Raw genomic sequence first — 71,310 nt, forward strand, 5'->3', positions numbered from 1 at the left:
CAACAAAGAACGAGAGTAGCCCTATGATGTTGATTGGGACGTCCGTTGTTTCCAAGCGCGTATTAGGGTTCTTCATCTCGTGTTGAACACAAGTCTGGGCTTCACGCGCTGTTACGTTGTTGAACAGACTTGCCACGTCGAAAATGGCTATCTGTGTACCAGGTGTTGGGCACATGTCTTGTACTAAGGAGACGAATTGGGCTGACTTCGTCACGTAGGACATTAGCCATAGGGCAGTACACGTAAGTCTTGTCTTCTCACCTCGAGAGTTGATCATCTTAGCCAGGAGCTGGTTCAGCAGATGAGCTGAACCTTGGCATCTAACGATGGGTGTTACAAGTACTTTGGTCGTGTGTCTCGGGTAGTCCGTACATGTGCCACAGTTCATCTTGACTTTGATTTGCATGTTTGCATTGATCATCTGTCAGGTTTCCTCATTCTTTGCTCTTCTTCAGGAATTTGGTCAGGTTTTGCTCGATTGTTGATAAAGGTTCCTGGTTCAGCTTGCGAATGCTCTCCTCTTTGTTCTCGCAACTGTTGCGTTGCCTATGTCAGCTGGACACATGATGATGCCGTCGTCATTCTCGAGCTTATGGATGACTACTCGTTCTCCCTTAGCCACATCGAGCTTTATCGGTTTGAGCTTTGCAGTTTTTGTCTGACTTTCCAGCGTAGCTGCTCATCTCCCCGTTCTCTCTCGATTCACCATACAGACCCCTTCATGAGGGCCACAATATTCGGGTGGTTTAATCGCATTTTTTAGCCTGCAAACTTCAATTTTTTTAGCATACCTTCCTCGTGTAGTGGTAGCTGTTTATTTATCATTCAGGTTTTCCACCGCCTTAAAAGGTTACTGCATGGATTTGGGCATTGTGCTTTGTTTGTGAGGTTCTTCAGCTTATGGACGGGCATTTTCTTCACCCCTCGATCTTGGGCTGTGTAAGCGCTATTGACAGAATTCGATATGCAGTTCAGATCTCTTTCCCGTGTTACTTGTGACTGCATCTTTGCCTCAATGTCGACTTTACAAAATTCGTCTTGTTCCCACCATGAAAGACCACGTGCTCCCTTATCAGGGCGTAGCTCGATCTATCTGCGACAAGTCTGACCCGTCTGGTCTGAATCCGGACTGTCACTTTCAGTTGTGCTAAAATGACGCTGTTGCCCCTGCATCTGCACCATTATGTCTGATGACCCTGTACCCGCCAGCTTGACGTTCAGCCCTTCTCACTGTCGCCAGTTGGGTGCCGTGTCGTGTCTGCACTGACCGGCTACAATTTTACGAAAGATTGACACGATACATTAGTTTCACGGATTGCCTAACTGTTCAGGCTATCGTGCACGTCTGGTTTTAGTATACACACAACGTCTTGGCCAGGGAACTCTGACCGTCGTCAGGTGATATCAGAGTCTTGAGAAGGAAGAGGTGATGTTTGGCTTTCAGACATGCATGCGCCACACCCGATTTCTCTCCGTTTAGGTTAAGGTGAACATAGTGCTTAAAGAGGGCCCATTCTGACCATTAGATGAGTCATTCTTGCCTTAAGAGGACCTATCCTGACCTGTAGATAACCCATTATGACATGCAGACCAAGCATGACCTGGAGAAGATCCATTATTTACTGCCAAGAGTTTTACTCCGTTCTGACCAGTAATGGACCCATTACGACCTGCAGAGGCGCCCATCTGACTTACAGGGCCCATTTTGACATTTTGGAGTTCCCCACCCCAACTACTGAACATAGACCACGCGGCCCCGCACCCAAATCCCTCCTGGTTACATAGCCGTCGATTGCATGCGTAACGTGATCAGCGTGGAGCTAGGTAGTATACCATAGGGGTGGGCTGGGGCTGGGGCTGGGGCTGGGGATGTGGTTGGGGTTGGGGTTGGGGTTGGGGCTGGGGCTGGAGCTGGGGCTGCGGCTGCGGGTGCGGCTGCGGCTGCGGCTGCGACTGCGTCTGCGTCTGCGTCTGCGTCTGCGTCTGCGTCTGCGTCTGCGTCTGCGGCTGGGCCTGGGCCTGGGCCTGGGCCTTGGGACTGAGGCTGGGCAAGTGACTGGGGCTGAGCGGGACCTGGGACTGGCCGGGACTGGCCTGGTACTACGGCTGGGCCTGGGTCTAGGTCTGGGACCAGGCCTGAGGTTGGGCCTTGATCTGTGACGGAAGCTGGAGCTGGCACTAAGGCTGGGTCTAGGGCTGGGCTGGGAATGAGATTGAGACTGGGGCTGGGACTGGGACTGGGACTGGGACTGGGACTGGGACTGGGACTGGGACTGGGACTGGGACTGGGGCTGGGACTGGGGCTGAGCCTGGGACTGGCACTGGCACTACGGCTGGGTCTGGGCCTGGGTCTGGACCTGGGTAGCGCCTGGAGCTGGGCCTGGGTTTGCGACTGGGGCTGGTGGTAGTGCTGGTGCTGGGGCTGGTGCTGGTGCTGGGGCTAGGCGTAACATGGCCAGGAGCGACAAATTTTGGGAAGGTAGAGTGCAGCTACACGCTGCCAAATCCGGGCAACATTTAACATGCCGGCAGTACGCATCACGAAAGCGGCAAGTTACAACGGCCCTCCCCAGTCGGAGATGCACAGCGTAGAAGAGTGCACTATAGGAGACAGCAGGATGGAACAGGGCTGGAGATGATGGCACAAGGCAGGGAGCAGACCATAGCACGGGGCAGAAGACGATAGGAAGACAGGGATGAGAGGAAGGCCATGTGCTAGGAGGGCTAAGGGCTGAGTGTGTTAAGAGGGACTTTGTCGTATAAGATGGGCTCTGGAAACACGCGACAGGTTCTAGAGATGACAGAACAGGTGAAGGCGGAGACAACAAAGCGAAGCCTTTTTACCGCTTTTACAGAACCATCCTTTAGCCCCTTTTAGCTTGAAGTTTTTCTTAAAAAATCCGGAATGGTTCAAACAACTGAATTTATGTTGAGGAAGCGAACCAAAGAACATTAAAAACGAAAACATGGGGAAAATAGACGCATGGGATTTTACCTTCGGATGGCAGATGTTAAGGTGAACATAGTGCATACGCACCCAACCAACGCCGCGAACTGCCTGTATCGAGTAAAGTCACGAGTGCTTGAAATCGCACCTTTTCAGCTTTACATCATACATAGGCCATGCTTCATGGCAACACGAAACCTAAACAGGTGTCTTTCTTGCTCAACCACGAGCGCAATAGTACATGGTTTTACATCTTTGGACAACACGTTTGAGATGCATGGCTTCATCAATGTTGCAATGTCGTCCCGCCGCGCGCGTTCCACGGCATCGCCGGTTGCCGCCCCCCCCCCCCCCCCCCCCCCCTCCACCAGCCGGCTAGCCGGTAGATCGCCGTGCAGAGTTCCTCCAAGATCATCCCTGCTCCAAAACCACAAACGCCAGGGACGCGTTTTTGGCGCTAAACACGTGTATAAATGCCCAATAGACTAACGGATATTCGATCGCGATCGCACGCCATCCTGGAGAGATATCATCAAGAAACCTTGGCGGGTCATATCAACCTCCCCTCTTATCACGACTAAAAGTAACGGCAAACAAACGTTTGGGCATGCCCCTGTGTCACTCCAGACTTTCAGAGAGATCCTTATGCCAATGTTTACTTCACTACCATGATTCATGAGTCACGCTCAAATCTGCGTTAGTCCATGACTCAGCCTAGTCACAAATCAGGAGAAATGGAAACCAAACCAAAAACCCATACTTCATGGGCCTTATAGCCCAGTTTAGACTAGCCTAGCCTAGGCTAGGCTTGACCAGCCAGCTCACTGGGCTAACCTAACGTAGCCTAACCTAACCTAACCTAACCTAACCTGACCTGACCTGACCTGACCTGACCTGACCTGACCTGACCTAAGCTAAGCTAAGCTAAGCTAACCGCCCTGACCAGCGTTCCCACCCAACGCTCCTAGACCTCCACCCTGAAAAAACAACGTCTGTCAATCTATCACCAGATTGATATCCAATTGCCAATTGGATATTGCGGGACGTCTCGATTGCCTTGAAATTTGGTGCGCAGGGCCTTCTCAACACGCTGATTCCGAAAATTACTGCCTTCGGGATGGAATTTTGCGTAATTTTTGCGTTATACGCTGCGTAACATCCCAACGTGATATTGCGGGCGTCTCGATTGCCTCCAAATTTGGTGTGCAGGGCCTTCTGAACACGCTGATTCCGAAAATCACTGCCTCTGGGGCGGAATTTTGCGTAATTTTTGCGTTATACGCTGCCTAGCATCCCAATATGATATTGCGGGGCGTCTCGATTGCCTCCAAATTTGGTGTACAGGGCCTTCTCAACACGCTGATTCCGAAAATCACTGCCTCTGGGGTGGAATTTTGCGTTATTTTCGAGTTAGATGCTGCATGACATCCAAAGGTGATATTGCGGGGCGTCTCGATTGCCTCCAAATTTGGTGTGCAGGGCCTTCTCAACACGCTGATTCCGAAAATTACTGCCTCTGGGGTGGAATTTTGCGTAATTTTCGAGTTATACGCTGCGTAACATCCCAATGTGATATTGCGAGGCGTCTCGATTGCCTCCAAATATGGTGTGCAGGGCCTTCTCAACACGCTGATTCGGAAATTCACTGCCTTTGGGGTGGAATTTTGCGTAATTTTCGAGTTATAAGCTGCGTAACATTCCAAAGTGATATTGCGGGGCGTCTCGATTGCCTCCAAATTTGGTGTGCAGAGCCTTCTCAACACGCTGATTCCAAAAATCACCGCCTTAGGGGTGGAATTTTGCGTAATTTTCGAGTTATACGCTACGTAACATACCAATGTGATATTGTGGGGCGTCTCGATTGCCTCCAAATTTTGTGTGCGGGGCCTTCGCAACACGCTGATCCCGAAAATCACTGCCTTTGGGGTGGAATTTTGCGCAATTTTTGAGTTATACGCTACGTAACGTCCCAATGTGATATTGCAGGGCGTCTCGATTGCCTTGAAATTTTGTGTGCAGGGCCTTCTCAACACGCTGATTCCGAAAATCACTGCCTTTGTGGAAGAATTTTGTGTATTTCTCGAGTTATACGCTACGTAACATCCCAATGTGATATTGCGGGGCGTCTCGGTTGCCTCCAAATGTGGTGTGCAGGGCCTTCTCAACACTCTGATTCCGAAAATCACTGCCTTTGGGGTGGAATTTTGCGTAATTGTCGCGTTATCCGCTGCGTAACATCCCAATGTGATATTGCGGGGCGTCTCGATTGCCTCCAAATTTGGTGTGCAGGGCCTTCTCAACACGCTGATTCGGAAAATCACTGCCTTTGGGGTGGAATTTTGCGTAATTTTCGAGTTATACGCTGCGTAACATCCTAATGTGATATTGCGGGGCGTCTCGGTTGCCTCCAAATTTGGTGTGCAGGGCCTTCTCAACACGCTGACCACCGGGGTGTCGCCACCGCCGTCCGGCAGGCTCGTGAAGTGCAGCGTCTCCACCAAGGTCAGCAGCAGCGGGCTGATGTTGACGGCCAGCCAATAACATGGGCATGGCGTGCACAAGTAGCATGCCCTGTTCCACCAGCGTCACCAGCGTTCTTGGGAGATAAGACAGACGGTGACATCACCCAAATCTTCAGGCTCCAGCGGTGAAGCACGATTGGTTTAGTCACTAGCGACATCTTGTCAGTTTGTTTTTGGTCAGGACAAACAATGCTCGTGGCTACATCGGACTATTATTCAACCACTTAAAATGTCAGAAACGAGGCAAAGCTGAGAGGGATGCCACTGGGTGATACCACCAAGTCAACGATATCACCACACGGTTATCAATCGCATTTCGCGAACTGACCTTCTCCAGTGAACTGATAGGGACAGGCCCAAAGGCGAATTCCAGGACACATATTCCAAAGCGCATCTGAGCTGTCACGCGTCGTATAACTCGGAAGTTACGCAAAATTCCACCACAGACAGCGATTTTCGGAACCAGCGTGTTGAGAAGGCCCTGCACACAAAATTTCAAGGCAATCGAGACGCCCCGCAATATCACACTGAGATGTTACGCGGCGTATAACCCAAAAATTACGTAAAATTCTGCCCCAAAGGCTGTGATTTTCGGAATCAGCGTGTAGACGAGGCCCTGCACACAAAATTTCAAGGCAATCGAGACGCCCCGCAATATCCAACTGTTGTGTTACGCGGCGTACAACTCGGAAATTACGCAAAATTCCACCCCAAAAGCAGTGATTTTCGGAACCAGCGTGTTGAGAATGCCCCGCACACCAAATTTCAAGGCAATCGAGACGCCCCGCAATATCACTTTGGAATGTTACGCAGCGTATAACTCAAAAATTATGCAAAATTCCACCCAAAGGCAGTGATTTTCGAAATCAGCGTGTTGAGAAGGCCCTGCACACCAAATTTGGACGCAATCGAGACGCCCCGCAATATCACATTGGGATGTTACGCAGCGTGTAACTCGAAAATTACGCAAAATTCCACCCCACAGGCAGTGATTTTCGGAATCAGCGTGTTGAGAAGGCCCTGCACACCAAATTTAGAGGCAATCGAGACGCCCGCAATATCACATTGGGATGTTACGCAGCGTATAACTAAAAAATTACGCAAAATTCCACCCCAAAGGCAGTGACTTCCGGAATCAGCGTGTTGAGAAGGCCCTGCACGCCAAATATGGACGCAATCGAGACGCCCCGCAATATCACATTGGGATGTTACGCAGCGTATAACTCAAAAATTACGCAAAATTCCACTCCAAAGGCAGTAATTTTCGGAATCAACGTGTTGAGAAGGCCCTGCACACCAAATTTCAAGGCAATCGAGACGCCCGCAATATCCAACTGGCAATTGGATGTCAATCTGCTGCTAGATTGACAGCCGTAAAAACACAAGCGTTGGTTATTTCATCGCGATAGCCTTCATGCGTCAGTATCGTGCCATCAATCCGGCGGACCGGCGCCTGGTGGACGCCTGCGGTGGTTATCGTGATTACCGTTGACGTATCTGGGAGGTAAGATGGGTAGATGTCCCTGAAACATTCTTGTTTTGTGTTTATTTTTAGCGTTTATGTCTTGAAAAGATGAGGTGGTGTACGATTATTTTTGGTGTCGATATTTTTAAAGACATGAGGTGATGAACAATGCCATCTCGCAAGGTCTGGTACCATTGCCGACGATGACCGAAATCATTCATAATTTGGCACCACTGATCCAGACTGCAAAATATGCCTAATATGCTAAGCATGTCCAATGTCTGACAAAATTTGTGTGACAGTTCTGGTGCATGTGCATTGTAAATCTGAATGCGATGAGATGCTTACAGTCGAGCAACACCAATTCCAGGGCTTTTTTTTACTTGGGTACCTGTATTGCCGACGGTGGGGAGAGCTACGCTGGCTGCAGGGTTCCTGTACTGCCGTGATGGAGAAATGCTGTCAGGTATCAGCCGACGTAGTGACGTCACTGAAAATGGGTTTCCATCGATCGGGGTTCTTTTGGGCCAACTGAATGCTACAAGGCATTTGCTAGCGATATGATGTCACTGGTATTCGACTGGATGTGTGACGTCACTGGTTGTGAGGCTTTAGGGATCTTTTGGGTGTAATGAATGCCGTAAAGCATCACCTGACGATATGTCGTCGCTGGCATTCAATGAAACATCAGGCGCAACAGGCCTTATTCCATCTTTACCTTTCGTACCTGTCTGCTGCAAGCATTTGCGTGTCGAATAAAAGCTTGACCGAATCACCTGAATGCGTGACGTCACTAATCATCACTTGATACGAGTGCACTTAGGCCCCACGGCCGCGGTGTATCATGTTCCGTGAAATATCACCAGGTATCGTGACGTCACTGATATTCGACTAAATGTTGGTCGCAACAGGTCATGCTTCATTTTTACCTTCGTACCTGTCTACCGCAAGCACTGGCGTGATGAATAAAAGCTACCAAATCACGTGAGTGTGTGACGTCACTGGTCATGCATTTTTATGGATCTTTGGGGGCCAACTGAGAGCCGTAAAGCATGACCTAATGATGTGACGTCACTGGCATTCGACTGTGTGTGATGTCACTTGTGATCAGATTTTACGGCCTCTTTTGGGCCGACGAAAGGTCATACGACATTAACTGAAGATGTGACGTCACTGGTATCCGAATAAAATTCAGGCGGGACAGGCCATGCTTCATCTTTACCTTTGGTACCTGTCCATTGCAAGCATTTGAATGCTGAAGGAAGGCTCTGCCGAACTACCTGAGTGTGTAACGTCACTAACCATTAATTTATATAGACTGCTTTGAACCTACCGTAAGCCACACCACATCAGCTGACCATATGACGTCACCGGTTTTCGTCTAGATGTCATGCGCAACAGGCCATGCTCTATCTTTGCCTTTCGTACCTGTTCACTGCAAGCATTCGCGCGCTATATCGAGGTGGTGCCGAACCATCTGAGTGCGTGACGTCGCTGGTCATGAGTTCATACAGGCTCACTTGGGCACCCCAATGCAACAAAGCATCATATCCTGTGAAGCATCGCGGGATGATATGACGTCACTGGTATTCGACTCAACATCAAGCGCAACAGGCCATGTTCCATCTTTACCTTTCGTACCTGCCTACTGCAAGCATTCGCGTGTTATATGACGTCAATGGTCGAGAGCTCTTACGGGCTCTTTTCAACCCCCTATATGGTATAATGCTTCAGCTGACGATATGATGTCACTGGTGTTCGACTTAACATCAGGCACAACATGTCATGTTCCATCTTTGCCTTTCGCACCTGTTAAAGTATCGGCGAGCCTAATGATGGCTCTGTCGAATCACCTGAGTGCGTCGTCATGAGTTTTTACAGGCTATTGTTGGCCGAGTGAAAGCCATAAGGCATCATCTAATGATGTGTCGTCACTGGTAATCCACTAAGTGTGTGACGCCATTGGTCATGAGTTTTCCCGGGCCTTTTTCGGCCGACTTAAGGCCATTAGGCATCAGGCAACGATATGGCGTCATTGGTATTCAATTAAGCATCAGGTACAATATGTCAAGTTTCATCTTTACCTTCAGCACCTATCTACTGCAAGTATTCGCGCGCCACATAAAGGCTCTGCCCAATCACCTGAGCGTGTGGCGTGACTGGTTATGAGTTTACGCGGGTTTACTCGGGCTGACTGATGGACATCAAGCATCATCTGGCGATGTGACGTCACTGGTATTCAACTTAAGACCAGGCGCGACAGACCATGTTCGTCTTTATCTTTCGTACCTGTCTATTGTAAGCATTGACATGCGTAAGGAAAGCTCTGTGAAATCTCCTGAGTGTGTAATGTCACTGGTCATGAGTCCTTTATGGGCCGCTTTTTTGTACCTATAGGGTACAAGACATCAGTTGACGATATGACGTCACTGGTGTTTGACTTAATCTCAGGCGCAACAGGCCATGTTCCATCTTTGCCTTTCGCACCTCTATACTGCAAGTATTCGCGCGCTACATAAAGGCTCTGCCGAATCACCTGAGCATGTGGTGTAACTGGTCATGAGTTTACGCGGGCTTACTCGGACTGACGGAAGGACATCAAGCATCATCTGACCATATGACGTCACTGATATTCGGTCTGTGGCCCAGACTTATGACCGCTAGGCGGCGCCCTTTATTATTTAGCCATCAGGACATTCCGGACCGTAGCTGCTCAGGGGCGCATCCTGTGATGTCGGGCGGAATAGCTTTGCATATACGTCGGTTTGTGGGCTGGGATCACCTTTGTTTTGTGTTTACGTTTGTTCAAAATTTTAGTCGTTGAAACAGCCCGTTGCGTTTGAAGCTGCTACTTAATGGTGCGCACAATAAAATTAGTGTGCTTAACTATGGTGCATCTCCCGCCTCTGCTGCGGAATTTCGTAGCCATAGGTGGCCAAGTGACCTCCTACCAACTGATGATCAGTGACGTCACGTACTCGGTGATTCGGCGGAGCCTTCATATAGCACGCGAATATTTGCAGCAGCCAGGTACGAAAGGCAAATATGGAACATGACCTGTTGCGCCTGATGTTTAGTCGAGCACCAGTAACGTCATGCCGTCAGCCGATGCATTACAACCTATAATGGGTTCAAAAGAGCCCATAAAAACTCGTGACCAGTGACGTCACAAACTCAGGAGATTCGACGGAGTCTTTATTCAGCACGTCAATACCTTTAATAGACAGGTACGAAAGGTAAAGAAAGTACGTGGCATGTTGGACCTGATGTTAAGTCGAATAACAGTGACGACATATCATCCTGTGATGCTTCACGGGAGGTGTTGCTTTGTGGCCTTGGGCGGCCCAAGTGAATCCGTATAAACTCATGACCAGCGACGTCACCCACTCAGATGATTCGTCTGGAGTTTAGTCGATTACCAGTGACGTCATATCGTCAGCTGATGCTTGATGTCCTTCAGTCAGCCCGAGTAAACCTGCACAAACTCATGACCAGTTACACCACACGCTCAGGCGAATCGACAGAGCCTTTTTGTAGCGCACGAATACCTGCAGTAGGCAGATGCGAAAGGTAAAGATGAAACATGGCTTATTGCAATTGATGTTAATTCGAATACAAGTGACGCCATAACGTTATCTGATGCCTAATGGCCTGAACTCGGCCAAAAAAGGCCCGTAAAAGCTCATGACCAGTGACGTCACACACTCAGTGGACTACCAGTGAAGTCATTTCGTTAGCTGATGCCTTATGGCTTTCGCTCAGCCAAAAATAGTCGTAAAAATTCATGACCAGTGACGTCGCACACTCAAGTGACTCGGCAGAGCCATCATTTAACGCACCAATACTTTACAGGTACGAAAGGCAAAGATGGAACATGACCTGTTACGCCTCATGTTAAGTCAAACACCATTGGCATCACGTCGTCAACTGATGCATTTTTCCCTATAGAGGGTTCCAAGGAGCCAGAAAAAACTCATGACCAGTAACGTTACACACCCAGGAGACTCGACAGAGCCTTCATTCAGCACGTCAGTACTTGTAATAGACGGGTACGAAAGGTAAAGATAGAACATGGCCTGTCGCGCCTGATGTTAAGTCGGACATCAGTGACGTCATATCGTCAGCTGATACATTATACCGTTTGGGGGTACAAAAGGTCCCGTAAAAAGCTCTTGACCAGTGACGTTACTTACTCAGGAGACTCGACAGAGCCTTCATTCAGCACGCCAATACTTCCAAGAGACAGGTACGAAAGGTAGAGATGGAACATGGCCTGTCGCGCCTGGAGTATAGTCGAATACCAGTGACGTCATATCGTCAGCTGATGCTTGATGTCCTTCGGTCAGCCAGAGTAAACCCGCGTAAACTCATGACTAGTTACACCACACGCTCAGGTAATTCGGCAGAGCCCCTATGTGTCGCGCGAATACTTGCAGTAGATAGGTGCGAAAGGTACAGACGAAACATGGCTTAGATAGAGCATGGCCTGTTGCGCATGATGTCTAGTCGAGACCTAGTGTCATCATATCGTCAGCTGATGCTTTGTGGCCTATAGTAGGTTCAGAAGAGTATACAAATTAATGGTCAGTGACGTACACACTCAGGTAATTTGGCAGAGCCTTCCACGGCAATGCTTGCAATGGACAGGTACCAAAGATAAAGGTGGAACATGGCCTGTCGCGCCCGAAGTTCATTCGAATACCAGTGACGTCACATCGTCAGTCAGTGCCGTATGACCTTTCGTCGGCCCAAAAGAGGCCGTAAAATCTCATGACCAGCGACACGCACGGTCGGATGCCAGTGACGTCACATCGCTAGCTGATGCTTTATGGCCTTCAGTTGGCCGCAAAAATCCGCCAATACTTGCAGCAGACATGTACGAAAGGTATAAATGGAGCATGACCTGTTGGCTGATGTTCAGCCAAATACCAGTGACGTCATATCGCCAGCTGATGCCTTACGGCATTTCGTCGGTCCTAGAGGACACGTGGAAACCCACGACCATTGACGTCTTACAATCGGTCGTATAGCAGTGACGTCGTTAGCTGACACCTTGTGGTCTTCAGTTGGCCGAAAGGCACCGGTGAAACTCGTGACCAGTGACGTCACACACTCAGGTGGTTCGGCAGCTTTCATCCAGCACGCCAATGCTTGCAGTAGTCAGATACAAAGGTAAAAATAAAGCACGGCCTGTTGCGCTCAGTATTTATTCGAATACCAGTGGCGTCACGCTATCCGGTGATACTTCGTAGACCATGACACACCGTGGTCGTGGGGCCTAAGTGCACCCGTATGAAGTGATGATTAGGGACGTCACACATTGAGGTGATTCGGTCAAACCTTTATGCGGCACGCAAATGCTTGCAGCAGTCAGGTACGAAAAGTAAAGATGGAACGAGGCCGGTCGCCGAGGTCGGTCGAGGCCTGATGTTTAATCGAATAACAGTGACGACACATGGCCAGCTGATGCATTACGGCATTCGGTGGACCCAAAAGAGCCTTGCAAACTCACGACCCGTGACGTCACATACCCAGCCGAATACCAGTGACATGTCACATTCAAAAGCCTTATGGCCTTCAGTCGGCCCGAAAGGACCCCCATCCCGATCGATGCAAAACCATTTTCAGTGACGTCACAATGTCAGCCGATGCCTCACAGCTTTTCCCCCGGACGACAATACTCGAAACCCTGCAGCTAGCGTAGCTCTTCCCTCCGTCGGCCATACAGGTACCAAAGTAAAAAATTACCAATTCCAGGACATAAAGGCTCATTGTGTCAAGGAATTGTAATGGTGCCAGGGGAATTTGAGGTGAAAATAAAAACATCCTGTCCCCCAAAACAATGGCAAATGTTGGCAAAATTTGGTGTTGTTTGAGTTATGTGCATGGAAGCATGAGTTTCAGCGCATCAACCTTGTGTAAGTATCCTATACAGCAGATATATTTTTTGGCTGGCTGAGGACATCACATGGGATGAGGTTATGAAGTGACACCTCATTGCCATTGCAACTGCTCAGTCAGGGTTGCAGTTTTGTAAAATAAGTAAGGATGAACAGTAGAAAAATGATGCAAGCTTTCCAAAGAGCATCTCCCCAGATTTGAACTACCTTGACCAAAAGGTTGGGGAAAGGTGGGCTGCCTTCCTCCCAACTGAATAAGAAACTACATCTCTGTTCACAGGTGGACAGGGGATGAGATTGTGGTTGGGAATAGGGGCTCATCTGGAACAAAATCTGGGATTAATTAAGGGGAGTATTACACAGTTCCATGGGGTTTTGAACTGAAATAGCCATCTTGAAAATTTGTGTTGCAGTCACTATTATTAGGATCTAAACCCTGTAGTTCCAGAGCTACATGCCTGCAAAGATGTGCAGACTATCTTGTACAGACTTCGAAGGTCACACAGGCATCCACGGTACTACAGTAGCATCATATAAATCATGGCATTTCAGTGGCCATGCTGCAATCAAGACTGAGAAATATATAATTGTCTAGTTGTTCACATCTGGCATTCTCAAACATGACTTCCAAGCAAAGTGACCTAGAATAGAATCAACCAATGTTGTGTAAGGCATGCAAGATTTAAACACATTTTACTTTTGTATGCTTAATATGCTATATTGATATGCTATATTAATATGCTAATATGCTATATTAATATGTTATACTAATATGCTAATATGCTTAATATGCTATACCAGAAGGCTTACATTCATCCTAGTTGTTGCAAAAATAAGACTTCCAATCACGTAACTGAAGGAAATCTATAGCTGAATATGTGATTACAATTAGAAATCTGAAACTTGCAGATAGATATACAAGAGTGCTCCAAAAAGGGCCAAAAGGTGAGCACACAATACCATGACACAATTAAACAATAACACATCAAGGAGCAGGTTTATTGATGAGAATTTTGTCATCCAGAGCAGTTTTTCCACGTGAAGTATACCAGTCTTCATAACTGGGCTTATTCTGTCTCATGTGATGCTTGCTGCAATATATTGAAAGGTGGCATGTACCCTAAAATGTAAGTTTATAGTAGTGAGAAACAGTCCATTAAAAATGAATTTAGAGTCAGATAACTATTTGCAGGGGTGAGGGGCTCAGAGCAGTTAACTAATACATTGCAGAAAACTTGTGGCATTAAGAAAACTTATAGAATGGTCCATGCTGCCCTCTGACCTCACCTGAACTTAAGCATGGCCACCGCTGTAGGCGCTGGTCATTCCCGTCAAGCATACACAGCAAGCTCATTAGACAACTCAAACCCACCCTGCCAGGGCTGGGTGGGTTGGAAGGCAGGAGTTCCAACCAACTTAGCCATTGGACAGACACATTGCAGTGGAATACTGGTGCCAAGCCCATGCCATGACACTAAAACCCATGCTTGTTTGTGTAATAATTGTTTGGCACTTAAGTGACTGAAGTGACTGAAGTGTTTGACACTTTTGGCACTGAAATCAAAATAAGCCAAGCTCAGTGCACCTCATGCATGCCAGGTTCTTGTCTTGTTGGTGAGAGTTTGGTACCTTTGTGTGGGCATATAGTGATTGTACAATTAATTTTTGTTGGTGCATCTGGGTTAGTTCTTGTGAATGGTGAACTAGATAAGACAGTAGTGTTGGCCTTATTCCCTGAAAAAAACAGGAGAGTGCAGATATATTGTGTTTTTTCGGAGGAATAAGGCTAATGATACTGTCTTATCTATGTGAATAATGTTTGTCCCTAATGGACCAAACAACTTATGTTATGAGTGGTTAACTTACTAATGATAGTATGTAGATAGCTGCCAAGAATATTTGGTAGTGGTGCCTATATGTGATAACTACAAATAGCCAGGCAATATGCCAAATGCTTGGGGGTTAGACTTGGAAGAAAGAACAGTGCTGGGTGGTATGTTTTTTTCTGTAATGCACCAAAAAAAACGTAAGTTGTTTTCTTCACCTCCCCTGTCTATATCCTGCTATGCCACTGAGAGTATTTGCTTTGCAACTGTGATTTACTGAAAGATAATTTTAGGTGGTGAATAATTCTTTGTGATGCCATCATCAACTGATTCACCTGAATAGCAACCAGGGCAACTGTTCTACATTATATGGGGTTTTAAACTGAGATACCCATGTTCAGGGCCGTTCCATGCATTGTAGAGTAATGCCCTTTTTAAGGTTTCAAATCCCTCTTGCCATTGAGCTGGTCACTAGTGAACTTGCGCAGACTATTTCAATCTGCCTGTTTTGAAGGCACAGATTCATGACGTCATAGAGACGTCACACGAATTCCGCCTCCTCAACGACCATACTGTCTTCAAGGTCAAAAAGGAATGTGACCATTGTTTTATTCCTTTCTGCAGTTAGTCACCACAAATGTCTGCAGCAAAGGGAGCTGGCCACCTTTTTGTATGTCTCACTTGTCAGATCAAAAACATACAATTGCACCAGTAGTACCAGTTTTCTCTAAATCCTTCTCTATGGCGCACAATTTCAATTTGAAGTAGCCGCTCCAGCGGTAGAAATCTCATTGAACTCCCTGCACACCACTATGAAAGAAATGCATTTTATATGTCCTGTTTTTGCAGCGTGTGTGTTCTGTTATGTTTGCAGCACACTTATTGGTCTAAATGTAAATGTAATAAATCCTACGAAAGCCTGAAGTGCTCTGTGCAGACAAAATATATGCAAGCATGAAGTTCTTATCGCGCGAATTCCGCGGAACGTTATACGATGGCTTTCATTTTTTATCTTTGGTGTTTATTATGGCGGTTTTTCGCGAAGCGTGTTTTGGCTTTAGGAAATGTAGCATCACATGGTCTATAATGACGCACTGATTCAAACTCCAACCAACCGGCTTCTCGGTACCAATCACAAACGATCGTTTGTATTGACGTCATTCAGTGACAGTGACAGCGGTCTCCTGGCAGATTGTGCCGTTCTTCACGACGATGGCTATGGCGACTGCAAGGAAGAAGTGTAGTGCTGTTTCAAAGCGTTGGCAGCGTAAGTTTGAGTCGAAAATGATTAAAATTTATATAATTACGTCTGGATGGCACTGAAGTTGCGGTACCCAGTGTCATTAGACGTAACTAGGCCTGCGGTTTCGCTGGAGTATGTATTCGAATTGCGCCCCAAGGATGGGCACTGCTTTTAAACGGAGTGTTCCACATTTGTATGGGGTTTTAAGCCGAACTAGCCATCTTGAAGATTATTTGGTGCAGTTCACAGTCACGCCATTCTTAACACGCGTGCGGGTGGCCGGCTGGATACCGTTCGCTCGGGTGGGGGTCATTTTGCCCCCCTGAGATCTTGGGAACCAAGAGGGCTAGAAACACCGATTTCACGGGATGTGTTGGCCTGTACATAAACTCACTTAGGTCAAAGTTTGAGGCCCCTAGGTCATGACCTTTGGGTCAAGTGAGGTCAAATAAGGTCAAATTTCAGGTTGGCCCCTTATGTGCCCCAGAACCGTAATGACGTTTTCAAGAACGTCTTTACTTAACAGAGAAATTGCGTTGTCCTGGGCAGTCTTTTCCACTTAAAAGTATACCAGTAGCAGTAAGTGGGCTCACTTCATCATATCTGATGATTACTTCCATATCCTCAAATGTGGAACATTCCCTTTAACTAATGACAGTTGGCCTTCAAGCACCTGAACACGTTAAATACAAGAACTGGGAATCAGATGACTTGAAGAGGGTGCTCCACATTTCCATGGGGTTTTTAACTGAAATAGCCATCCTTTTGGTGCAGTTCACAGTTTTTTCCCATCCAAGACCTTTTGGTGCAGTTCACAGGCCTGCCCTTCTTAAGATCTAAACCCTTCTAGTTTCTGAGCTACTCGCCCGCCAAAATGGGAGAGTATCCCAGGGTCACCTCGACATTTATAACGCCGCAGTAACGCCATCCAGATCCTGCCAATTCATGAGCCATGCGGCGATCGAAGACAACAAATGCCCATTCGTTCAAAGGTGGTGTTCGTGGGCACGATTTCCAGATATAACGGCCGTCAGTTCGCTCTCAATCAATGTTTTGCAAGGTACGACGACGTAGGCAAACAGGGGCATATCGAGAAGCATATTTACGTAATCGAGAATCTGTGTTGCCTAGGGCAGTCTATTCTACTTGATAGCATACCAGTAGTTGTAAGTATGCTTGTTTCATCAAATATGATGCTTGCTTCAATATCTTTAAATGTGAAGCATTCTCTTTGAGAATAGCGCCGTAACCGAAAATGCAAATGCGAAAAATAGAATGACTGACACCTATGCAAGAACTCCACGAGAAGGGCTTAAACTCGTGCACTTAACGCTCGAATCATGAACATACTGACATAGGCCACCAACGTCACCTTACGGCGCGTGGAAGCACTATAAGTGAGTCAGCCCGTTCGCTATAGTGATAATCCTTACACCGCTAGTCTGGCAGTGACTCCTGCGTCATATAAACGTTCCATGACGTGGCCAAAGCATGACATATTGAGGAACGTGCCTACGCAACATTGAAATGCTGTTGTCTAGAGCAGTTTTGCACTTGACGCTGACCCAGCGTCTAAGATGTGATGGGGTAAGGGACTGCCATACTCCCTGAATAATGGAACAGTTACACATATTATTGAAATACTGTCCTTCTCTCAATGCCAAAATGTGAAAGACAGCTAATCCTGAGCAGGATTTGAGTTTTTCAGGATGTATGGGCTGTGTGGATATTGTTATAAAGTTTGCAATGTTTTTGTTCTGACAGGTCATCATATCCAATAAAACTATTCTTGCATGCCCTGACGTGTTTTATTCCGTGACATGTCTGGTACTCGAACTAGTTTAGACACTGGGATAAGTGAATTTTGAATTCTGCTAGGTGTAAATTTGAACCCATTACAGCCTTTCTTGCATGTATCGAGTGGGAGGATATTCTGTCTGGTCTCACTGCACATCAGATGTGGGAAGTGTTCAGGGGTAGTTTAGAGGAAGGACAGCAAAGGTTCGTCCCCTTTTTTATTTTATTTTCATAAATCTGGTCCGAATCCTCCGAATGGATGGATTTCTGGGATCAGCGCTCACGCTAAGCAGTACTTGCTGTGTGAACCCTGACCCCCACCATCCGATCGCGCAGTTCCAGGCAACGGCAGAATTTAGTGGCGAAAGCTTAACGTGCCGCATTGCTCGGCACGGTCCGTCCTGTCCTCTGACGTCAACTGACCTTTAGCGCGACCGCTGCCACCGGCCGCAGGCCATACCTGCCAAGGGCAAATAGCGAGTGCCCTAAAGCGACTCGAACCCATCCCGCCACGGATGAGTGTGTCGGAATGCAGGCGCTCTAACCAACTAAGCCACTGGGACGGACAAGAGAAATGAGAGAAAAGGTCTCTAGGAAGCCCCCATGGTTGACACAGACAGTGCGTAATTCGATGGCGGGAAAGAAGGGGGCATATGAGCAAAAGGTGCAGGAACAAGACAGTGCACAAAATTGCAAGAAAGAAGGTTAAGCAGGAAATCGGGCAACCAAAATATTATCAGAGATATGGCGGGCAGTCACGTGCTCAGGCGGCGTTAAGTTTTGTAGGTACTACAAATTCAAATAGAATGAACTCTCAGTTGGCCCTCTCGAGAAAGATGGAAAGTCTTTTGTAGAGGACAGGAGCATTGTCGATGCTCGTTTTCTTCAGTTTTTACAAAGGAGACCACGCGTGATCTCCCTGAAAATAGGCAAAATCTGACTGAAGGCAGTCTCGTAGATTTTACGTTAGCCGAGGAGGGTATGATAAGGGATAGCCTGGAGGAAATCAAGGTTAATAACGCGGCCGGGCCTGATCAGGTCTATGGTAGAGTGTTGAATGAATGCGACAGTGTTTTGGCTTATCGTCTTATGCTATTATTCACTCGATCATTGAGTTTTTTGTAATACCCGAAGACGGGCGCAGTGCCGATGTAGTACCAATCTTTAAGATGTGGACCATAGGAGTGTCAGAAACTACAGGTCTGAGAATATAACCTCACTAGTTTGTAAGATCTTAGAGAAACCCACTGAAGTTAGCATTCAGTCGCACTTAGAAAGACACCAGTTGATAAATAGTAGTCAGCATGGTGTTATTTCTGGTAGGTCCTGTAGAACAAGGCCCCCAGATTTCGTGGACCATGTTACCGGTCAAATAGATAAAGGCAATAGTTGAGTCGTCTATCAAGATTTAAGTAAGGCATTTGATGAAGTGCCGTACCAACGTCTGCTCTATCAGTCAAAATTGCATGACAATGAGGTAAAAATTATTGACTGCGTAAGAGCTTCGCTGCTAGATAGGGAACAAAGAACGATGCTCAATGGTACAAAATGTCAGTGGGGGCTAGCAGAAAGATTTGTTTTACCCTCTGACCATACTGGGTCTGTTGTGTTGTGGTCTACTGGTTCACCTTTGGCTACATAAGTAAGTTAAATCATTTACTCCGAAATCACTGCTTGGAAAGGGTAGTGATGTGCATGTAACAGTGGGAGACACCGTGAACCGCTCGGCCGGAGGAGATAACGCCACACGGTGACCATGGTGGACTGCATTCTGAGGGCAGAACGACGTTTGAGGCAGCGGCGAGTGGTCTCCGAAGCTCCTCGCACGTGGAGATCCCTGGAAAAAGGCATTTGACAGCTGTCGTGCGTAACGCCGCTGCGTCAGACATGGACCGCAGACTCGGCGATGTCGGACCTTCTCAGACAGCGATGCCTCTTCTGCGCAGGTGGGCGGCGCCCGCCACCATGTCGGGTGGGATCCGGTCGGCGGTGGCGGCGCGGCTGGCGGACGCGTTGGCCGGGCACGTGCCGTCGCCTCCCAGCGCCGCCCAATTGATGGGCCAACTGACGGTGGCGTCCGGGCCGCGGTCCAGCCTGGCGCTTCCCGCCACCACGCTGCCGACCGGCGCCGAGCGGCGGCTGCGCGAGCGCCTGCCGGCCGCCGGCAGCGACCTGGTGTGCGGCGTCAGCGCCGGCCGTCGCGGCCAGCTGCTGATCGACCTCGAGCCGGCGGTGTTCCGCGACGCCGCGGTGTACGGCGTGACGCGCCGGCCTGACGAGTTTTGGCGCGGCGAGCTGACCGCTGCCGTGGAGGCCGAGCACGCTGTGGTCGAGTTCAGCTCGCCTAACATCGCCAAGCCGTTTCACGTGGGCCACCTGCGCTCCACGATCGTCGGCAACTTCGTATGCAACATTCTGGCGGCGGTGGGGCCGGCGCCCGTACGGGTCAACTACCTTGGCGACTGGGGCGCCCAGTTCGGCCTGCTCTCGCACGGCTGCGAGACGGCCGGGCTGGACGCCGAGGCGCTGGGCGACGACGGCGTGGCCCGCCTGCTGCAGGTGTACGTCGAGACGAGCCGGCGCGCGGAGCACGAGCCGGTCGTGCGCGAGGCGGCGGGCCGCGCCTTTCACCGCCTGGAGACGGGTGATGCGGTTGAGCGGCGCCGCTGGGCTGCCTGCCGCCAGCTCAGCTTGGACAGCCTGCGCGCCGCCTACGAACGCCTGGCCGTTACGTTTGACCACGTGGACGGCGAGTCGCTGTACCCGGCTTCGGCATGCGCCTCGTTGCTGGCACGGCTGGCTGAGCGCGGCGCGTTGACGGAGCGCGACGGAGCCACCGTGGCTTGCCTAGACGGCGACGTTGAGGTGACGCTGGCACGCTCCGATGGCTCGGCCGTCTACCTAACGCGCGACGTGGCGGCCGCCGAGGACCGGTGGCGCCGCTTCGGCCGGCGCCGCCTCCTCTACGTGGTGGACGCCGGCCAGACGGCGCACTTTCGCAACCTGCGCGCTGTGCTATCACGACTGGGACACGACTGGCACGCCAGTGTGCAGCACGTCCCGTTCGGCCGGGTGCGCGGCATGAGCACGCGCCGCGGCGCCGCCGTCTTCATGCACGAACTGCTGGACGAGGCGCGCGAGCGCATGCTGGAGCGGCAGCGGCGAGCACCGACCACCGACGTGCTGGAGGACCCGGAGCGCACCGCCGACGTGGTGGGCACCTCGGCCGTCATCGTCAACGATCTGCGCCAGCGGCGGCAGCGCGACTACGAGTTCAACTGGGAGGCGGCGCTGCAGCCGAACGGCGACGGCGGCGTGCGGCTGCAGTACCTGCACTGCCGGCTCTGCAGTCTGGAGCGACGCTGCGGCCGCCCGCTCAACCCGGACGCGCCGCTGGCGCCGCTGCTCGAACCCGAGGCGGCCGCCCTCGTAGGCCGAGGTGGCGCGCTACGAAGAGGTGCTGGTGGCCAGCCACGCGCAGCTGGAGCCGTGCCGCGTGGTGATGTACCTTTTCGGGCTGGCGAACGCACTGGGTGGCGCGCTGAGACGCTTGCCGGTGAAGGGGGCACCGGCGGCCGAGGCCGAGGCCCGGCTGCTCATGTTCCACGCCGGCCGCCTGACGCTAGCGCACGGCATGCGCGTGCTGGGCCTGCGGCCGCTGGAGAAGATGTGAACCGATCGGCCGGCGGAGGCGCGGCCAGCTGGGGAGCACCCCCTGCCAGCTGGCTGCACCGGCGGAGGCGCGGCCGGCGGGGGAGCACCCCCTTGCCGGCTGGCTGCGGCAACTGGCGCTGTGAGACGAGGGCTCGGCAATTATGCGTGCATATGACGTAGTTACTAGAACGTACAGTGTTAGAGGCTCAGTCCGCTGTGGGCGACGTTTGAATGCGGATCACAAGTGCTTGAAATACATTTGCGAGCGCGGAGAGCGATGTTGTGGTGGCCCAGCATGGTGCTGCAAGCGCTGTATCCTCATTCTGATGAGTAAAATGGAGCACGGCAGAGATTGAGAGCAGAGCGCCGAACGCTCACGGCCGTGTGCCACTTGTGAGGGTCTCGCGCAGAATTCGGACCGAAACATTTACAAAAACGGCATCAGATGTTACACGATGGATGCGATTCGACACTCCGACACTCCACGCTGATGGAGCAAACGGCTGCTCCGTGTCCACCCTAACATGTCTAGCGCGCTTCGTTGAATGCCATTATTGTTTTGTGGGTTACATTGTATCAAGGGACTTGATGCACGCATTTGTATGCATTGAGACAATCTGAATGGACGAAAAACGTATTTGAAGTTGATGTTTCATATATAGTCCATGTCACATGTGCCAACCCAGCTCTGAATTTGTGTTTTACACTAGCAAGACGATATGGACATTTGCTGGCGTATGGTATCTTCTATAAGAAGATAAGTGCTGCAGTTGTTGCTGCACGGCCCCAATGCCATCACGCACTGGTCTGGGCGCGGCGTGCCTGGCGGTGCCGCGCGGGCCCACCGACAAGCGCCGCTCCTGTTGCAGCTGTCGCTGATGGGTCTCCTGAGCGTGCTGGCCGAGCACCCGGCGCTGTCGGCTGCCGCCGGCTTCTTCATCTGCTTTGAGGGGCATTATCTGTGGAGACTGCTGGCCCGTACCGTCGCCGACCGCTTCCTGTTGCGCCGCATTTCGCCTCTCGAAACCATCCGCAACTACAGCGTGTGCACCACCACCGACCTGGACGCCTTCCTGCACATGAACAACGCCCGGTACGCTCGCGAGATGGACTTCGGCCGTTGGGGCTACTACGTCCGCACCGGGCTCTACCGGCACTGGCGTGGCACAGACGTGCGCATCCTGCAGGCGTCAATGATCATCCGCTTCCGCAAAGAGGTGTCGCTGCTAATGCCGTTCGTGGTGGAGACGCGCCTGGTCTACTGGGACGAGGCGAGCTTCTACTTCGAGCAGAAACTGGTCACTTTGCATGACGGCCGCGCCCGGTGCGTCAGCCTGTCCCAGCAGCGCGTGCTCGGCTCCCTGACGCCCGTCCGCCTGATGGCGCTGGGGTTCGACCGCGAGGTGGCACCGTCGCCGCCCTCCGACAGCCTGCGCGCCTTCATCGACGCCAACGCCGCCTCGCAGCGCGACTTGGCCGTGATGGAGAAGCGCGTGTGACGCACATCATCCGCCGCAGGCGGCAGGCCGCTGCAACGAGCCAGCTGTGCTGGAGCCACCGCGTCTGCCGGCTGGCTGTGCTGTGGTGCTGTCTCATTGCTGTTGCTAGTTACATCCCAGTAAACAGCAGGTTACGTTCCAGGACGCTCGCGCACGGGCTATTGGAATGATGATTTAGATATTTTGAACGTATATGCTTGGGCAGAAGCTAGGCAGATATAGGTATTTTACCCCTTGGTCATATGTTCTGTTGTCACTGGACGTGCATGCTAAACTGCTTTCCGCACATAATGTGGGGTCCACTCATGATGTTGGCCACTCCGGCCGTGTGCGGTACGCGGATGTTGAGTCCACTAGCTGATGGGTCTGTCGGTGCTGACGGGTCTGCGCGGGGTCGAAAGTCTAGTCAGCCGCACGGCGCGCGGCCACGTCTTCCGTCCGGCCAGTGGCGGCGCCCGTTAACCCGGTGATGTCGGGGCGGGTTCCACGTGGAGTGTGTTGAGTATAGTTCACGTGACACTGCTCGGCCGCGGGCTGTGGGAATGTGGGCGTCTGGTGTGCGGGTGTGTGCGTGCCAGCCAGGCCCCGGGTTACGGTGAAGGGGAACCGATCGCTGTAGGCCACGTTAAACGTGCTGAATGCCTGGCTCGTAGTCAAAGCTTGCACCGAACGGATTTTGCGCGTGCTATTGTCTGCTCACCATCAGTTGGCGCTCGGTAGCTGGTGACGGTTTAGGTTTTTTAGCTGTGTAATACATGACGCAAATACAATCTCTGTTGATGATGGGTAGTGACGTAGCTCCACTATAACCTTCGTGGGTGTGGTGTGCGAAGAATGCTTATGGAGGAAGCTGCTTATGGTGCCAACTGAAACATATCCAGTTAAGAATTCGCGATATTTTATTGGCACTTAACGCAGTCGTAATATTCCAGTCCTGACGCCCCGCACCAGTGGTGACCAGCGAGGTCGATGGCTGAATAATTCCTGGCTATGTTGCAGGAAATTCTAGCTTGAGTGGCCGTCCCTGGCCCTCCCTATTTGCAAAGTATCATCTTGCAACCGCCGTTCGTATCCGTACGCAGTTTCTGTGAACAAGCAGCGCAATTTATGTAATGCTATGCCATGTGGTTTTCAAGCCGTTGGTATTCAGATTATTCAAGCGGGTGTCCTGCAACCTTGTACAGTTACCAAAGCTCAACATCCCACCCGAGGAACGCAAACTTGCTCACAGTTTCCTAAGACATGCGCAACGTTGGTCCAAAGTACCGGTCCCAGATCATGGTGGCTGGGTCGCTACCCGGGATCAGCGCGATAAAAGAGGATGAGAAGAAAAAGGCATGCGAATCAGTGCCGGATCTGAGCAACCGTAGCAACAACAAAAAAGAAGACAAACCAGCTGCGTATAGTGACGAACGTACTGTATACCTATCGCACAAATCGATGCCAGGACGGCCCTTTGAGGGGCGCCAGTAGTGTAGTGGTTGAAGCGTCTGCGTTAACCACTGCACGTCTGGGAAACCAGAGGTACGGGGTTCGATTCCCCGCGGTGCCTGCCCTTCCTGCCAGGGTGAGAGGCAGGCGACGCTATATAGCCTCAGCAGCCGAGTGCGTCGTAAAGCCCCAATGACATGACATGACATGACGACCATTTGAATTGGACAATATCGGGGAGGCCTTGGCGAGGCCGGCATTAACTGTTCCGATGGGCAGGATTTGCGACCAAACCCAAACGCAGTATTGTTCATTTTGTTCGTCTGCTTGTTTGTTGGGATTTTCTTTGACTACGCCCTTACACTAGATAACTGAAGCACTCGGCGAACAGGCAACTGCCACTTACAACATAACATTGATGCCTCTGCGGCATGGGAGTCATGGATATTGGGCAGCGCGAGGTACGATCAATTGCATTGTGAGGGTAAGTACGAGCCGCCGGGGTCAGACGCACGCAACCTGGCCATGCAAATGGAAAAGACGTGAAACATACCGAATTAGCCATAACCTTGCAAACTTTTCCGTTTTGTGTAAGAACTTGGTTCATGTTCAATGCAAATGTGTGGCAATGTGAAGCCATCGGTTTTATTGGATGTTGTGTCATGCCCGCCTCCAATTTCAGGCACTAGGTTACTTGTCAGTTAGCACCTTAACGCTACATGAGCGACCTCTTTACTTTTTAAACCCTCCCAAAAGACGGGCATCACGTCAGGCGCCAAGCGTAAGACCCATCTGCATACAATCCAAATGCGTCCGCAGGGGCACGGGAACCGCGGAAAAAGAAGGGCCACCCAAGTTTCTGAAAATTTAGCATTGGCCCTTTCGGTGTTGACTGAAGAGAAATAACTCAACTTGCTATCTTTCAACTTGGGAGAACCTCCGTTGGCTCTTAAGTGTCGGTGTCAATGCTTATCTCTCAAATCTTGTCGCTTCCGCCCTTTCATTGCGCGCCGTCGTACATAGCTCTCAAAAATAAAAACTGGCGACTTGATTTTTCACACCAATATCGACTCAAACCATGGAGAGAACATATTCGTCTGATTACATGCGTTGTGGTACTTATACGGCTGTGTACGCTATGCATATGCCACATCCAGTCTGGCACCTAGCCTCTACTCTAGCCAGTTCATTTTGCGTTGCCTTTCACACCACCTTCAGAACTTCTGGTTACATACGAATTCCTACGGCCCACATCCTTTCAAGACAATGGGGGACATCCATCCGAAGGCAAACGTGTAGTCTGCTATTGAAATTTCCACAAGGGTACGTAACCGCGAGTCGTAGACTCGCCGGTGTCACCTGCTCGCTGCTCTCTGTGCAGGTCGCTGGCGAGTTCAAACCAGATAACTGCAATGCTGACGGAAGAAGCAAAAGATACTGTCGAAACGTTTTTCAGGCTACATGAAGAAAGGGTTCGAGTCTACAAAACCCTTGAAAGGTGGGCTGTGGATGGAAGAGCGTTGCGTTAAACAGGAGTTTTACTTCGTCTACACCATGCAATTGCGACCAAATCTTTCCGTTTCCATGTTGGCATGTTGATGCGCATTCTTTTACTTCACCGTCATGATCCATCTGTCGGAAATGTTTTGTTTTAGCTGGGCGTCGTGCCGCCTGTTCGTTCGCCTCATCGTGCCGTTGTTAGCGTGCTAATGAATCGTCACCGATTCCTGTCGAAGAGGTTCTGTCGCTCTAGCTGCAACTTTTGTCGTTGGAGGTGGTAGAGTTGAATTTACACGCATCTCCGAAAAGACTGACCAGTTATATGATCTACCTTCAGCTTGATCTGCGCACGTCGTTATCCACTTTCATCACTGGCAATGACCCAATGTGCAGTGTCCAATTCCCGGCTCCGACAGCTTCTTGCACCGCCATGTTCCACCGAAACGAAGACAGAGTTACCTCGGCACTTGATAATTTGATACAGCTTAGATCTGATTTTATTCAATGTTGATTTCATTCAATTTTGATGTTTAGAGTTTCGTTTCCTCGACACCCTTGGCTCTCGGGCCGTCCGGGCCGCCTGCTCTTCTTGCCCCTTTGCGGGCCGGTCTGACCGCCCTTCCATCCCCCCCCCCGCCCGTTCTCAGCGGCCACCGGCGTCTGCTGCTGACATCATCTGACGCCGCTGAGTCTGCAGCCGCCCTCCCGGCCTACCAGGCCGCGGTGGCCATAGCCACCGAAGACTTCTCCTCCATCAGCAACCGCGTCCTGGCGCTGCTCACGCGCATGCGCGGCGAGCCATCGGTGTCCGAGTGTGTGTCGGCCGTGCAGCGCATACAGGATCTGGAGCGGGAGAAGCTGCACCTGGTGCGTAACCAGTGCCTTTAGTGTCAAATAAGGGGGGGGGGACTGCTTGTCAACTGCGTTCGAAGCCAGCACATTACATTGTAAGCTGGAGACATGATCTGTTCGGTCATGTCAACTTCGATACAAATACCAGGCGCATTATACATGTCTAAACATAATGTTGTACCATGCGTATCACATAGATGTCGTGTGCAGCTGCAGTGAACTGCGACTCGGATTTAGAAGAGTCCAGGTGTCCTCATTTACTTTGTAGATGTCTTGTTAGGGGCGGCATTTACTTCACATGCACGGCATTACAGAACCGCTTTAACATTCTCATTTTGCTTCAGCACAGTGGAGTGACAAAGTGGCACATCAACCCGCAGAGCTGGCCCCCTTTGTGACACAGCCGTTGTACTTGTTCGTGTTCAGACGTGCGAGATGCAGCTGCTGGCGTTCCAAGTGCACCAGAACCCCCAGGACGCCGTCAGAGAGCACGCTCTCCGCCAGCGGCGGAAGCACCACGCTGACATCATCGGCGCCATCAACGAGTGCATACAGGAGCTCCGCTGTGAACTGTACGGCTAGCCGGCGGCTCGAGGCTCGCTCTAGCCAATGGCCCCGGACGTCTTCGTGGTCTCCCCAACGCCGGCCGAGGTTCTCTGACGTCTCTGCGGTCTCCTCAGCCGTACAGTTTGGAAGATGCTGCGGGACGCGTGGGCGCGCCGCTAGCCAGCTGGGTGGGGCAGGGCCATGCCGGTGCGCGCGGAGTGACGGTGGAGTCTCTGTGGCGTTGACTGGTGATCTGCCTTCATGCGTGGCTGCAGGGGTGAAAAGTGTCTTTTCTGTCACCGAAATAATTTGGAACCGTCTAAATTGTCACCTGGAGCCAAATCTTTCAGAAACCATTGCAATACACCCCTAATTGTGATAAAACATAAAACAAAGACAAATTAAATGAAACTTGGCGTAGCCGCCTTGCACTAAAGTATCATTTGTTAGCCATCAAACACTGAATGGTGGTTGAGACTGAAGTAATAAAATCGCGAGATGAAGGCATGACCATCCTAGTGGCTTTTAGATTTTTAGTTGAGGGGAGGGGTACTGTACCTTCTAACCAGTGACGAAGTTTCGTATGTTTAGTTGGCATTTCCATCCATTATGTTTCTTTACTCATAATTCTTGTGTTGAGCCTCCCAAAACTAATTCTGAGAAACTGCACCACTGCTGGCGACTGTGAAAAGAAAGTGCGTCAAATCAGTGGAGAAAACTAATTTAAGTGGATTTCGGATTTTTTTCAGTCATTTTTTATTCTGCACCCTGCTCCCCTTCCCTCTCTCATCCTTGCGTGTTTGGAAAAACTGCATCCCTGCTGCCCTTCATTGACCAATCACGTGGTTCTGCAAAAACCCGGAGATAATGAATTTTGGTTTTGTGACGTCATCGTACAATCAACTGGAAGCGTTGGCGAACTCCACTATCTTTGCTTTATCGTTGCCAGTGCAGAACGCGCTCTCCCCGACATTATCACGACTTTTTGCAGCAAAACCCGTGGGATATTGTTATCAATAGTGAAAAAAAATGTCTTTGAAGACCTCTAACACCTTTATTCAGCTTTATCTGCAAAATGATGATAATTACAAGTGCTTTATCCCATGCGTGTCCACCGATCAGTACGCTAACTCTGCCATACAACGGCCAACATGAGAGGCCTACACCAGCGATGCCAGGGCTCTCACCCAAAGACGCTATTCTCAGCAGTAGGAAACCACGAATGGATCCTTGGCATGAATCGCTCCAACGTCCTCCGTTTAACTCTGCAGCTTCAGCTCAGGTATTCACAAACTACAAACCTTCTTGACCAGCGGACCTACAATCTTTTGACGCCGTAACTTAAAAAAGTGACGATTAGCCATGTTCTTGGGTAAAATGTTACTTTCGTACCTGTCTCGCCGATGGAGGGAAGAGGACGCTGGTTGCAGGGTGTGAGTACTGTAGCGCCGCATTAAGGATGTGAAACACCAGCCGATAATGTGACGTCACTGGGCTCTTGGGCCGACTGAAGGCTGTAAGGCATTACCAGACGGTGTTACATCACTGGCATTCGACTGAGCGTGTGACGTCCCTGGTTGTGAGTTTTCAGGTCTCTTTTGGGCCGAATGAATGCTGTAAAGCATTAACTGACAATACAACGCCACTGGTGTTTGACAAAACATCAGACGCGACAGGCCATGATCCATCTTTACCTTTGCACCTGTCTTACTGCAAGCATTTGCGTGCTGAGCAACGATTCTGCCGAATCACCTGATAATGTGACGTCACTGATAACGGCTTTGTACGAGTTCCCTTGGGCCCCAAGGCCATCATGCATCATACCCGTGAACCATCACCGGACGATATGGCGTCACTGGCATTCAACTAGACATCAAGCACAGCAGGCCATGTTCCATCTTTACCTTTCGTACCCGTGTGTTGTGAGTGTTGGCGTGCTGAATGAAGGCTCTGCCGAATCAGCTGGGTGTGTGACGTCACTGATCATGATTCCTACGAATTTACTTAGGTTCGCCAAGGCCAGAAAGTATCACTGGATATGACGTCACTGGTATTCAACTAAACATCAGGCGCAACAGCCCATGTTCCACCTTAACCTTTCATACCCGCACACCAAGCACTGGTGTGCTGAAAGAAAGCTCTGCCGAATCACCTGAGCGTGAGCCGTCGTTCGATTACAGTAGACCAGTGTGAAAGGTGAAGATGGAACATGACAAATTGTCCCTGAGGTTGAGTCTAATACCAGTGACGTCATATCGTCAGGCTGATGCCTTAGAGCCTTAAATAGGCCCAAAAGAGCCTTTAAACTCATGGCCAGTGACGTCACATGCTTAGGTGATTCGGCAAAGCCTCCAATCAGCACACCAATACTTGCAGTAGACAGGTACGAAAGGTAAAGATGGAGCATTGCCTGTTGAGCCTGATGTTTCGTCGAATACCAGTGGCGTCGTATCATCCGGTAATGTTTCACGGGATATGATGCTTCGCGGCCTTGGGTGGTCAAAGTGAACCCGTATTAACTCATGATCGATGACGTAACACACTCAGTTGATTCGGCAGACCCTTCATTCAGCACGCGAATGCTGGCAGAAGACAGGCACGAAAAGTAAAGATACATGGCCTGTTGCGCTTGAGGTTGAATCGAATGCCAGCTTGCTGCATGACCTACAGCAGTCGATGCGCCCCGAAACCCTCTCGAATACCAGTGGCGTCATGTCGTCAGCTGATGCTCTATGGCCTGTGGACGGCCCGAGAGAGGCCTAAAAATACATGGCCACTGACGTCACGCATTCAGTTGATTTGGCACAGCCATTATTCAGCACGCGAATACTTGCAGTAGACAGGTACGACCGGTGAAGATCGAACATGGCGTATTGCGCTTGAGGTAAGTCGAATATCAGTGACGTCATATCGTTAGCTAATGTCTTATGACCTAAGTCGGTCTAAACAAACCCATACATAGCTTTGACCAATGACGTCACCCACTAAGTCGAAAACCAGTGACGTCATATTGCTGACTGATGCCTCATGGCCATCAGTCGGTCCAAAAGAGCCCGTAAAAACTCAACCCGTGACGTTGCATACTGCGATGATCCGTCAGAGCAGTGGCGCGCGGTTGATACAAAACGGATGTCAGTGACGTCACAAAGTCGGCTGATGCCTCGCAGCATTTCCCCAGCACGACGGTACACGAACCCTGCAGCAAGCGTAGCTCTTCCCTCCGTTGGTGGTACAGATACGAAAGTAAAAAAGTCCGTTCTTCTAGCCAGTCAACTCCTCACGACATGAACACAACCAACATCAGCTCATAGCTTTGCACTGAACCCACTGCATTACCGCGCGGCGAGCATTTGCACCCATCTGTCTGAAGTCGCACGACGTTTTAAAACGCCGCGTAGCAAACTGATCATATCCATCGCAAGATGCTGTGGCCAGCCACGACGCTTACGACTAGTAATACGCCTTGTGATTCGGTATATTATGCTGTTTAGTATGTGAAGTGGGTCTTGGCCGAAACATCTGAGAAAAGCATTGATCTGAGGGGCATTGGAAAAGCACTGTGTTACCGGTGATCTGTGACGTCAGCGCCGATAAAGTATAATATGTAGTACAGCTCTGTCACCTGCTTAAAGCTATTCTGATTAAAGCTACTATGTTTGACAGCATATTATGGCCCAACTTGCTCATATAGCATACTTGCACGAGTCGTGCCAATGTAGAGGGTTGGCGTTTCTCCGCTGGAATCGATACTCCCCGGCCCTCGGTCGACGGCGACGCAAGCTTGGAAAGTGAAATTTGCGCTGGTATGCAGTAGTGCTTGCCAGATCCACAGGAATACAAGCATGTCTCGCACTTGCTTTAATTGGGGCAGCGTTGTTGAATTTTCACGGTTAACTGAGATCAACTTGGAAGCAGTGTCCTGAACTATTTGAAATCTTGCGCGGCCCTGTAGGGCCTTGCATCTGGTGACGCAGGGGGAGGGGGGGGGGGGGGGGTCGGACCCATACGCATCTAGAGGCTTGCCACTCGCACTGCGGCTGGGTACTCTTCGCAGGCCTCCGCTTGGGCACCGGGCCGCGCGCAGCGGCTTAAGAGGTCAAGGAGCGGCGGCAGTGGACCGCGGTCATGCCAGGGAGTGGTCTCCCCGGCTACATCTGACAATGTGGAAGGTATCGTTCTCCCCGTATAACACCGAGGCAGCCCTGGCAGTGACCAACTCGCGGGACAGTATTGGGCCGTCCCCAGTTTGGCTCCAAGATGGATGGGGAGCTTGGGCGCGGCATACAGAATCGACTGTTTATGGCAACTCAAAACCTCACCCCCCTCTCCAACCCTCACTGAAAGTGTGTGTGTGGGGGGGGGGGACAGACCGTGGCAGTGAGTGACCGCAGTAAATCTGTCACTTCGCCACGAATCTTGATTTTTCGAAGTGACTGAAGCGCTCTTGCATCCCTCTCGTCTTTTCAACGTACAGACGGGTGTGACAGATTTGGTTTCATCCTTACAGGCGAGAGGCTGAGAGGTGGAGGCATCGAAGTCAAACGTGAAAAAAGAGAGCAAGCCCGACAGACGCACTAAAGCGTCCGCTAACGTAATTTAGACAGCTAGTTTTCTCGAGCAGCGGGATTGTAACCAGCGACAATTCATATCTGACGACACATATATCCTGTAAGGTCATATGAATTTTTTCGGGGGACTGGAGAGTCTCCTTAGCAGTTCGGGAAAAATTACAGTGGCACGCTTCCGAGACGATTGCGAACTTCCGGATGACCACGAGATGCTGAAAAGGAAAGGCCGAGACGCCGGGCACGGTCAGGAATGGACAAAAGGTCGCTTAGGATTAACACGGGGCGGCCGACAGGCGAGCTCAGCCATCCGGGGCAGCCAACAAGAGAAAGTCACGAGACTTCCCGATGATAAACGAGGTAGTCAGAGAGTTGTTATAGGGCCTTGGTCAGAAACAGGTCAAGATGTCAGGAAAATGGCGATAGCACTTAACAACGCAGTGTCATAACGTTTAAGTGCCTTCGCATAACCTCAGATCCTTTGGAGACTAATATGAGTGTGAACCAGGGGTGTGGTGTCCTTTTCAGTTCGGGAGGGAGCAGGGGTGAGAAAAGTGCCTTTCCTGTTACCGAACAAATTAAGAACCGTCTTAATTGTCACCTGGAGTCAAATCTTTCAGAAACTGCTGCAATATAGCTCTAATTGCAATAAACCACAAAACAAAGGCAAACTTAATGCACTGCTGCACAACCATCAAACTTTTTTTTGTTCCAGAGGTTCATTTGCACTTAACACCGGCCATCAAACACTGGGGGTTAAGACTAAACCGATCAAATTATCAGATAAAGGCATGCTTAACATAACCAGCCTTGAGGCGTGCATGGTGTCCTATTCAGTTAGGGAGAGAGGACTGTGCCTCCTAACCATGGGTGTAGTTTCCTATTTTAAGGAATCAGTTTTTTGCACTTTTTTCAGTCACCATTGTTAGGATTCAGACCCAAACTAATTTTGAGAAACTACACCCCCGCTCCCAGCACTGGAAAGGAAGTGCGTCAAATCTGTGGGGAAAACTGTTTTAAACGCATTTCAGAGACAGGCTGAGTCCTTTTGTTTCCTGCCCCCTCCCCTTTTCCGTCCCTTCCCGCTACGTATTTTCCAAAGTCGCATCTCTGTAGCCCCACATTTACCAATAAGAGGGTTTTACAAGCACCCGAGAACTTGTGACGTCATCGTACAATTGGCTGGGAGTGTAGGCGATCTTTACTTCTTTCTCCTTATCATTACCGGTGCAGAATTGTCACTTCCATACATGATCCCAATTATTTATTGCAATAGTCATGCAATACTGGTAACAACAGATGCACACGCCACTTTGAACACTTCTGGCACCTTCATTTAGCTTTACATGCAATATGATAGCAATAAAAAACGTATTACCTCACGCGTGTCCACCGATCAGTACGCTATACGAGGTGCAGCTGGCGATGTGAGAGGCTTACATCAGAAGTGTTCAGCCTCTTACCCAAAAGTTGGCGTGCCTCCCAGCAGCAGGAAGCCCTGGATGACTCCTCGACATGTGTCGCTCCAACGTCCCTCGTTTACCTCTGAAGCTACGGCTCCGGTATCCACAAACAACAATCGTCCTAGATCGGCAGGGTTTTTAACATTATTACATTAAGAAGCCGACGGCTAGCTCCATTATTCTAGCCAGTCAGCTTCTCCCATAACGGCCACAGCCAACAGCAGGCCAAAGTGAACCCAGTTCATTACTGCGTGGTGAGCGTTCGAGCCAACCTGCCTCAAATGACTTTCCTTTTTTGGTGGGCCAATGCAAAGCCTCTTTTCTCCTTCGACCGGCTAAACCCGTCTCTGAAGGGAGGGGGGGATAATTACTTCCACCATAAGGCCAGGCAAGGACGACTTTAAACCGGCTTATGCTGTCCGGTGCAAAGCAAGAGAGAGGGCATTGTTGAAGTTACGTTAAGTTAATCTGGCTCATTTTTGTCCAGAGAAATCACAGGAAGCAAAGTAAACCCCAGCGATGGGTATCTTTATTTCACCACTACACAATACGCATTCAATACACTTGAACGATTGGTGAGCCTCCTCACCGGCCCTACCCCCAGACTCCTCAGGTGCACCGAGTCCTTAGTGTCATGTCCGTGACAGCGGTGGCCTTGGCTCAACTGGCATATCGGCAACCTGTGCGATGGATGGATGCCGGGCCGTTTCATCGCAGCAACGGGGAGAGTAGTCCCGGGTTCTGGTGCCCGGCATGACCTTGTGATGTTGTCCCTTGTTTAGTTCTGGAAAGTCCTAAGAAAAACCGGGACACCTAGCTAATCGGAAAAACTCTGCCATTTTTTTGGGTCAAATTATGCAGGAAAAGCCCTTTATCAAATGATTTTAACGACGATTTAAAACGCAGCGTAGCAGACGAATCACGTTCGTCGCAAGATGCTGTGGCCAGCCACGATCCTTTCGACTAGTAATGAACCTACTTTTTTGGTATTTTATACTGTTAAGTATGTGAAGTGAACCTTACCTGAAAGACCTGTGAAAAAACGCTGATCTGAGAGGCGTTGAAAGAGCACTGTGCCGCCGATGATCTGTGACGTCGGCACTGATGTAGTATAGTTTGTAGTACTTTTCTGGCACCCGCTAAAAACTATTCTCATTTAAGCTACTGTGATTGGCGGCACCTTATGTCTCAACTTGCTTATTCAGCGAAACGTCAACGTTTTGACATGTGTTCTACACATGCCTACACTGCACGTCTTAACGCGTACAGACCAATACTAGGCCTTGTGTTTCGTGTAGCTGCAACAGACTGTTGTAATATGGTCTGGTTTTTTGAAATTTGGTTGTATTTTTGCAATTTTGTTATCCGTTGGTTCGCAAAAGTGTCAGTTTCTGTCACTGATCATATCCGGTAAATCAAAACCCTTGGAGCGGGGCTTCAGCCCCTCTCCCCCCCCCCCCCTTCCCCTCAGCTGTGCTTCAGCCGCCCCCGAACTTTGGGAAGAAAGTGGGCAAATTCAGGAAGAAACCGGTGTGTTGGCATATTTTGCGTGCAGGCTCGGGCATTTTTCACTGTCAAACCCCCAACTCATGTTGCGAATCTACGTCCCTGGTGTGCATGTATTGAAGCAAATTGAGTACACACGAGACAAGCAGGAGAACTAGAACCGGACAGGTCAGAAAAGAGCTAGCACGTGATAGAACGGGTCAGGGACGGGGACGAAGGGGATCGGGACGGACAGAAACAAAGTAAAAGACGGCAGAGCAGCATGCCGTCCAGTCCCGGCATGCCAACGTAAAACGGGTCAGGAGATGAAGGACGAGAGACTGGAGAGCAAAACCGCCCGCCATTCTGTCCCAAAAATAGTCTGTGCCATCTTCTTCCCGCTTTCCGTGCTATCTCCTTCCGATTCGATCCTGTGTTACTTCGTCCTGTATCAGTCCCGTCTCGTCCCATTTCTCTCGCCCGAGTTTGTCCCATATCCCGCCCCGATTTTTCCTGCCCCGTCCCAGTTGTCCTGTTCACACAGTCCTGGTCCTGTTCCTACTAGAATTTCGACGCATTGGCTAAAAGCCAGCTCCGACTGCAGCTGGTGTACATCCTCTCATTTTTAGGCCGTGCTTGAACGCGGCTGGGCGTGAGCTTAGGACCTCCAGGCATCGCCCGCAACCGTGCTTGGCCATGTTTTGATGCAGTGACCATATTTATCTACAATGCTTCATGGATTGTAATGTAGCTGTATCCCGTGTTCTGTTAGACACTGCTCTGAAATTTGGGTGGCATTTGCTGATATTAATTCCGCACAACGTGTCAAAATGTGAGGTTCCTGCGTGATCTAAAACAGCTATAGTGACTGCTTTTGAGAAACATGTTTGTATAAACTGGCGCAGGTAACCAAATGGAGACGTTAGACCATGTAGACAGAGCCTCGTGACCGCAGTACAGGGGCCTGGCTTTCTATGGAGACGTTAGACCATGTAGACAGAGCCTCGTGACCGCAGTACAGGGGCCTGGCTTTCTATGGAGACGTTAGACCATGTAGACAGAGCCTCGTGACCGCAGTACAGGGGCCTGGCTTTCTATGGAGACGTTAGACCATGTAGACAGAGCCTCGTGACCGCAGTACAGGGGCCTGGCTTTCTGTGGAGACGTTAGACCATGTAGACAGAGCCTCGTGACCGCAGTACAGGGGCCTGGCTTTCTTGTCTGCAGTTCTGGTACGAGGAGCTATAGACACACGATCTTACGCGAAACTCCGGCGCTGTTGCGAAGAAGCCTGGAAAAAGTGCGCCCCCAGGTCATTCTTGCGATTCTTGTGTGAAAGAGCCGTGTTCTCGGTACTGGCTGGCACAGGACCCATCATGAATCCAGACAAAACACGAAGACCTGCTGCGTCTGTTTCTTGGTTTTAACCGGTCATTGACTGGGCCCCTCACCGGTCATTGGTCACTGACTGGCGGAGACAGATATTCCTATGCCGTTACCCAAGAACAAGCAACCAGAAGTGCCCCTCCCTCTATCCCAGCGACGCACTGATCCGTACGTGAACACCAGAAATATAAAATCAGGTTGCGGCACCCCCAGATAAGAACAAACAGACATAAATAAGTGGACGAAGAGGTTGTGCAGACCCGGCAGGATCCGTGTTACACAATAGGCGAGGACAAATCATTCAGCAGAAGGCTTAAAGTAGTCATAGCCAAAGTCAGCTCATGACAACCAGCTAGAACCACCCAATCAACAGTTACCACACATTCGCAGTGTTAGTTAAGGTTGCCAATCACACAAGTTGAAGGGCCAATGGCCAGAGAGTCTGCGCACCAAAGCCAACGCCATGAATTTGGGTACAAGTATAGGGTATGGCTATATAGGAACGTTATTATGGGATATGAAGGAGATTAAGTATGGAGTGAGTTGCGTACCTACAGGACAAAAAATAAATATCTTCAAATGTGTTTATGTGTTTGCAAAATGTCTGCGCTGATCAAATCACTGAAGTGATTTGACCATCCCCACTCCTTATCTCAAGAATGGCCGCGCCGAATGACAAATGTTAAGTCTGTGCCATTCTGCCCCACCTCTGTCTTCCGGCGCCCTCCCGCACGTGTCCGCGTCTCAGGTCAGAGTGTATTTCCTCCGCGAGCCGGTCACACGGGTCACCGCCCCAGGCGTCCGGCCGCCAAGGCGGGTCCAGGGGCGCTAACACTGGGCCCTGCACGCCACACAGATTCAAATTGCTATCGTCAGCGTCGTGACATGCAGTCTCAAACCACACAACAAACATATGTTTTAGTGTATATTAACGTCACAGGTTAAGGTCAAATTCATAAAATGCTGCTTTGGAATATCTGACCATCCCACGACGCATTTAATTTAAGAGCGTATCTCATGGCGGGAAATCATTACGCCCTGATCAAGCATGATACATAGGAAGGCGCCCAATGTTACGCGTCCCGTACCAAGCCTAGATCTAAGGTCACGTGTGGCGCAATTGAGAGCTAAATCTTGGGCTTTATATCAATTTCGGTTCTATTCATTTTCGTCATATCTGAGCCATCTAAACGCGAAGCGGGAGCACTTAGCCGCAGTTATGTGTATCAGCCACGCGAGCAAGAACTGTTACTTCTTCACAAACCGCCTAAGAGCAAGGTCAGATGGATAACCCCGTGGTGAATAAGTGGTTGGGTCGATTTTCGCGATGATTTGGGCCTCTCACGGCGGCAGGCATGACACTTTACTACTTCTGTTAGTAACAGACTGGCGACTGCTTTGTACAACCACATTACCGGGTGTTACCGACACGCCTACCACCCAGGTGCTACATGGGACTGGTCTCTCCTGACCCCCTTCTACCACGCTTAGAACACCATTACCAGGCTTGCACGACCCCTCTGCAGTTTCACAAACTAACTCTGTATCATCCCCTTAGTTTTACCTACCAGAGGGCAAACCACCCCTGTACCATCCACGTACCACTCTCACGACAAGGGCATACCAGCCTGTTACCAACACCATACCACTGTCTCTCCATCTGGATCGGTCACCGGTCAGCTTTATATATTAAACTCAAACTATCTTAAACCCCCACTGTCTCTCCATCTGGATCGTTCGCCCGCCAGCTTTATATCTTAAGCGAACGAAGCGAACAAAGCGAACAAACGATTGCAGTGTTATTCATGTTCAACTACACAACGGTTTTCCAATGGCTTATCGTCACACGGCATCGAACAATAACTGAGGGTCGACAGTCGATGTCCCCCCCCCCCCCCCAGGCATGACTCTCCTTGTTCTTATACATCCAGCGCAATTAGATTCAGGACGATTTTATCGCGAGAACACAACGGCGCTGCCAGGGAACCACGTTCCCCACGAGACAGCGCAGAGGACCAAACGCGCTGCAGAGACCCACAGAGCAATACCGCGGTCGTCATACACCAACCAACTTGAAGCCGCCTTCGGATTCAAGACGCGCAGGCTGTTTCTAATCGGCCGCTATGCCTCAGAACAAATAAGATCGGCTTCTTTAGGTGTGCGCTACCATATATATATATATATATATATATATATATATATATATATATATATATATATATATATATATATATATATATATATATATATATATATGTACATATATATATATATATATATATATATATATATATATATATATATATATATATATATATATATATACATATATATATATATATATATATATATATATATATATATATATATATATATATATATATATTATATATATATATATATATATATATATATATATATATATATATATATATATATATATATATATATATATATATATATAGGTAGATACATATAGAGTAGATAGGTACATATCACATGCACATACCCCTCTCTCTCTCTCTCTCTCTCTCTCTCTCTTTCTCTCTCTCCCTCACACACACACACACTTCTCTCTCTCTCTCTCGCTTCTCTCTCTCTCTCTCTCCTTCTCTCTCTCCTCTCTCTCTCTCTCTCTCTCTCTCTCTCTCTCTCTCTCTCTCTCTCACTCTCTCTCTCTCTCTCTCTCTCTCTCTCTCTCCTCTCTCTCTCTCTCTCTCTCTCTCTCTCTCTCTCTCTCTCTCTCTCTCTCTCTCTCTCTCTCTCTTCTCTCTCTCTCTTCTCCTCTCTCTCTCTCCTCTCTCCTCTCTCTCTCTCTCTCTCCTCTCTCTCTCTCTCTCTCTCTCTCTCTCTCTCTCTCTCTCTTCTCTCTCTCTCTCTCTCTTCTCTCTATATCTCTCTCTCTCTCTCTCTCTCTCTCTCTCTCTCTCTCTCTCTCTTCCTCTCTCTCTCTCTCCCTCTATCCTCTCTCTCTCTCTCTCTCTCTCTCTCTCCTCTCTCTTATATATCTCGTCTCTCTCTCTCTTCTCCTATCTCTCTATCTCTCTCTCGCTCTCTCTCTCTCTCTCTCTCTCCTCTCTCTCTCTCTCTCTCTCTCTCCTTCTCTCTCTCTCCTCTCTCTGCAGGTCAGAGTGGATCCTAAAAAGGTCAGAATGAGCCCTTTAGGGGTCAGAATAAACTATAAAAGCTTACACAACCCGTTTGCAGTTCAGAATCGCTTGCCATTCCAGGATGGGCCAGCCACAGGGCCTCTAAGTTGGGGGAGAGAAAGCGTGATGCCTGCACTGCCTCCCCCCCCCCCCCGTTCCTTCGCCCTTGGGCAAAACAAAATCCTTTTTAAAAAGAGGGCAAAGACATGGGTTAGATGAGGTGAGTGGGTCAGGACGAACCGTGTCTATGCAGCGCACGTTTTCCTTTCGCTACAGAGTTCTGTCCATGAGCGTGGATGTGACGACCGGATGATGGAGGGGTCACGAACCACACAAACACCAACGTGGGCTCCGTGGGTTCTGACCTCAGGGGGGCAGGTAACCTTCATGAGGACTGTGATATATTTTTTGTACTTAAAACGTAAAATTATATATGTCGACAGATCGTATTGCTGGCCGCGTGATGCAGTCTGGGGAAGACTTCTCATACAGATGGTTTTGTGCAAATGGAACGTTCAAGGGTAACCACGCACCCTTTGTATACGACTGAAAAAATTAAGTCACTAAGACCTGAGGGAAAATAATAATTTGGGACAGATTAGGCCGTCCTTAACAATGCCAATGTGCTTGTTAGTAAAGCCAGGGTACTCTGGGGCCGCTAGGAGGCGCGGCTAACGACACAGAATCCAAATATGTCAAGCATTTCGATATCGTAAGATCACGTACCTGAAATGTGAAGTGACACATTGCCGTCTTTAACTGTGCTGTAAAATAGGTATAAAATATGCTCTTTTTCCCCCAGTGCATGTAACCAAATTTTCAAGATGTTTTGGCATCTCAACTACCAGTTAAGTTTCGCGTTTGATAGATGCACATGATTGCAAATGACAAAGCGAGGTACCAGCGTAGCCGGTAACTCCCATCCCCCCGAACACAGGCCTGGGTATGTGCATATCCCAACCACAACGGCATACGACTTACCACGGTTTCCGCCGGTTCCTCTGTTGGCACGCTTTCTAGATCGTCTTAAGATGCGGAGCACTTCAGATATCAGTGACGCAGTGTCCTTCGATAGTCTTATCAGTGACACAGTGTCCTTCGATAGTCTTATCAGTGACACAGTGTCCTTCGACTGTCTTATGACACCCAAAATGGCGTCCCCGACGCCCAGGAAACCAAAATGAGCACATGACGCTCCGCAATAGCTGTAGTAAATTCAACCATCGCATTTATTGAGACCATTTATACCTGATGCACTCGCGCTCAAATAGCATAGTTGACTAAAGGTTTGAAGCATTGGCAAATGGTCATCGACATGGACATTGGCGTGGCACGGATCAAAGATAACATTCGCGCTCACCAGGTATGAACATTGCAATGTTGGCGAGACGGGCCAGGTGAAGGGCGGAAATAGACGCTCTGTTGGGAGCACGATTTGTGAAGAATAATGAACACGCGTGGTAGCCAGGACCACAATCGCATTGCCATTTTACCAGCAGAGGACAACATCAGCATCGTGTACACGTCGCCGAGGTCGGCTTGGGCATGATACTGACAACTAACGATGCAGCCATTCTATCAGTTTGGCCAAGCATTTTCCACCCGTGTTTGATTAGTGGGAGGGTAGTCAGACGCCAGTCAACTCAGGATAGACAGGTGAAATGGTGGTAAGAGGGTAGAACAATTTCTTTTCAGTGCTAACATGCTATGCTTACCTTGAAAAATGTCGTCACTTCTTTAACTATAACCCGACACAATACTCTCCAGTGGCGCGCATCACTAAGCAAGTCTACAATCTATCACTGATGACACTAAATGAGTTATTATCCAGCCCCGAGACAATAGAGTTGACCAGTCGTGTCGGTATCACATCGTTAAGCAGCCAGCATCAGGTATCGCATGACAGTTTAACTTCGCTCTTCAGCACCACAGCCAATCGACGTGTTGCGGTGGTCGGCACTTCGGCGGACATTTTCTGATGTAGAAAAGCCAGTCCTCTCGGGTGACGCGCTCTCGCTCAAAGTCTCTGAGAAGCACACGATCGCCGACAAAGTGCGGGAACGTGCCAAGGTCCCTGCGACTGGGGAACGGTCGGAACGCGCCGAACTGGCCGCAGAAGTAGCTGTCGTGTTCGAGTACGTCTCCGGCGGCGGCGGCTGGCCGGTACACCAGCCCTTCGAGCCGCACCTGATCCTCTCCCCAGCGAAATGCCTTGTGCTCAACGTCGGAATCGGCCACTAAACGTTCGTGAAATGGCCGGTAGATGTCGCTGCGTTTATTCCAGGCTCCCCAGGCGCCGGCCAGGATGCTGACAGCATGCAGGGGGTGATCTCTGATGACATGGATGGTTTTCCCCGACTCGATCCACTCTTGCACGGCGTCTCTTTCCCTCTGCAACAGACCGCACCGTATCACACCACTCCGTTCGGCCTTATGACATCGTGCCCAGCAACGCCTGCAGGTAGTCAGCAGCAGGACTTCGTTCTTGCCGGGGGGGCAATGAAGTTTCGTTCCCATAGCTCCAGGAACGACGGACTTTCCGATCCGAAAGTAATTAATGCATCTTACGCTGAATCATGGAATCACCTCCTACGATCAGGCATCGTGTTTCCCGGGATCTAATTCTTCAGGTAGGCGCAGAACAGAGCGCTGATATCCCTACTGTGACCTTGGTACCAAATGGATACGGACCATTTCCCTCAAAGAAATTGTGGGAGGAAAATAGCCTGATCATTCACCAGTCATGGCTATATTTTGGTTGAAAATGTCCTAACATCGTCTCCGCACAGCCGATGTACCTCTGACGGCGGATATAACATCGCCCCCGCACAGCCGATGTACCTCTGACGGCGGATATAGCCGGCTGGCTGCAGCTGGCCTGATTATCGCCACTGCATTGTGGCATGATGACGTCAGCCGCAGGCCCATATCCGGGAGTATCCACATCCCCGCCGAGCACTGGGGGGGGGGGGGGGGGGGGGGGGGGATGAGGGGGGACAGGGAACTGGCAGCTCTACCGGCCAGTTCCCTGAACCTATAAGCTAAGGGCGGCCGCTATGGGCTCACCGCTGACGGCCACGTCTGTGCTACAATTAGAACAAACACCCATGCTTAGTTGGACTATTACTGGAGTGGATGCTCATTTGGAGAGACTCGGATACTCCAGGCCGTAGAATTAAAGCGAAATAGAGCGCAGACAATCGAACGGCAAAAATATGGTACGGTTAAACGGAACTCAACGGCTTACAAACGCGATGTTAAAATATAGCTTCTTTTCGGCAAGGGCAATGCGATGCACAATCTGTACAGTGCGACCCATCGTCAATAGTGATCCATTACCACCGACTGGCGAGGGAATGGGCCGTTGAAATGCTTGCTTGACCTTACCTGATGTCGCATGACGACATTCGCGCATTACAATTTGCATGATACGACGTGTCTTTGCAAGCAGGCAATGTATGCAAATGTGCAATGTGTATTGCATCAAACACAGCTCAGCGGACCAAGAACAGTTCAACGTTAACACGCGCCAGGGTAAGTACTTGAATGCGACGCATTCGGGTAGGGGTGGGATCAATTTGGCTCCCCGCGATATCAAAAGGTAGGAGGGCTGGAGACATTAAAGTCACAGGGTGCGTAGGCATGTATGTGCACTCATTTCATTCACTCACTGTACACACTCACAACAGACTCTCACCCTGACTGAAAATCGTGCTCAGAGACACGCGATCTGAACGGCACGACGATAATATCTGTACAGCCCATACAGACCGCATGGCCAACGATTGGTAAGATTTGAATGACGACCATGCATGCGACCTTACCAGCCATATTTAGATGTTGGTTTTACCAAAAGATTGCAATACTATTTCCTACAGCCGTATACAGTTAAAGCGTGTACGCCGTGCCGTTCGGAAATTCTTCTGGAAACCTCTGAGAGTCTGGGAGGGAGGGGAAACAGCTCGGCCCCCCACCGGAGCGCGCATTTTATAATTATTGGTAGGACGCCATGTACGGCGCAGGACGAGCGAGGCCATGATAGATGTGCAGGAGGCGCACTAATGTAAAACTCGCATGCCGGTTCGCAAATAACAGTGCTTAAGAAATGTCTGACTACGCGTGTGGTCAAATCCGAAATCTTTATTAATGATGGCGGTGAATTTGCAATGATGTTCGGTTGTGACAAAAGTGCACAAAGTGTTGAAAGAACGTAAACATTTTAGCTGGACACTCCTATTCTGCGATCCAAGCCCCGCGTCTCAGATTCACAAATTACTTCGAAACAGTTGACGCAGACCGATTTTTGGTCCATTATTGCCTCACCTGTAGACCTAATGGGTTCGAGATCCGTTAGCGAGAATGCTTTTTCCCAAACAGGACGGACGGGGGTGCTTCAACCGCCCAACTTTGAGAGAAAAGTGGGCTAAATCGTGGAAGAAACCCGGTTGTCAGTGAACTTCGCGGGAAGATTTTGTAATTTGTCATGGTTTAGCTTTTCCCCTTCCGACTCCCTTTGCGAATCTACACCCCCTGAGCCGCAGCCGACACATTTGCCTACACCGTGAAGTTGGCTTCAAGTCTTCATCTGCTCTGGCTGAGACCTGATGCAATCCTTTAACCGATGCAGCTAGGTTGACCTGCGGGATCTGACAGGGAGGGGGAAGGGGATCTAACGGGGTATCTGCGGTCTGCGCACGAGAGCTCGGGACAGTCTACACACACTAACACACACCTTGCCAAACGGTTGTCCTTTTTATCCCATGAGAATCCATTAGTGACGTGTGCATTAGTGCTGAGTGCCGTGTTGTTGCAAAATCGGGTCGTCAAGATCTGACCTATTTTTGACCTGCAGTCTTCGACGATTTTCGCATTTCAAAACCTTACATTTTCAATACTAATCAAGGAGGGAGAGCCAAAATCGTGGTGATATTAAATTGTTTATAAAACCGGCCTGGTCAACAGATGGCATGCCAATACTAATAGTTAACATAGCAGAATTTTGGAAGGACCGTGCTTCTTATTGGTGAAAAATGGATGAATTCGCTGGCGGTGGCTGCAAAAATATTTGCTACTTAGAAGCGACAGCCGGACAGCGCCGGGCCACATTGTCCTATAGTTCAAGTAACACTCATCCGTCGCGCGTGACGAGGGAAAGTGGAGGCTGGGACAGTCTTTCACGGACAGTAGTAGGTTTTCAGCTTGAGCAATCCGGCTCGAACAGCCTCGGCTGTCACGCTCTCGGCAGACTACCGTGCTAGCAGCCAGTGATAACTTCGGTAGGTAGCTTTCAGGAACAACAGGCCTGGCTGCTTACAACATGTCGTTTACAACACAAAGCAATCGCAGTCATTTTATCAGATCAACCGTATTCCTGCACCATTGCAGTGGGATTCAAATTTACCTGCCCCATTCGGTTGGAGTGTAAAACGCATAGCTAAAAAAATTGGGGAAAAGCTGAATAGCACTCATTGAAGCTGAGCCTAAGTCTCGACATCAGAGGTCGCAACCACGCGGGATTAACACATTTTGATTGCGAAATTGGCGAGTATTTATATCGCGCGCTGTATCATGTACTATATATCGAAGTTGGCGCGCTGTATCAGGTACTATATTGGTAATCAGATCACAATATGTGCGTCGCTACACAAACTAAGGCGTGTGCACTCGAGCGTAAATCATTGATTCGCCGATTGAGTATGTAGATCATATTGATACTAACGTCACATGTCAGTCACCAAAGCATGCAAAACATTGCTGCCAACTGCACAATGTGAATAAATGTGCCATATCAAACATCCTCCAGACAGCTCAGCACTGCGCACCCTATAGAGATGCCAGCAATCGACCAAGAAGCAGCCAACGTCGCCTTTTCACCGATTTCGTGGCACGACATAGCGAGTCCTGGGCCGACTTACCGCCGGCCACTTCTCAGCCAAACTATATGTAAGTTAACGCGTGAATCAAGCGTTATCACTAGCCTACTTCGTGTTCCTAAAAGACGGAAATGTCGATAGACCAATGAGGCTCATTTCATGCTTTTTAAGTGGCCTCGTCTCATCTGCTTATGTTCTGCATAATCTGCATCTTCTTTCGTTCTTCCATCTTCGTTCATACATCATGGCAACACTTGTTTCTGTTATCGCCTTCGCATCCCACTGTTACGTTTGCGTCGTTTTGGTTCAGGCTGTAAATATAGCTACGCCCAAAGTTTTACACTGAAAAAGCAACTGCGCAAGGTTTTCCAAATGACCGGTGCCTTTCGATCAACCCTGACGGCCAGAAAATGTGGGCGGAGCACCGTGCATGACCATCGCATGCACCTGGGCGAGGCAGCAAGTGAAAGTAGCGACGCCTCACGCGACCGCAAGCGAACTGTGACACTTGTGACCTCCGGCTCGCCAGACTTGGGACCAGGGGGCGCACGTCCATACTGTACGTAGTCGGGGCCAGTGATGGGGCCAGGGTCGACCTGTGCCCGTGTATGTGCAGGCACATCCCCGGCATGTCTACCGCGAGGGCCGGGAGCTGTAGTGGTGCCAAGCCCTCTTACCGGACACGTGCTCTAGTAACACATGACAGTATTGGCAATGTGTATGTTTATAACGATGTATGCATGATGACAACATCTTGAAGTGCATAATAATGAACATATATATATATATATATATATATATATATATATATTTATTTATTTATACATATGTAAAATATATAACATATATGCATATATATGTTATGCATCTTTCACACCCACTTCCTTGACATTATCCATTTGTCTCTAGCCTCTATCACATGTGATCCAGCTGCAGCTATGCACTTGACTATTCACCGCATGCGGTGCGAGATGCTCACCTGGCCTATCAGCGAGTCAAGGTCACGACTGATGAACCGCTCCACGGCTGGGTCAGTCAGCGGCAGAAAACGCCACAGCACGCCCGGCTGGCTCGCCAGCTGAGCCGCTCCACTCACTTCACAGAAGTCCAGGTGTGTGTACCTGAAAACAAAGGCCTCGACGTGGGCGCATGTCCAGAGTCGCTGTAAAGTCAAGCAGTGACACGGTGCAGCATGACGGCGAGCCGCTCCTAACATAACCTGGGTCTGGTGTGTTAATGCCGATGCCAATTTTCACCGTTTTCAATTTAGCCAGGCAGTTTTTTTAGCCTCGGTCTGCTTATGCAGTGACTTAAGGAAAGACTTGTATTTATACAAGGTCACTAGGCCCGTCATGTGAAATGCATGCCTTGTCTCGCTGCAGATGCAAGGATGGCAAGCCCAGGAACGGACAAAGACGATCGATTAAAACGTCAGCGTACATAAGCATTAATACCTCGCCATGTGCAGATGCATAATGGATACCCGGAACGGCACGTGATGCCCGTCTGCCACAGTACTAAGAAACCAAAACCAGCTGCGTGAACCAAAGTTTGGGTCACTTCCACATGCTAAATTTGTCCCCATTGTCCTGTGTCATTTTCAGAGCGCTCTGTGTGCCTGGCGAAGTATTTGACACCGTTTGAGACTAATGCACCCCATTTGCCGAGGCCACATAATAGTGAAGGCCGCTTGGTATGTTTTGAGGTAGTGATCGTCGTAGGGCCTACCTACTTTCTTTGCAGTTTTGGTATCTCTGACAACTGTAATGGTTGTTAAACACCTCAACGTAGCTTTCAAACAGCGGGAAACGGCCAAGGGCTAATTCTGGAAACCGTTGACGAGATGTCTTTGTGGAGGATGAAAAGCATTCCGGGAACTCCCGACACATCATGGAGCCTCCAGCTGCCTTCGTCCTCCAGCGTTTCCATGTAGCCTGACCGGTTCACCGGACCTTGACTGCGTTCAGACCCGTGGTGAATAATCGTGAAGTCTCGTGCCTTTCGCTCTTTGGCTGCTCCGGACGGCTGGGCTCGCCTGTCGGCCGCCCGTGTCAACCCTCAGCGACCTTGTGTTCACTCCTGACCAGGCGCGGCGTCTTGGCCTTCGCTATACAGTATCTAGCGGACACCCTGACACCGTAAGTTCGCGATCGTTTCGGAGGCATTCCACTATAGACTCTTCATCGAACTGCTATGGAGACTCTCGCAGTCCCCATAAATGCTGTTAGCATAAGACAGTATTTCAAGCCCATTCGTTGTCGAGAAAGCAGAAGAAAGGATATATATATATATATATATATATATATACAATATTTATATGTACGTATATATATATATATACCATATTTATATGTACGTATATATATATATATATATATATATATATATATATATATATATATATATATATGTTTCGACCGCATTCATTTATCAAAACGATTATGAGTCTCACGGTGATTACTCATATGGCGCTATGAGTGTTATGTCAGACTCATAATCGTTTTGATAAAGGCACGCTGAAATATTAGTACAGCAATCTCTCCCTTCCTGTTTATGCGATCAGAAATAAGGCTAAAAGTGCTGTCTTATGTAAGTTCGGAATATTGCCCGTAAATGTGCTTAACAACCTCCGTAAATGTCTTTTCATATGATTTTATAGGACTGATATGTCGTCAAGCAGGGACTGGCTCTAATCAAAACCCAACTACATGAGAACGGTAATCATTGAAACCACGCACATTTTACAGACATGAGGTTATCTAACAAATCTTTAGGGCACAACATTCTAAAACTGGCATCTGTCAAGAGATTGCATGCCAGAAAGTGCGTGGGTATCGCAAACGCAGTGTAACCGATAGATCAATGACAAAGGATGAACGGGGTAAAAATAGTTCCAAAAAAAGACAGTGCATTATTAATTATATCCAGTGACGGTTGATTGCCATCTTTATCTCGCACAGTCCCATGGTAAAAAAGCTAGCATGCTCACTCACTATCCACCTTTTATTGCGCGATTCTACACGCAATATGCATCATTTATACGCTCCTTTCCGGCACATTTTTGCTATGAAAACTGCTTCGACAGTTTTCCACACAACTTTCATGAGATGCTTTGACATGTTGCATGTCCCACACAACATTTTGAATTCAATATGAAGCACCAACATCGTCTAAAACTCCCTTGTAAGGCTGCAGCGGATAACGGCCTGCTGCAAATATGCTCCCGCCAACAAAATCGCCTGCTAGCCGACCGTAACCCCGATAGACGTGCGCGCTTGGAGGGGTCTCTGTGGGCGGCCATGGTGCGGCTGGAGGGGTCTCGGGTGGCAGCCGTGGTGTGGTTGGTACAGCGGCATCCTGCAATGTTAGCCGTCGATGTGCCGGCATTTTGTATCGTCTCTGCTAAGGATGAATAAAAGAGAGCACATATGCTGTGCCCGTGCGTACATCGGTTCACTAGGGATCCGTCACCTTTCACCGCCCTTTGTTGGCCGAAGGTACCCAGAGAGAAGAAAAGAGAAGCTGTCTGCCCAACATCTGTGCTGGCTGCCCAACAATGTCGCGAATGGTATCGGGCCTAAACGCCTCGCTAAGTGCCAGTGGCTCTCTTTTGAACAAGAACGTTGGGCTACCAGCCGACTCTAAAACAGGGACGTGTTCTAACAGCAATAGTGATGAGTCTACGTTTTTATCAAAGTTAAAATATGGAGCAAAGCGCTTCATTTCTCTCAAACTTTTAATCATGCATGGCAAAGTCGGATTGTTGCAAATATCCTGCAACTAACGCCTATTACCGCTCCCTTGAGGTCTTGTACAAGTAAGGTGTACACCGGTTGCGAGACTGGATTGAAAGGATTTGATTGATGACGTGATCGATGGATTAGATTTGATTGGAGTGATGGTTGACAAGGGGACTGGGATGGATACAACTGGATTGGAATTCTAGCCGTCAACTGGCTGGGCCCCATCAAAATGGCGCAGTGCAAAGTCGTTTTTGGATTCCACATATGCCAGTCGAGGCCGTTTCTCACCCTGTAGCGACTTGCAGTCACAAGGGAGGTTGTATGACAAAAGGAGGTGGATCTGCTGCAGGAGTCCGCGTGCAGCGGGTCCCTGCTGGTGCGGGCAGGTGGCGTGCTCACGTGCGCTGTGTACTGACATGCTGGTGCGGGCAGGTGGCCTGCTCACGTGCGCTGTATACTGACCTGCTGGTGCGGGCATGTAGCGTGCTCACGTGCGCTGTGCACTAACCTGCTGGTGCGGGCAGGTAGCGTGCTCACGTGCGCTGTGTACTAACCTGCTGGCGCCAGCAGGTAGCGTGCTCACGTGCGCTGTGTACTGACCTGCTGGTGCGGGCAGGTAGCGTGCTCACGGTTGCTCTGCACTGACCTGCAGGCCAGCGGACAGAGGCTGGGCAGCAGCAGACCATCCGGGTCAGAGTAGTACACTCGCATCACCCAGCCGGGATAGACGCGCGTCATGCGCGCGGCGTTCGCCGCAATACCGGCGAAGTACGCGCCGTCGACGCCTCCGAACCAGCTGAACGAGACGACCCATTGGTCTGGTCCACGCAGCGTGGCGAATCCGGCGCAGGTAGAGACGACGCGGCGCGCGCCACTCGGCAGGGGCCTCTGGCACGTGCAGCCGGTCAGGGGGACGGCAGCGCTCGGCAGGGCCCCGGCCGCCAGCCCGTCGTCCTGCTGGTCGCCCGCGCTCCGCAGCAGGAGCCCGGTGGCCGTCAGTAGAGTCGCTCCAGCCAGCAAGGTCAGGCGGCGAACGCGGCGCATAGCAGTGCCGGCCGACCGGGCCGCGGGCCGTCAGCGGGCCCACTGGCGGCTGGCAGAGGGCGCCGCCCGACGGGGACTGCAGCCCCAAGCGCCGCCCACTGCGCTGACGGGCCCGGCTCGACGACAAATGCTGTGCGGCGGCGGCCAGGGTCGCGGCGCGGGTCCGGCATACAGCAGCACGAGAACTCGACCGCCTAGGGGGCTTCATGTCGGCCTGGCTTTATGTCAAGTGGTACATGTGATCCGCGCTTGCAGGTGTGCTAGCAACGTGCACAGCATATGTCACGCTTCCCAGGACGTAAGCTGGAATGGCTGCGTCACCGGTGATTGGAGTCACGTTTTCACGCAGCGTTTGGTTGCTTCAGAAAAGGACTTCACAGCTGCGATGAATCCAGGGGTACCCATATGGAATGGGCGACGGGATGGACTGGTTAAAGATGCGATGGGTTGGGTACAGATCTGCGGAAAATTACGGGTATGGTTGCAGGAATGACGTTTATGGGATGCTCGGCGTTTGTCATTGGGGCTTTATGACGCATTCAGCAACTGATGCCATATGATGTCCTTTTCACCCTGGTAGGAGAGCGGGCACTGTGGGGAATCGAACTCCGTCCCTCTTGTTTCCCAGATTTGCGGCTTAAGGGGACTGCTCCACACCAGAAAATATTTGGGCAAGCATCAAGTATGATGGAAAAGGCCCATTGGTGACCACTGGTATTTCTAAATGCAACAGACCGCTCAAAATAATACAATTTCACACCCTGGTAAAAATGGTGCTTATTGCGTTATCGCTTGATTACGTCATGTAACGCTTTTATGAACTCGGATTCGCTGTCAGAGTTGCCGGGTCAGAACTGCCTCTGTAGCGGATGGCGTGACCCACTTATGGCACTTCTATGCCCCGCAAGGTGGCTTTGTTGATTTATGCGCGTAAGTTTAACACGCGCTCGGGTGGGGGGATGGGCTGGTTAAAGATAAAATGGGCTGGTAAAAACCTTTAGGGGGTCAAATTGACCCCCAAAGGTTTTTCCAGAATGGTTTCCGAACGGCGAAGCGTAGCCGCGCCAAATTTTGCCTAGCTGTAGACAATTGCATAGCGGATCATTGACGTAAGAAAATTTAGACGTACCCTGTAAGATCGCTGACCTATGGCAGGTCAAAGTCGCGCCATGGTTTCAGCGAAGGCAATTCCTATGGAATCGTTTAATCTGATACGACAACGGAGTGTTTGGCGAAGCCATACATGTCTGAGATGCTTTCTTTGGCACCACAAACCTTGAATGAGCAAATTAAGTTGACCTAAGGTCAGGTATGAAGGCCAGACCGGGGTCAAAACCAACCTAATTTTTTACTCTGGGGCTTGCTGTATGGGATAGTTTCTGGTCCTCATTTCGAATTTGTTGATATCAGGAACCGCATTATACATCTTTCATTAACCTCTTAAAAGTCAGAACAGGTCATTGACCCAAGATGACCGGGGTCGACATTTTGTTTTAGGAACATACTGCCCAGCGTTATCTTTGTCGCTTATTCAAATGCAAAACTCAGAGCAGTCTTGTATGATTTTGGTCACCATAACCTTCAATAGGTCAAGCAAGGTCACTGACCCCAAATAGGCTTGTGACCTTTGCTTAGAGACAGTTGCCTAGGGTCTTGGGGTCCTTTGGAGACCAACCTGGAACTTGTCCTTGTTTGACCTTATTTCACCTAAAGGTCATAACCTAGGAAGCTCAAACTTAGACTAAAGTGAGTTCACGTACAGGTCAAGACATCATGTAAATTTGGTGTCTCTAGTTTTCTTAGTTCCCGATATCTCAGGGGGGTCAAATTGACCACCGCCCGAGCGAAGGGTATCTAGCCGGCCACCCGGGCGCGTGTTAACGTACGAGCACATGTGCGCGTGTTTGGGTCTTTTCTCATCCCACTGTATATTTTTCCATGATGATATCTTCCTAACTCGCGTAGGAATTGCATTCCATTATCAACCTCTTGTCTGGCATAGTTATGTAATTGTCCAAATGTCTGTGCTAGTCATGGCGAAACATGGTTCGCGTTCCGACATCTGCCCTGATGTTCCCTTTCCTGCTTTATTATGCATCCTCGCAACGCTCCGCTTGTCCGAAGCAGGCTGCATGCACCAACCACGAGTGGGCCGGGGGCCCCTAGTGGAGCCCCCGTCCAAGGTCCAAGTGCACAACCCGCAGAGGAGTCACTGCTCGGGATTAGACTCGGCGGTTGGGTCCCCAAGTGCATATAGCTCCGTCCTATAGTCTTCCCTTCTCTTTAATTGCACAGCCCTCAATTAGTCATTATTGCCTGAAAAGGCTCTAATCCAAATAACCAATCGTGTTCGAGATTCTCCCATCGCACCTGGTTCTTGCTTTATCTGGCTTCCTCGCGACACCCGTTTGTCCGGAGCAGGCTACCTGACTAACCGTAAGTGAGCTGAGGTCCCCCATGGCGCGGCCCCGTCCGAGCGCCGAGCACATACTTCGTGCAGGGGTCACTGTGTGGGACATGTCTCGGCGGATGAAACCCCAGATACACGTCGTTTCACTGCACAATTATTCACTCTCGTTTATCCCGTAGCCCTGGAGTGGTCACTACTGGCCGAAATGGCTGTAATCCGAGCTAAGCCGAACCAAAAGCGTTCAAGACATGCAATCAGCAGCATCAAATCTAAGGCACCAAAGTGCCTTATATCTTCAGGACATCTGGTGCTGCATCATTTTAAATTTGAAAATACGAATGCCTAGTAGCCATGCTTCTCTTGACCGTGGGCACAAACCAGCCATTGAGGTGAGTGGTCAAGTGGCGTTCTCATGACATCATGCATGTCTGGCAACTTTTCCGCAGGCACCGCGGCACAGGCTGCACAAGTTCACGTGCTCATGCTTAGAAACAAGGGGATTAGAAGTCTTAAAGGGATGTTTCACAGTTGAAGATATGAAAGCAAGCATCAAATGTAATGAAATAAACTCACTTATGACCATTGGTGTACTTAAAGTAGAAGAAGCCGCTGCAGATAGCACAGTTTATCTGTCTATTAAATGTGCTCCTCTATTCGTCAAATAGGTGAGACGGTACAGTTAACCTTATTCCTCGTAGAGCAACAAGAAGAGTGGAGAGATTCATGCATTGATATTTTACCTACATGCCTTTATCGAAATGAATATCAGTAGTAACTAAAAATTGCCCACCAATCCAGCTCAATTTTTCGGTTTTTCTAACAGAGAGCCACAGTTTTTACAGGTGGCCAACATTTAGTGGATGAAACAAGGAGCTATCACTACAATGCGGTGTAACCATTACTACAATACGTGGTAAATACAACCAAGAATTAAAAGACACATAAATACATGGGCATGCGAAAGAATTCAAGCAAACAGGCATCACATATCATGCATCATTCATACATACAAGCGATTTCCAGTAAACGATCATTACGCATCACGTATCACTTATGCATGCAAACTCAACTAGATGGGCATCGCGTATCCTGCGTCAGGCATTACCCATACATGTGAGCCATTTTAGGCAAGCCGCATCACACATCAATGTACTAGTCACATGTGCATAATCGACCATGATGGACCCTGAGCACTACGCCACGTAGCCTCAGTAGCTGAGAGTGTCGTAAAGCCCGAATGACGACAAGCCCTGTACGTTAAGGCCTGATCGTCGACTTCTTATTGCAATGGATTCACTTATTTTCCTGTCTGGATGGTCCCGTGGCCTGTATTGATTACGTACGTCACTGTTTGATACAATGCGACACTGTTTGATGTCGTCATCGTATCTTGCACAACATTGCATATATATCTGGAAGTCGTGCTCACAAGCGAGCGAATATCAACCAATCGACCATCATACCTTCCTTGGCCTTGATCGCTGCACAGACGATGGAATGGCAGGATTTGAACGACGGTCGTATTCCGTCATGAATACTTGGATGACCTTGAAATAGCCTCCCTCAAAAAGTCTGCACATCCTGGCGAGCGTATAGCTCAGAAACTAGGTGGGCTTCGGTTTGAAGAAGGACAGGGCTGTGACCTGCACCAAAAGGTCTTCAAGATGGCTGGTCCAGTTGAACACCCCATGCAAATGTGGGATGCTCCCTTTAAATGGACATGATTATGAAATGCAGTGCACGATCATATAAACGTCTACTTCAGCACAAAACCCCACATATAAATGTGGAACAGTTCACTTAATGAATGGGGTACCTGCACCCCACGAAATGTCAGGTGAAATATTTCAAAAAAGCTACACAATATCACAGCCCGCACTTCTGTTTGCTATCATTACCGATTCGCACACTCTTGCATGTGAAGCTCCCTATAGCTCAATTTGCACGGCTTTGGAATTTTTTTCTCAAACGGGAGGGTAACGGATGGGCACAACCGATTGGGAATGTGTGGAGGGTGGGTGCGTGCACAGCCCATGAATATCGGGAAGATTGGGAAAAGGAAATATTGCCCGTGAAGTCCTCTACGCTTCAGGTAGGTTAAGTGCGTGTATAGGGAGCTTTTAACTTACAAACAACGGAAGACAAGTTAAGCGTCTTTTCAAAACAAGAGAGCTTGACTTCAAAGTGCAGTAAGTTTACCAATGTCTGTTCTAAACAATTGCTGAATCCGGCGCAACGTCAGGTATCATTATGACTAGTTTATTATAAGTTTTACATGATATCGTTCAGATAAGACAATAGTGTTAGTCTTATTCCTCGGAAAAACCAGGAGAATGGAGATATAGTTATGTTGATATTTCGGCAACATGCCTTTCTCGAAACAATGGCAGAAGTGAAATCAAAATTGCTGGCCAATGATTTTGAATTGACTTCTGCTATTGTTTTGAGAAAGGCACGTTGCCGAAATATCAACCCAGCTATATCTTCATTCTCCTGGTTTTTCCGAGGAATAAGGTTAATACTATTGTATTTTCTATGTGACTAATGTTCCTCGCTAATGCACGGAACAACTTACGTGTTATTGTTCACGGCCAATAATCATACGATGCGAAGTGACAAGTGCTTAGCTACCTTCAGAGCATCATGCATACGAGGTTAGAGGGGGGCAGGGGGGGGGGGCGGGGGGCGGAATCATACTTGCAGGCGCGATAAACGCGATCGGATAAAACACATGCAAGCGTTGCCACGTCAGCATCCTGTCCACATCTCTATTTTCTGGTACTCGCTCTCTGTTCTTCAGACCTCCGATCACGTTTGCGTTTGATCACGTTTGCGCCAAATCGCCGGCTTTGCTAAAAACTGCATGCACCGCTTGATACCGTAGCATTAACTTCTCATTTTAAAAATCGTTGTCGGCGAAGCAGTGAGGACCGTTCGGGCGCGTTATCCACCATAATTGGCTACGTCTTTGTGATATGGCGTCGCACTTGTCACACACAAAGTATACAAATATACGGCAACAGCGCCTTGTCACAGCAACACAGGAGCCCGTTGCAAGGCCTCACGACGCTTGCATCGGTGCCCTCCGCGCCTCTTTTGCTCTTGTAAGCAAGTGTAACTACCGGCTTTGCTCGTCGGTTCATTGGTAGTTGGGGTTGTAGAGGCATAAAGCTACATGAAACATCTTATTAGCCAAGGAAACGGCCCATGCGTGTGCATTCCGTGGCAGTGTCGTATCAATTAATCAAGTCTTCCACGCCGCACACATCCCAATTTCATTCAACCGCACACACGCCATGGCATGTCGGGACCATTTCTGCGCTCCGTTTTAACCCTCATTTCCCAGGTCTTTAATCCGGCCATGACGCTTTATGAGGCCTGGCTCCCACAGCTGACCGCATGCACAGCCCCTCCCCCTCCCCCGCTTTCGCTGAGGTCCTCACTAAGCGCAGCGTGGTACACGAAGTGGTCGTCGCGTTGTGACGATCAAGGCAGCAACTGGTCCGCAGGTAAATGGCGACCTGTCCACTGAGATCATCCGCTCGACGTCAGCCATCAGGCCCAGCCGGCTGTCCAGGGTAACCGTTGTTAGCTGCTGCCAGGCCTGACCGGCTGTCTAGGGTAACCGTCGTTAGCTGCTGCAGGCCTGGCCGGCTGCCCATTGTTACCGTTCACCTGATAGTAAATGCCACCTCTGTCTGCACTGACTTGTTGTCCCGTCGCCCGAATGGTAACCCTTCGTTCTTGCGATGATTAGGGTGATCTATGCCTGTCTGGTAACAACTGTCCAGCGGTCTGAGCTAATAAGTCTCAGCCGTTCGGAGCGTATGCGTTCAGTCGGTTGCGGATTACTGTTTGGTTGCAACTGTCGTGTCATGCTGGTGCTGGCTGTCCAACAGTTCAGCGAGATCAGGGGTGTATTTGCGGCGCAACAAGAATGTTCTATTCTACGGGACGTCACGTGGGATCTTTGCCGGACGTACTCGCAGTTAGACACGTTTGCTGTTCACATCTTTGCATCTTCGCGGTTAACTGCAGGGACAATAACTGCGCATGGAAAGGCACGAATACTTCTTTTTCAGGTGCTACACATGCTCTTAACAATAGGAACTGCCAATTATGCTGTTTGTGGCCAACAAATCACATTTGTATCACCCATGGTTGGTCCTGGGCTCGCACACTTACTTCTTTATAGCTGTATGTGTTGCACCATCTCTTTTTGAAGTTGATCAAGTTGCGTGAAAAGGTTCTGTACATCTGACAAAGACACTACGTAACGTTAGGTAACATCTCCGTCGTCCGGGTCGCTGCCAACACCAAAACACATAGAATCTATTGCACATAACGTTTTGAATGACGTTCACGGTATAGACGCTTAGATAGATGTCATCCGGGTCCTGCAAATGCACCCGAGGTGTCCGACAGTCCGCAGAGGCCAGTGGTCTGGCGGTCCATGATGACCCGCTGCCTCCGTCCAGGTTGTAGATAAAACCCACAACCCAACAAATTGCTTCTTCCTTTCCAGGCCGGGTAGAAACCCAGCAGAAATCTGTTTATGCCAATTGCTGGGGCGCAGCGAAAGGCGTCCACCAGAACAGGATGATGGTTGCGGTGGGGCTCAAAGCGTGGCTTCAATATTTAATAGTCGTGGTTTCAAAGCGGTTTCCATACGCAGACATGTCATAGATGAAGCCGGCATATTGGGCAACATCCCGCGTGCTGCCACCAGTTACAATTCTTCCATGCATTCAGCTGCTGTGACTGTCAAGGTCCTTCGTCTTTTTTTAGCGGTCGGGCGTGCAAATCCAGCCGTAGATGGAGCTTAAACGTGAAGCCTGACGAGTCCCTAGCGTGGAAAATACTGCTCCTGTGAATACAAGATCCCATAGGATAGGTTCGGTGTGCCTGCATTCTTAATAGCAGCAGCTACCATTACATTCTTTGAATGACATTGTATAATTGAGTGTTTCGGTTGTGTGCATAATGTTGAAAATTGTAGTGTTAAAAGAGATTTTCGGTGATGCGCCGATTCCTGATAATGCCTTTGGGCATTTTGCGTCATATGGTATCATGTTACGCCGCTGGCGACAGTTTTGTCAACAGAAATTCGGTCGGTGGCAAAAAATGCACTTTTGCCATACCTGCTCCTGCGCCGTAGACAAGTCGAGCCACCCCGCTCTCACAAACTAACCTGCATCGAGTCTGATCGGTCGGCCGTCCAAGGATCCCATATCCGGCTCTTGAGAATGCTGAGTCAGGCCACCCGGGATGGCATGTCCGGATGCCCGGGATGGCATGTCCGGATGCCCGGGACGGCATGTCCGGATGACCGGGATGGCGCGTCCGGATGACCGGGATGCGATGTCCAGCTTTCAGAGAATCTGACGCCCGGAGTCGAGGAACATTATCTCCCGTAATGTCCGGCGGACATCTCCCGATGTCCGCCGATCCGTTGCCCTCATGTCCGGGGTCTGGGGACATAATCTCCCGTCATCTCCGGCTGACAACTCCTGATGTTCGCCAGTCCGCGGGCATGTCCTGATGTCCGGCGGTCCGTCGCCTTCATGTCCCGGCGTCCGGGGATCAGTGTTACGCTGGTCCAGTGTCCTCTGTCCCGCCGCCCAAGAATATTATGTCCGGCCATTCAGGATCTGGTGTCTGGACGACTACGATCCAGTGCCTGGATATCGAAGAAAACAATTTCGAGACATTCCAGGATCCAGTATCCATTTTCTGGGAGTTCATACCCGGTCTCCGATCACCGATGTACGAATATCCTGAGCGCACGGCGCGGATCTGCAGATCCTGTACGTCTGGTTGGCCGCGGATCCTACAGCCCACTATTTTCCGACCGGTGTATCCGGCCGTCCGCGTGTCCTAGCTATGACCGGAGGTCCAAGATCACTGCACGTCTGGCTATCCTGGGACTCCGTCCTGCCGGACGAAAACATTATATCCGGACCTCCCCTACCAGCCGGCCGCAGACCGTACGTCTGGCCACCTGCAGACCACATGTCCGGCCGTCCGCAGGCCGCAAGTCTGGCCAACTGCAGACCACATGTCCGGCCGTCCGCAGACCGCACGTCTGGCCGACCGCAGACCACATGTCCGGCCGACCGCAGACCGTGCGTCTGGCCGACAGGGTGCCACATATCCGGCCGACCTGGGACCATTTGTTCGGCCGACCGGGGACCGCATGTCCGGCCGACCGGGACCGGTTGTCCGGCCGGCGGGAGTCGTGTCGTGTCCGACTGTCCGGCACTAACCGTCTGGCGGCGTGGGACTAATCGCCGTCGGGCCTCAGCTCCCCCCGCCGGCGGCCACACCGGCCGAAGCGGACCGCATCGATTGCGGCGGGGCGACTGGCTCAGGTGAGCCCAGCCCCGCCGACGGCGGCGGCCAGTTGGGACCAGGCAGCGGAGCCGCCGGCAGCCACCATACAGCCAGGGGCGGCCGACTGTGACCGGCGGGCAGGGGTGGCGCGGCTGGACGGCCGGCACAGACGCGCAGCCGCCGCTGCCACCGGCGTCACGCTCCGCGGGTGAGCTCTGCGTGTGAGTTGTGACCGAGTTGTGGTGAGAGCTGAGGTACGTGTGTCGACCGTGTTGTGCCGGTAGAGGTCGGGTATGCTGCTCTGAGTTGTGAGTTTGGGGCTGGATGGGACCAGGTCAGATGGCCTTGTGTGAGTGAGCGGTACAGATTGCTGACTGTTGATAGTGGGTGGCATCATTACATCAGGTGATGCTTCAGTAAACTCCTGATCAATGGGTGGATACTATTCGTGTCCACGGCGTACCGGCGAGTTCGCACAAGTCTTTACTTATCCCGTGTCTAGTCACGAGTACTTGCGGTGATATGCCGCGCCCAGCGGGGCGGCTGCGGCGAGTCCGACTGCCAGTACGCCGTCGCCGGCTGCGGCGAGTCCGTGCCGGCTGAGCCTGCAGGACGGACCTCTGCGGCAGTCAAGGTCGGCCCACAGCCTGTCCATAGTCCGGCGCCGTTGTCTCGCCGCTCTAGTGCGCAGGGGTTCACGAACCCACTGGGCTCAGCTGAGCGGGCAGGCAACCTGCTGCGTCAATATCTCTTGCCTAAGCCGTCACGGTCTCAGAGCCGACGACTGCAGCGGACCACGGTGTGCGAACATCGCTTGTCTCTGCTGCCACCGCCCAGAGCGAAATATTTCAGGTCGCTCCCCATGACCAGCCGAGCGCTGTCCCCCTCCCCAGCTGTACCGAGGCTTTGCCGTTATACGCTGTCACGGCCGGCGACTGATCGCCCTCGCTTACTAGCCGCGATGAGCTCTGCCTCCCGTGCAACAATGGTGATAGCTCGGCCACGGCCAGCGAGTAGCCACTGTGTGAAGGAAACTGGTTTAGCTTCTCGTGTTCATTACTGGAGCACTCATATCATGCAAATGCCGTGTTTTGTCTGAGAATGGCGGCCTGTCGTGAACGCGGGACATCAGCGTTTCTAGGCGGAGGGAAGACTGTGATGCACCGGGTGCTCCGCAGTGACAGGTAGACTGTGATGCGTCGGGTGCTCCGCAGTGACAGGTAACCCTCGGGATCGATAGCTCGAGCGGCTCGTGGCGTGCCTAGTTAAAATGGAACGGGCAACAGAGTCGGCCGAGCGAGGGTGGGGCAGGTCCGCAGGCTGGCGGCACCGAACGGCACAGATAGGCACGAGCACTGGAGGCCTATCCAACTGAACAACGGGTCAGAGTTACACTGGATAACAGTACATGTACTCCATGTGCTAATTGGCCTAAGGGCTGCGGAGTGATATAAGTTTTTAAGTTTGATTAGGGCTTTGATGTTCAAAAGATTCATTATCGATTAAGGAAAATGTAATCATTAGATTAAACATTAGACGTTTCATGATTGAACTGTGTCATTGCAACCGCGACGGATTTGAATCATAGCGATTTAGGTGACTTGCACATTGAATTATGTCATTAGATTGACCAGTGACCAGTCATCGTTCAATTGGAACTTCCAATCCAGGAAAGTTTCAGTCTAACGCTATCCTATCTTAGTATCTTCACGGCATGAGAGTGAACTCATCGTGCAGGTTACGGACAAAAGGATCGGCTGAGATGCTACGTGCATGATAGCGTCCCATTCAACCTCGATCTTCACGGTCATGTTGAGATTTATTTTCCCATGTATCTGCAAAATAATTGTCTTGTCATGACTGCTTCTTCTTATTCCCGAAGGAAAGACTACGGAAGCAGGCATAACAACATTATCTGTCGGTTGCTGGCTGCAACATCTTGGGAACACTGACTGCGTCGGATTTCAGGCTTATCTTTACTCAATACTGTATCAGCCTCTCCACCGCTTTTCCTTCCCTGACAACTCCAATGAATTATTCAACCGGACCTCGATTTATTTCCCATTTGTCCTAATGAAGACCGGAATGAGGGAATGTCCAGTGATGTGGGCGTTGCTGCTCAGCGACACAGGGGACGCAGTCCGAACAAACAAGCGCTCTGTTCCCGGCTCCTGCGCCGCCACCGGCGGTCCTGCGACGGCACAAAATCCCCGACTCGCGTGTAAAGCGCCGATAATGCCGGCCGGGCCGCGACATTACACGACCTGTATCGATTGCGGGTTCGTCGGGGCCGCCGCCTGAAAGGAGCCCCGCCGTCTGCGACGACCGGCGGCAGACACAAGGCCTAAAGTCAGCGCCACGGTGGAACAAAGGTCCGGGCTGCCGGCGGCGGCGGCGGCGGCTCAGGAGCCACGCTGTCTACCCGGCGGCGCTGGTACGGGGCTGTGAGGAGCAGGCCTTAGGCGGACACCCGTGAATACCCGGAGTGGAGTAGCCACGCTGTCTGCCCGGCGGCGCTGGTACGGGGCTGTGGGGAGGAAGCCTCAGGCGGACACCCGGTATATCCGGAGTGGAGTAGCCACGCTGTTTGTCCTTCAGTACTGGGACGAGGGGCAATGGGGAAGCAGCGCCAGGCATTGACTCGATGATACCCTGGAGTGGGGGCGCCGCACTGTCGGCATCACAGAGCTGGCGCCGGAGAGCTATCAGGGAGCCTGGAGCTATTTGTCCGAAAGCATGAAGAGGTGGCATCAGACCGGTGCCCGTTCCAGGCCTGGAATGGCGCCGGTGGCTATGTGGAGACGTGACACCTCGCAGACAGCGTTCCGTGGCCGGAGTGGATGAGCCGCACTTTCTTGTCTGCGATACTGACACGAGGAGCCACAGAGACATGGTGTTACGCGGATTCCGTCCGTGACTTGGAGCAGCCAAGAGCCTGAAAATTCATGCGGTGGTCAGATCCTACCATAACTCGCGCAGGAGCGCAAACTAAGCAGTGGCACAAGCTCATCGTCGTCTACGTGGAAGCTCTCAGTGGCCAGAGTTCGCTATGATCTATGCCGAAGCCTGCGCAGTGACCCAAACTTCCCATAAACCATGCGAAGGTCTGTATAGTGACCAAGACTTACTGTGCCCCGTGCCAAAGCCTCTACGGTGAGCCAAACCTCACACGGCTCATTGTGAAGCCTGCACCAGTGGCCCGACCTCCCCGTGTACCATGCGGAAGCCTGTACAGTGACCTGACCTTCCCGTGCACCGTCCGAAAGCCTGTACGGTGACCCGGCCTTTCCGTGAACTGTGCCGAAGCCTCTACACTGACCATGGCCCATGCGGAAGCATGGACCGTGGTCAGTGTAGAGGCACTGTGCAGGCTTCCATGCGAAAGCCTGTACAGTGACCTGACCTTCTCGCGACCCGAGCGGAAGCCTCTACAGTGACCACGGTCCATGCAGAAACCTGTACAGTGACCCGACCTTCCCCTGCACCGTGCTGAAGCCTGCGCAGTGATCGACGCAACAGCTGGGCCAATAATGATGTCTGTCGTTATGGTGCAGCAAATCAGCAGGCACTATGCTCGGGTCGGCAATTGATCATCGGCTAATGAATATATGCGCCAGTAACACACGGCACACACCCCACGTGCCAACAGCGAGGGGTCCTTCTTCGCCTCCATATGTTGACTCGGCCGCGAAGCCACCGGACTGTAAGGCACACATTGGCCTCTCCTGCCATATATAGCTCCCATCGATGGCGCCGCGAGCATGTAAAGTGACACGACGTCACCTCCGTCGCCTCCGACCGCATCGCTGTCACTACTCGTATGTCGACCTGCTGCTCCCTCCACAGGTGCCCTGGGTGGGTAGGGGTCGGGCCGTTGTCAGCTCGAGGAGCAGGTGGCGCTTCAGGTCGATACAGGTCGCGGAGGGACACACAGGACCGCCGTCCGGTGCAACGATTTCCGGAACAAGGCCGGGGTCGGCGCCCCATCGCCGGTGCCAATGGTCGTCCAGCCATCGTCTTCGAACAGAAATGGCAGCGCTAATGGCTGGCACGTCGCGGGGGTCAAGCAGAGGCTGATGAGTTGGCATATCCACAGTCTTAAACTGTGCACATAAATTGGAGCGCATTTCTCAACAAATAGAGCCATGCGCCGTAGAGCGAACACGATTTGTTTCACATCATGCTGAGTGTTATGCTTAGTGCCCGAGATGGCGTTGTCTGGAAGCTCTTATTCAAAGTCTATCCCAAAGTCCAAGGATAAACCAGTTGTCCGTCCATGTGTCCGAAAATCAGGACACCCCAAAATCAGGGCACCCAAAAATGTCAGTTTTGATTTCAAAGTATCAAATAACTGATGCCTACAATCAATTACCCTTGTCACTATTTGCGTCGCTGCATTGACCCACTCGAATCAAGCGAAAAGGAAGAGAATACTCGTAGGTAGATGAGGTTTGTCACAGTCCTTCGTGAAGATAATTTGAGGTATCATCACAGGCAGCCTTTGCACAATAACTGTAAGATGACAAAAGCGGCAGCCGTAAAACGGAGATCTGTATTTGCTAGTGTGACTAGTGCTAGCTGCTAACTGTGTGCTATATGTGCTATAGTGCTAACTGTGAATGTGTTGCTCGCGCTCCCATCTCATTTTATAGCTTTCATGGCCTAAGGAATATGTGACAGTGCATGCGATGAGGGCTCTATCCGATGTTTCAAAAAGGAATATTTCCTAATGTGCTTTGTCAACGATTTGTTCCAGGCTCGGAATCAAAATTGTTTTGAAACGAGTAGCTACAAATCAGTCTAGATGCTTATCAAATTAAGAGACGACAGAATGATATCGGCTGTCCAAAAAATCCAGAAATTTCTTCCTGGTTTGTTCAACTTTCAAATCGAGCTGTGGAAATTTTCGGACCTCCAAAAAATTGGAACCCAATCGGTACCTCTAAGTGCGACTACAAAATGTCTTGTAGCCCATGGAGCTCGAGCACGGATGTCGCTGAGGACACCTGCAGTCCTCAGACTATCTGGGCCATGCGATAATATTCAGGATTTCTTTCCTTTGCTCTAACCAATCACAGATTGTTATACTGTGTCGAGCCATCGCTTATATGCTACCCCATTTTTATCCCATTTATGACCTATTTAGCTTCGGTTACGAAAACGAATCCGTAAAAAGGTTCCAGATGGCGATGTGAAACGTACTGCCGCGTCGCTTAGATACCAGTTGTTAACGTTGATCTGCCAGTAATTTATTATAATACTGTGTTTGTTTGCCTAAAATGCCGTCATCGCTTGTTTGCAACTACAGTATTCATTATTGATAGTGGTTATCTATTGATTATTAAGAAACGATGCTACTCATCATCTATAACGGCGACCATTGGCTGCCTTCAGAACGGGCCACTGAATGAAGAATTTGGAGTTCAGCCCCGGGCCTCGATGGAATTCAGGATCATTCTGATCCTGAGCATGGCCATCACTGTACACGCCCAGACAGGTCAGCAACCGCACCTACACATGCTCTCAGTGGGCTTCGTAAGCCTCCGTGGCGTATGCTTACGTTCCTTGTTGGGGACATCTTTCGGACCCGTCCGTGGAACTTGTAGATAAGTTTTGTAACTGTGTCATTGTGGCATTGACTGTCATGCATAGCTATGATACCCTGTTCATGCATAGTACGAATCGTGCCACATTCATGATATGTTACAGCACTTTGTTCATGTTAGTGCATTACAGCCACCTTTTATCGAAATCTGTGATGAACATTCTGAGCTGTCGTCAAAGGTACTGTCGCTTACCAACCACGATGACCTGACCGATTTCCTTTACTGCAGCCGAAATCGAGGTGGGGACAGTCGGAAGTCGTCCAGGCGCCAGCGAGGTCAATGACAGCGACGACGAGGGGACGTACAGCCTCGACATCGAGGAGCAGGATGTCACCGCCCTTCAGAATGACATCACTGTGTGGGTCAGCTGGTCGGGCAATGCCACAGACGCGAGGTATGGAGAAAGGCAGCATACCGTCCATAACGGTACTGTATATACGTGTGCAATAATATTTGTCGGAAACCTTTTCGTCTGATGGCCATACTCCACTGACTTATCAAGAGTCTGTCCTTCATAAAACGCTAGCTCCTGACATATCCGTTCCCGGCTTTCCCACGTCGCATTTACGCATAAATAATGCTCATTATTTAATCCGCCACAATCACCAGCCCTGCCATCCTCTCATTTCTCACTCTCCGACCTATTCTGTAGTATGATTTCACAAATTATTGGGGCGATCTAAATGCAACACTGTCCCCCCCCCCCCCCCATTACCCTCGGCTTCCCCATGAACTGTGTGTTGAAGCAGTAGTCAGCTCCCGGTATCCTCACCAGCACTCGGGCTCACTCACATCTCTTCCCCGTACCTCACCAGCACTCGGGTTCACTCACATCTCTTCCCCGTACCTCACCAGCACTCGGGCTCACTCACATCTCCTCCCCGTACCTCACCAGCACTCTGGCTCACTCACATCTCCTCCCCGTACCTCACCAGCACTCGGGCTCACTCACATCTCCTCCCCGTACCTCACCAGCACTCAGGCTCACTTACACCTCCTCCCCGTACCTCACCAGCACTCGGGTTCACTCACATCTCCTCCCCATACCTCACCAGTACTTGGGTGCACTCACATCTCATCCCCCTCACCAGCACTCGGGTTCACTCACAGCGCCATTGCGGTCTTCCGGGGTGCGCCAAGGTGCGCTGGTATTGACCTAGCAATTAACAGTCGCGTGCACTGGCGCTACTTGCAACGGCCCTTTCCACCGTGGCGAATGACCGGTGTAACTGGCGCTGGCAAGCCGGACGGCGCAGGTTACGGCCGGGTTATTGGGTGACCTGTCGACAGCCGACCGGGCCCGGGTGCGCTCTCTGCAAAGCTGCCGTCGCCTGACTGACCGGTTCTGCTTGCAGGGCCGACGTGACGGCGCTGTCATCGGACCGTGCTGAAGTGACACCGGACGGCGCTCGGGCCGAGACGGTGGACAGCGAGCTGACCGTGGAGCTGACCGTAGAGCTGGTCCACCTGGCGTCAGCCGAGACGGTGGACGCGGCGCCAGTGGGACCGGGGCCGGGGGCGTGGCGCGTGACGTTCCCGTGTGGAACCGTGCAGCAGGGCGGCACGTTCGCGGCGCGGCTGCTGGCCGCTGGCCGGCTGCTGGCCGTCAGCCGGCCGATGGCCGTGCGCTGGCCGCCGGTGCTGGTTAGCCTGCCATCAGCTGCGGACTCGCACACGGCCGTAGTGGCGCACGTGCGCCTGACGAGTGGCGTGTGCACCCCGCGCCACCGACGCCGCTTCGCCGTCAGCGCGCAGCTCGTGCTGTCGGAGCGGCCGGCCGCCGGCGCCGCGCCGCTAGCCGGCCGCGTCACCGACCGCCACCCGCTCAAGCACTTCTACGAGCGCGGTCACGACCTGCGGCTCGGCTGCGAGCGGCTCGAGCGGCAGGCGTTCTTCCAGCTGCAGCTGGTGGCCAATGTCACCGACAAACCGCTCGTGGCCTGGAGCAACGTGATGCGTGTGCGCTGGAGCCGCCGCTTTCGGCTGAAGGTGCGCGGTGAGAACGGCGGCAGTGTGTTCCCCTGCCGCGCCGGCGTCGAGGTCTACTTCGGCCGGCCGCGCTGCGCTGGTGGCGGCGACCGGCTGCGGCTCTCGGGTGTCGAGCGGGCGGACGTAGCGTCGGCGGCGCCGCCCACCATCGAGCGCTATGTCGGCGAGCGGCGCGTCTCCGGCGAGAGCAGCGCCGTGTCGTTCGAGTGCGCTGACTTCTCCGAACGCTTCGTGCGCTACTGCGTGTCGTACATGGCGTTCGGCTGGTCGGGCGCCGTGTACCTGGTGCGGAAGGTCTGCATCCCGACGCAGGCGGCCACGCGTGAGTACAGGGCTCGCCGATGGCGGCCGATGGATGCAGGCCACGCCGGTTGGCCGGCACTTCCCCCTCCAGACGCGATAGATTTCCGGGGGCTAGCGACTGTTTTTGAATTAGCGTCGTTTCATTCGTTGGTGCGGTTTCGGCTGCAAATACCTCTTGCCTCGAATGAGACCGATGTGAAGTGATGCTGTCCTAGCCTCCACGTACTGCCGCCAGTGGTGGGTGCTTCTTTGCTCACACACTACCTGTCAACCCCGGACATTAACATGCTTCCCCACCTCCCGGCCAGCTGGCAGCCCTCTCATGGTCCATGAGGCACACGAACCCTCCGTTTTCAAACCGCTTCCAGGTGTGCACAGACCCGGATAACTATCATTCCTTCTGGTCATGTGCAAAGCCGTGCTTACATCTCCCTCTTTCCCAGGAAGCGTCTCCCAATCTGCAACCATCTCGATTGATTAGGAGCGAATCCAGACTGAAGGATGCTCGTGTCCACGTCACGACTGGAACCAATTGCGGTTGTTTAACACACAATTACCCCCTGCGCCGTGCTATTGGAGGACGGTCCAGGTGCGCTGCAGCCCCACCGTTGCCAATGCCGTGCAGATGGGCTATGAACGCGCGGTGTGACGTGATGATATGGCCCGAGGCCGCGCGACGGACCGTGGCGTGACGGGTGTGTTCCGGCGCTGAGGGCGAGCGTCACGGCCGCCGCACACGGGCGCGGAAAAGTCGAGCGCCGTGTCGTCGGGAACATACGCGCGGGAGGAGGCCACGAATGGGCTAATTGATGCTTTGGTTTAAATCGGCGACGTCGCAACGTTCTGCTGGAGTGTATTCACTGGTGCAGCGCCACACCCGGCTTAGCCTCATTTAAATTTCGTCCATTTCGTGGTGGTGCTGCCGGGAGGACTCAGGTTTTCCCATCCATCAGAGTGGGCAGGTGTTGTTGCAATGCGTCCGTGAGCTGTCGGGCCTCACACGCGCCGTTGCTGACCCTTTGGTCTCGATGCCGGCGGGATCCAGCCGTCCGACACGGACGGCGGTGGCACGTGCGTCATGTCCCACGTCATGAGAGCCTCTCCGGGCTGGGCCAAATTAATTACGGCCGTGGAGGGGGGCCTCATGGTTCCCGTGCCCCGCAGCCCGGGCTCCACCAGCGACGAACCGTGATCGATTGGCAAGAGTCGGCGGCCGCTTGCCGCCGGCGGGCAGCGTCGTCCGCTCCGGGCGGCACCACGACAGCCCCGGCGGCGACTAATCGGACTCCGCTCCAGCCCACACCGGCTGCCGCTAATTGAAGCGGCCACAAAGGGGTCGTCGGCCGGCACGCGGACGCCCTCGGGTGCGTTCCGACAACACAGGGGTGTGTCTGGGACAAAGGAGCGTCGTTCGGCCAGTGGACACTCCGGCGCCGGCCTGCGTCCCGCAACACAGGCTGACTGACTGGACGGCTGCCGCCGCAGGCACAACAACTGTGTGTACCGCTACGCAAGGAATAATAGTGTACTATGGGCAATATCATTCACGTTGAGCGTCTGTGGATCCCGAACAGAAGCTCGAGCGCCAGCCTGATTATATCAGCCTTCACGGGCTCATAAGTCAGTGATGACAGAATTGATGGTGCTCCAACCCAGCGAAGCGCAATTTGCCTATATATATATAAGACCTCGTCGCAAATTTCCATGATTTTAGTCACTATACCGTCTTTAAAAATAATGCTGAGTTGTGCCTAACAGCTACCTTAGCGTCCTTTCAGGATTCATTCTTGCAATTATTTCAAAGCCACTGCCAACTAGCCATTCGAATTGTTACGGGTTTCAGACAGGTGAAGCCCAAAAGTTGGCGCATGCTTGCGTGCTTGTGAGCTGTTGGAATTTGATCAGAGCTAGATGTACCGACTCTGAGTGTCTATGTCTCTGGCAGCTTGCGTGTTGGCTGGGTGTCCGTGTTGAGTTGGGCGTGCCGTCCGAAGTGCCACGTGCAGCTGTGAGGACGCAGGGTTAGTTGAGGAAATACCATATTAGATTTTGGTAGCACCTGCCTGTCGCGCTCCTGGTTCCTTTTCGAGCCCACGCTTATTGCCTCACGCGTACAAGATCACGGCTAATACACGCCCGAGTGGTCGTCAAATACGACGTCGCTCGTCGGGGGGGGGGGGGGGAGCAAGTTGAGCCCTCTAAGTTTTCCAAATTAAGAGAGCTGGAGACTCTGGACTCGCAGAATAGATGGGCCTGTGTGTAAACTCACTTGCATCAAATTTTGAGGTTCCTAGGTGTAACTTTAGGGCATAGGGTATAACTTTCAAGTCAAAAATGTTGAACAAGGTCAAACTCCAGAACGTTGTCCAACGTGCCCAAGACCTTCTTATCCAGCCACCTTTAACGTGGGTTCCTTTAATGAGCAACAGGTTACTGGCGTTCACTTCAGGCCATAGACCTTTTTTAACCATCAGAAAGCCGCGATGGCCAAAAACCTGCGATATTGTTTGGATTTTTCTATTTCAGTAAACTTCAAGGAATATTATAAGCGTTGTATTTAAAAAGCAAACGGTGAATCGGGATCATTTTAGGTCTGTGACTCCTTCTGACATTTATGTAGCCTAAATAAGACATTTGTCGGCCTCCTTGTGGCCAAGAAATTCAAAGTGAGCGGCAAAAACTAGCCCACAAGTCAAGGCCTCCAGTAAAAAACAATTTGGTTTTAACCTCGATCTACCAGACCAAAGGTCAACGCAAGAGGTCGTAGTCCTATATGTAATTGTTTAAATGTCAAGGAAACCATCTCAGAGATTATGGCTTCGCCTAACACTTTGTTGTATCAGTTTAGACGATTCACTAGGCATTGCCCTCGCTGACAACCATGGCCTGACTTAGACCTGTAATAGGTCATCGACATTACGAAGCCACGCATCTCTGAGACGGCTCCTTTGGCGTCTAAACGGCTGAATCTAGGATTACGACTTTGTAAGGCACATCTAATTGGCATAAACCAAAAGATTGGCTGTTTAATCAGCTATACCTATGCAATTTTTGGTGCATCTACACCGTGCTGTTCAGAAATTGATTTGGAATATATTTTCGGAGCTCAAATTGACCGCTGATCCGAGGGCGTGTTAAGCCAAAAATAAGTTACATCAGTCTATGGAAAAACAAGCAGCTTGGAGAAGACAACAAAATATTTCAGCGCTTGGTTGTCATCCTTTCAGTTGTTATTGTTCTGACGTGATTAATATACTTCAAATGTCATCCACAGAAAATGTTCGTCCAGAACCAAACGCAAAGCGTGCATTAGCGATTATACTGCCGTCGTGATTTATTTTACCAGCGAAAATTCGATTATGTCCACATCCCAAATTTTGGTAACCAGGTACAGACTAATTTACTCAATAGCCAAGCATGTCCACATCGCAAAACACCCACAATATTCAAGAAAATCTGCAATTTGTGAGCCAGAACCGATCAGTATACTGGAGAGTAACACCCGCTGCGTATCACCACGTCATGAAGCCAGAACCGATCAGTATGCAGGAGAGCAACACCCGCTGCATATCACCACGTCATGAAGCCAGAACCGATCAGTATGCAGGAGAGCAACACCCGCTGCATATCAGAGATATCATCAGAGATACAGACACGCACACAAGTAGCTAAATGGAGACATGCATGCAAATGCTGCTGCTCCGGGCATCTGACAGAGCATGAAACATGAGGGCGGAGAGGGCGCCTATTTTCACATTGCTTACTGCAAATACAGCAAGCCAATAAACTCGAAATGCCAAGACCAGTGAAACATGGCTCGTGTAAAGAAATTGACTTAACAACTTCGAGGCCCCTAAATATTAAAAGGCATCAAGGAAAAGAGCGCAGTCCTTCAAAACCGCTTTCAATGCCTGTGAACCGCGACTCCCGCTTGATTCATGGGCCTTCGCGGAAGCCCCATGCCGAGAGGTTAGACCAGCTCCCCACGATAATCCTACGTGCGTGTCTGTTGGATATCATAATGATTGCTAGGTTTAGTATAACTTATCAGCCTTCGTGGACCTAGACTGACTCGGTGGGCAGTCTAATTACCCTGCGATTCGTCCTCGCAGTGCACGCGACCCCACCGGCGACGCCACGAGCGGCTGCGGACGCCCGGCTCCGGTGTTGGCGGTTCGGTATCGGAACGATCTTTTGGTCAGAGCTGTACTCACGCCAGGCTTCTTGACGTGCTCGACGACACTTCCTAACGTCTCCACGGACAACACTTTGCTTAAGGAGTGGACGTACTGCGAGACGACAAAACGTTCTCGTACTTCCTGGTTTGGTGCAGAGTCCCCGGGACTCCGCATAAGACTCAGTGGGCAGCGAGGTTTAGACACCTGCAAGACGGGCGTGGATTTCCCTTGATTCACCCCAAGGTGTGGGAGCTCCCCACCGTCGTTGCTATGACAACGGCACGTGTAATAAACCTGGATTGGATGCCGGGGAGCCGGCGCGGCACCAGAATGTGCTTCATTACACCCAGCGGGCCGGGGCTGCCCAGTCGTCCAGTGTCGCCCTCTCGCAAGCGGCCGGGTCGCCGGAGGAACACTGACGCACACACATTCCCCACAGCACCTGCTGCACGTTAATAACCGGGCCTGGGTGATTCAGCGTTAGGATTACACTGTGTAAGGCCGCTTCAGTGGTCGCTGGAGACCACTGCCCACGGTTGCCCGAGTGGCTATGAACACGATGAGGTTGCCCGAGTGGCTATGAACACGATGATAAGAAATG

General features: G+C 50.8%; 4 protein-coding genes and 1 long non-coding RNA gene across 7 annotated transcripts in view; 3 read left to right on the forward strand and 2 right to left on the reverse strand.

Moving 5' to 3' along the window:
• Positions 1 to 6,885: 6,885 nt before the first annotated feature.
• LOC119091432 (protein THEM6) lies at positions 6,886 to 23,618 on the forward strand. The gene is made up of 2 exons (XM_037214227.1): positions 6,886 to 6,973; positions 22,224 to 23,618. The coding sequence occupies exon 2, from the start codon at positions 22,233 to 22,235 to the stop codon at positions 22,851 to 22,853; it is 621 nt and encodes a 206-aa protein (XP_037070122.1). The 5' UTR covers positions 6,886 to 6,973; positions 22,224 to 22,232; the 3' UTR covers positions 22,854 to 23,618.
• On the forward strand, positions 19,756 to 22,158 carry ArgRS-m (arginyl-tRNA synthetase, mitochondrial). The gene has a single exon (XM_037215534.1). It carries the CDS (start codon positions 19,756 to 19,758, stop codon positions 21,532 to 21,534), a length of 1,779 nt encoding a protein of 592 aa, XP_037071429.1. The 3' UTR covers positions 21,535 to 22,158.
• A 3,294-nt stretch (positions 23,619 to 26,912) lies between the features above and the next one.
• Positions 26,913 to 31,147, reverse strand: LOC119091434 (uncharacterized). 3 transcript variants are annotated; one of them, XR_005093419.1, is made up of 3 exons: positions 28,575 to 31,147; positions 27,741 to 27,864; positions 26,913 to 27,451 (listed from the first exon to the last, which is right to left on the reverse strand). It is a non-coding gene; the product is annotated as an uncharacterized LOC119091434 (long non-coding RNA). The 3 variants fall into 3 exon arrangements; XR_005093418.1 differs by having other exon boundaries at positions 28,484 to 31,147; XR_005093417.1 differs by having other exon boundaries at positions 27,741 to 31,147.
• Positions 31,148 to 40,441: 9,294 nt separating this feature from the next.
• On the reverse strand, positions 40,442 to 49,890 carry LOC119092579 (uncharacterized). The gene is made up of 3 exons (XM_037215535.1): positions 49,493 to 49,890; positions 46,083 to 46,224; positions 40,442 to 41,621 (listed from the first exon to the last, which is right to left on the reverse strand). Exons 1-3 carry the CDS (start codon positions 49,888 to 49,890, stop codon positions 41,151 to 41,153), a joined length of 1,011 nt encoding a protein of 336 aa, XP_037071430.1. The 3' UTR covers positions 40,442 to 41,150.
• Positions 49,891 to 58,828: 8,938 nt separating this feature from the next.
• The window catches only part of gogo (thrombospondin-1 like protein golden goal), a 17,438-nt gene continuing 4,956 nt past the window's right edge, over positions 58,829 to 71,310 (forward strand). The window contains exons 1-5 of the mRNA XM_037215536.1: positions 58,829 to 58,841; positions 64,028 to 64,130; positions 64,468 to 64,633; positions 65,595 to 65,800; positions 66,038 to 66,550. Coding sequence (XP_037071431.1) covers positions 64,073 to 64,130; positions 64,468 to 64,633; positions 65,595 to 65,800; positions 66,038 to 66,550 — 943 coding nt within the window. The 5' untranslated portion in view covers positions 58,829 to 58,841; positions 64,028 to 64,072. The remainder of the gene's footprint in view (positions 58,842 to 64,027; positions 64,131 to 64,467; positions 64,634 to 65,594; positions 65,801 to 66,037; positions 66,551 to 71,310) is intronic.

This window comes from Pollicipes pollicipes, unplaced genomic scaffold, assembly GCF_011947565.3.
Source record: "Pollicipes pollicipes isolate AB1234 unplaced genomic scaffold, Ppol_2.1 Scaffold_3447;HRSCAF=4054_pilon_pilon_pilon, whole genome shotgun sequence".
In the NCBI taxonomy this organism is placed as follows: domain Eukaryota; kingdom Metazoa; phylum Arthropoda; class Thecostraca; order Pollicipedomorpha; family Pollicipedidae; genus Pollicipes; species Pollicipes pollicipes.

What these genes read in the sequence shown, in the direction of transcription:
- LOC119092579 (XM_037215535.1), bottom strand. Translation starts at nt 49,890, where the DNA reads ATGCGCCGCGTTCGCCGCCTGACCTTGCTGGCTGGAGCGACTCTACTG. An exon ending in CTCTGTCCGCTGGCCTGCAG is followed by an intron (nt 46,225 to 49,492) that starts GTCAGTGCAGAG and finishes CTTTGTTTTCAG; the next exon opens with GTACACACACCTGGACTTCT. An exon ending in TTGACTCGCTGATAGGCCAG is followed by an intron (nt 41,622 to 46,082) that starts GTGAGCATCTCG and finishes GGTCTGTTGCAG; the next exon opens with AGGGAAAGAGACGCCGTGCA.
- ArgRS-m (XM_037215534.1), top strand. Translation starts at nt 19,756, where the DNA reads ATGGGCCAACTGACGGTGGCGTCCGGGCCGCGGTCCAGCCTGGCGCTT.
- LOC119091432 (XM_037214227.1), top strand. Translation starts at nt 22,233, where the DNA reads ATGGGTCTCCTGAGCGTGCTGGCCGAGCACCCGGCGCTGTCGGCTGCC.